This window comes from Larus michahellis, chromosome 1 (genome assembly GCF_964199755.1).
Source record: "Larus michahellis chromosome 1, bLarMic1.1, whole genome shotgun sequence".
NCBI classification, from domain to species: Eukaryota; Metazoa; Chordata; class Aves; order Charadriiformes; family Laridae; genus Larus; species Larus michahellis.
Window position 1 is genome coordinate 153,908,271 of NC_133896.1, and position 69,660 is coordinate 153,977,930.

Sequence of the window (69,660 nt, forward strand, 5' to 3'; positions counted from 1 at the left end):
AAGCAGATGGGGCAGACCGCCAGGCAGCGTCTTCCAAATAAAAGACTCAGAGGGCAGCTTTAACTTTTCTCGCAAACCAAAGGGCCATTATAATAGTGAGAAAGTGGGACCTGACCCTACTCAGTCTTCACTTCCATCTGCTCCCAGAAATTCTTCGTACAGCAGTTTGGGTCAGAAGGGCCAGCTGAACCAGCCCTCTTCTCCTCTGACAGTGGCCTGGAGATCCAGTACAGGAACTGTCAGACAGTCTTCCCGCACAGGGGAGTATAGCGATCGCCTAAGACCAACCAGCCCCAGTGTGTTGTCTTACGCTCTCACCTGGAGCCCACATTATACTGCACGATAAGGTGCTGCACCAGCAATTCACAAAGGATGCCCTTGCCTAAAAGAGGAGACAGTCTGAGCATGGAACTGGAGACATCAGTGGGAACACGGATATTGACAGGGAAACACAAAGAAAGAGCGAACTGATGTTGTTCGGGATCATGGTCAGGAGCCAGTTGCCTGATTGCTGTTTATGTGTGCTGCAGGCATCACTGTGATGCTTTCAAAGCAGGGAATGAGGTAAAGAGGAATGAGTTCTTCCCAAGAGAAACCTTGAGTGAAAGGGGGAAAGTGCTTATTTGGTTGGAAGTGTGGTAAGTGGGCAGTAACTGTGGTTTCATCAGACAATTAGATGCAAGAGTCAAAATAATGGCAGTACTGATAGGTCAAGTAGGAATAGACAGTGAAGATCCAGGAAAATGGAAACAAACACTTTATATCAGTTGCAATACAAGAATCAAGATGGGAACCAAAGAAGAGAAGCAAAAAGATACAGTCAAGCTGCAGTCTAAAATAATTTTTTTTTCAGTAGAAGCCAAAATATATTTCAGTGGCATTCAGCTTTCCATGATTTGACTGTGATGCTTGCACAACTTTTATCCAAGACTCCTTTCCCTTCTCAGACCTGGAACAGACCCTAAGAAATCCCTCCGTAACTTGACAGACGAGTACCCTGAATTAACACACAAAGGCAGCTACTTCTTGTTGAAGCTTTTAGCATCAGTGGTCTCTGAGCATCGCCGTTAGTCTACAGAGTAGTTTATGTTATGTACCTTTTCTAGATTTTCAGAGACCCTGATTTTGAGCTACTAGCACCCATGTTGTTTCCCAAGCTTTTCCACAGCTTGAGTTATGAGTATGCATAGCCGTAACAACACGCAGATCTGATGAAAGTTTTCTATCCCATGCATGGAAAAGCATGAATACATTTCTATCCCATGCATGGAAAAGCGTGAATACATTTTGCCACGTTTCTTCAGGCACATATATTATTAGAGAGATAGACTGACAGACAGATATGTCCAGAATATTCCACTATTAGCAGTTATCTGTATTCCCATAATAACATTTATTTTTTTATTTGCTGATTCATAACTTTTTCAGTTCTTTCACATCAACATCTGCTTGTTTCTCAAGTCTCTGAACAAGCACAGCATAACTGCCTTTCATATGTCCAACATCTACCAATGCCTTTGCTTTCAGCCATGAAGTTTCCTAGACACCAAAACAAAGCATTCTTCTCATACATCACAAACTAGGCAGTTAGTTTCCACATAGTTCAGTGCTCTGCTAATCCAGAGGAAAACTACACTTGCCCAAGTCCAAAGGGATTCTAATTTGGGACTCCTTTTTTTCCATGGGAATTATGTATGGACCAGACTACAGATATTCAGCCACAACATAGAAAAAAATGCAACAAACATATACAGGGCCAGGAAAAGAGAACAATGCTGGAGGGGTCTAATTCTGTGATCCAGGGACAACAGGGATCCCATGAGTGGGTAAAGTCGTCGTTTCTGTCTTCTGCCCTACCCCTGCCCCTTACCATCAGCATGTAATTCTTCATTTATCCCTGGATAGCTGTAATGAAACCTTGACTATTTTGACTTCAATTGACTTTGAAGAACTGGGGCAGAATGCATGTGTGACAGATAATAAGCCGTAACTATAAAAGCAATAAAAATCACAGAAGGTGCTAGTTGTGCAATATAGTCCCATTAACATATCACACCAGAAATCTTAATTCTGGAATTTCCTGAGGTAATTTTAACCATAAAGTCTTCACATTACATTAAAAGTCCTCTTTGTATAACACCCAGGGTGGGGTCAGCAAGTGCAGCAGGAACTGAAACGTGGGCTTCTGGGCTTAGTGACTTTAATCTCTGCTGCCTGACATTAAAGATGCCAGTCAGGAGAGACACAGAGTGCAAGCGTGGGTTACGGTAGCATATTCTTTCCTTCCCTGCTACTCACATCCTTATTTTCACAGCAGAGAAAGGAAGATCAACAGGCCCGAAGGAAATTGGATGTAAGTGTTCCTGGACTCAAAATAAAATAATAAGATTTATTTTGAGTATTAAGACACATATGCATACACGGGGGTTGGGAGTGAGGAAAAGAAAAATACTCAGCATGGGTGTTAAGGAGAGAAAAACAGTGTCTGCTTTGACGGTTAGTATTTGGTGCCCTCTTCTGCACCCATCCATATTTTTAAAGTTCTTTAGAATCAGGAGAAGAGCATCTGTCTGTCAGCCATTTCTACATAGTGGTGCTTTGCTGCTAGGGGCAAGGGTCATCCTAGCAGATGTCAGCCATCGTGGTGATGGGAAAAGCAGAGTCTTTTTTTTAGGTGAGAGGAATTAGTTTGTTAATAGAGAATAAAAGGCTGTGAATAGAAATTAAAAAATATTTAACTGAGATTTCATTTATGACATCTAAATTATTATATTAATAAAAGTAGATTGTATTTTGATTGTGACTGAATAAGAAACACACCATGTATGTAAGGTATATAATCAGTTTAATCACATGCTGATCCCAGGACAATCTCATCCCAACATTTTATGAAATTACAAATAACATATAGTGCACACAATTCTTCATAGTAATTTAAATGTCACTTTGCTAAATGAACTTGAAGACAGATTTGCACTTCTTGAATGCAGAATCGTTCCAATATTAATTTCTATTTTTTCCATTACTGAAAGATAATTTTATGCTAGAATTTCAAATACTTAAATCCAAAAGGTTCACTAATTCTGCTCTCAGCTTTTGAGTTTCAGCAGTACCAAATTCAATTGGAAAGCTTGCTAACTACCTTTATCCTTCTACTTTGAACTTTAGTTTACCAGCAGATGCACAAAGCATTGCAAACATCTTACAGCAGTTCTTCACCAGTCTGTCACAGCACGGGCGGCTCTTGTTTCCTGCAGGATTATTCATTTATTTTGAGGAGGGATGATATAGAGGTTATCATTCTGCCAGCTCACAGCGCCATCACTGAGAACCAAAGAGAGAAATATCTAAATCATAGATCATAGAATCATAGAATCATTTAGGTTGGAAAAGACCCTTGGGATCATCGAGTCCAACCATCAACTCCACTCTACAAAGTTCTCCCTTACACCATATCCCTTAACACCACATCTAAACGAGTCTTAAACACATTCAGTGATGGTGACTCCACCACCTCCCTGGGCAGCCTATTCCAGTGTCTAACCACTCTTTCCGTGAAGAATTTTTTCCTAATGTCCAGCCTAAACCTACCCTGCTGCAGCTTGAACCCATCCCCTCTTGTTCTATCGCTAATTACCTGTAAGAAGAGACCAGCACCAACCTCTCTACAGTGTCCTTTCAAGTAGTTGTAGAGAGTGATGCGGTCTCCCCTCAGCCTCCTTTTCCTCAAACTAAACAGTCCCAGCTCCTTCAATCGCTTCTCATGAGATTTATTCTCCAGGCCCTTCACCAGCTTCGTTGCCCTCCTCTGCACTCGCTCCAGCACCTCGATATCTCTCTTATACTGAGGTGCACAGAACTGGACACAATGCTCAAGGTGTGGCCTCACCAGTGCTGAGTACAGGGGGACAATCACCTCCCTCCTTCTGCTGGTCACACTATTTCTAATACAAGCCAGGATGGCATTGGCTTTCTTGGCCACCTGGACACACTGCTGGCTCATGTTCAGCCACTTGTCAATTAGAACCCCCAGGTCCTTTTCTGCCAGGCAGCTCTCCAGCCACGCTTCCCCAAGCCTGTAGTGATGCATGGGGTTGTTGTGGTCCAAGTGCAGGACCTGGCACTTGGCCTTGTTGAAGCTCATGCCATTAGCATTGGCCCATCGGTCCAATCTATCCACGTCTCTCTGTAGAGCCTCCCTATCCTCATGTAGATCAACACTCCCGCTTAGCTTCATGTCATCTGCAAACTTGCAGGTGATACACTCTATGTCCTTATCAAGGTCATCAATAAAGATGTTAAACAGAAATGGTCCCAACACCGAGCCCTGAGGGACACCACTTGTGACCAGCCACCAGCTGGATTTAACTCCATTGACCACCACTCTTTGGGACCACCCATCCAGCCAGTGCTTGATCCAGCAGATCGTATGCTCATCCAGGCCGTGAGCCGCCAGTTTTTCCATGAGAATTCTATGGGGAACAGTGTCAAATGCTTTTCGAAGGTCTAGGTAGACAATGTCCACAGCCTTTCCCTCATCCAATAATCGGGTCATCTTGTCATAGAAGGAGATCAGGTTCGTCAGGCAGGACCTGCCTTTCATAAACCCATGCTGACTAGGCCTGATCCCCTGCTTGTCCATTATATGACTTGTAATGGCATTCAAGATGATCTGCTCCATGACCTTCCCTGCTACCGAGGTCAGACTGACAGATCTATAGTTTCCCAGATCCTCCTTTCTGCCTTTCTTGTAGATGGGTGCTACATTTGCTACCCTCCAGTCCATTGGGACCTCCCCAGTTAGCCATGAAATGATGTTGTTATGAACATGACAAGCCTCAGGTTCCTGTACAGAAGTCCACCTGAGCCCCTGATCCAGGGCAGGGTTGCTCAGAAACATCATCTGAGCAAGCAGCAGAAGACTGAGGTCTGGTTTTCGCCTGCCAGGTATGTCTCTGTTCCTGTTTATTGCTGGTTGACTTCATGAGAAGAAATCCATTTGACATTTTAAGATTTACTTTCTTGGATACATAGGTTTGAGCAGCTGCTGCTAACCTCCCCTACAGTTTTGAAGCCAGTTTGTTTTCAGTCAAGCTAAACCTTAGAGCCAAAACTGTCAAACTTGGGTGAGTACATTCCACATAGAGACATGAAAGCAATTGGCCAGATTTTTGAGGATGAAAAACATTCAGAGTTTGCATCAACTCAACACCTCCAAAACTCAGGCCATTAATTTAAGTGAGCAAATACTTATTTAGATTCCCAAACATCGATTCCTATTTGGAAACGCTGGCTAGTATTTTTGATTTCCTTCAACAATGAGCTGCCATGCTTACTAACCTGTCCTGCAAACTGTTACCTTCTTTCCTGTTTTTTAACTTTGGGGGAGGGAAGATACATCTTTAATGTAATTGCTAAGTTTTATAGATATGTCAGAGGATAGCTATAATGGGGTATATCATAGAACGAGGCTCAGGAAAATATGCAGACTGCCACTCTGAGCAGATACCCGACCTCAAAAGCATGCACAGACACAGTGCACCCAGGTAAGCTCATCCCGAATCTGACATGTTATTGTCACTAAGCAGATCTGAGAAATACAAGGACTCTTGCTACACTAGAAGATCTGCATCTTATTGTGCAGGAGAGCAAATCCCAAATGCAGGAGCGCCTCTGCAAAGCGAACTTTAGCTTAAATGTTGCCCAAATTCAGCTCATACATAGAATCTTCAGCGTGGTGAAGCCTGTAGCGCTAACTGGCTGGCCCACTAATGGATGCAGTCTAACAATTGATCTCCCTGTAGCAGGGACATATGTTTGCTCCATGGGAAAACTTCAAGGATATACAGTCCTTCAGTGCCTTCTGCTCATCTAAAGAGGTCAGCCTTTTCTTATAAGCAATTAACTGGGGATGTTTTGTTTTGTTTTGTTTTGCAGCTTGCTCCAGTAAAGAAATCCATAGGATGCCCATCCACAACTCTTAGCATTACGTACAAGCATAGCATGGACAAAACAAACTCAAGTGTTATTTCACAGTGTGGTTGCTTTCATGCAAACAGAGCTAATACAAACAGAGTAATTCAAGCATGGATAATTCATGTTAACTCTTCACTGAAGACACATCCATCAGTGGTGCACAGGAAGTGATTTTATCCTTGCTTTGTTTTCACTTAGATAGCTAATTAAAAGAAGTTAATCTAAACAAGTTTGAACTGGATTCAAAGTGTCAGCCTTGGGGATTTTTTTCTAGTTTACACAGATCAAATAAAACTAACTGATGTAAACTTTTGGAACTTTTCTACTGAGGACAAGATCAAGTGCAAATATGAGCACAGACTGCAAAAAATAGATTCCAGAGCTTACAGCACCTCTTTTTGTGATGTCTTATACTTTTATATCATATGACCATCTGCAGCTACGTGGAGCTGGCCATCCAACAAAGGGACCAGTCAGGTTACTGAAATATGGAGCTGCCCTTTGCTTGTATTTGGATAACTCTGATGGATAAAACATTGTTCAACATTACTCAGGAATGACATCAAACATTTTGCCTCTGTACACAAAAAATTGCAGTCTAGACTGAGAGGAGGCTTTCAGCATCCTTGTTTTGTTCTCAATTTTGTAAAAAATTAACTTTGAATTCATTATTAAATGAAGGCATTTAAAAATACTAAATCAAAGCTGCACTTTAAACTCAAACAAGGATGAAGTACCAGTGGAAAGAGGAAGGACATTTTCCTCCTTTTACCTCCATACCTACAGTTTTTGAAGGTGATTAACTGCTGTATGCTCTAATATTAAAAGGATTTTTAAAAGGCATTTTATTGGGAGGATTCCTGATTTAAAGAGGTGCTTCAGGAAGTAATCAGCTGTTTTACTATCCTGTGGAGATAGCTATCTCTCTGCCACTGTAAGCTGAAGTAATATTCATATCAGTATAAGCAATGTTATGGCACACAATCTCAGAATAAACTGTGTGGAAAGTGGCTTCTTACATTGCATCATCTACATAGTAAAAATATATGCCATTAATAGAATGTACTTACAAAGACAACAAACAAATATCACGGGCAGGCTGCCTAGGAGAAACAGGCTTTATCACTATGCCATCATCCTATTCCTCTAAACTAATATAATAAAAATAACTTTGATGAGTCAGTTAAGAACATAATTTCAGAATAAAAACACTTGAGTCTTCTTTTTCAATGTCAGTCTACGAACATTGGATCAGCTGCCTCAGCCTTTGAACTGCTTGCCTCGTGTCACACTGCATCAACCAAAATAAGCACAGGGACTTGTGCTAGAAGTCTCTTATTTAAAAAGGAGTCGTCTGGCAGGGGGTGAATTTCAGAGGAATTTCCCCAAGTTTGGAAAGCATTCCCTGTACTGATTGTTTTTTCCAGGCCTTTTTTTTTGTTTGAGTTGGTCATGAGGGATTTTAGAAGGTAGCTGTTCTACCAAGCCTGACAACAAATCTCGGGAAAAGCCCCTTTTTAACTCTAAACATCACATAATACATCCAGAACCTAAAAACTCTAGCAGTGTCCTCAGTCCAAAGGTCATGAGGAAACCACTCTGACCTGCTACCCAAGGTGACTCAGCACTGATGAAAATACCATCAGTTCCTAAGGACAAACAGCTTAATTCATCTAATTCTAAATCTATAGTATTCTACTTAAATATACTGATGAAAAGATTGAGCCCAAGAGCTACAGTAGCTGTATCCTGAGAAAATTACTTAGATCTCATCTGAATAGGATGAGGTCTGGAAGTGTGTGCTGCCACCCAGCTCCCCACGGATCAGAGCAAATGTCACCTCACCTGGCATCAACCACCTCTGCACCTCAAGGGAGACAGTCATCCTCTTCTAAGCCCAGGCCACCCAGCCTGCAGAATGAGGAGAACAACCCCCAGCAGAGGTAATAACTGTGTACAGCAACCCCACTGTCATCAAGAAAGGTAATCTTAAAGTCAGTAGAGGTTTTCTCCTAAATATGCCCGAAGCCAGGGCATAGAAAAGATCACAGTCCTTGGCCTATGTCTACCTCAGCAGAGGTCAGGAGAGAAGCAGGCAGAAGGCAAGGAAGGTCTGGACTGGGATGGAGAAGAAAGGAAAGAAGAGTGCCTGAGAGAACTAGAGAAGGAAGCAGTGCTCTTTGCCATGTAGACCACAGGACTGCACTTGGTGGGTTTGGTTCTGCCAGTACTCAACCTCTAGTAGAGCAGCAGGCAACTTAAACCTTGGCTGCATCTTGGGCTGAAGCAATGCCAAGTTATGCCACGGTGCCTTGCTACACTGCATGCAGTCCTGACAGAAGGGTTCACCTGAGACCTGCTACGCTGTTCTGGAAGCTGCTACTGGCTTCAGTGATGCAAGTGATTCTTGGGACTCCGTTATTGAGCCAGTCTCTAGGGCTATATACTAACAAATTAAACAGTGTCAGGGAAAGTTCCTGGGCAGGGGAAGTCCATCAGCTATACTGTACAATTACACTGTTAGAATAGTTGCAGGCACAGCTTTGGTCTGTGCCAAATAGGACTCTGCCAAGCATAGTTCAAAAATTAGTACAGCCCTGGCACCACTTCCAGCAGGTGGTTTGGATGTGGCTGCCCTTTGCTGAAGGGTAAGAGCTTTATTAATAAAGTTGTGAGCCACTTTGTGACAGTTGGCCTCAGTGCCAGAAGAGGGCTCCAGGATGCTTCGCCTACCACCAAACGTAGCCTACACACCTGCCAACTGAAGACATACTCAGCCTCTGCAGAAATTCAGGACCAGATGTGAGACATTGTTCCCCAAAGGTCTGGAGACACTGAGAGGGCGGATGATGAGCCAGAGCACTTCACTTGCCCTCAGAACTCCAGGGCACTCTCTGACATGCCTCTGGAGAGCAATACCTCATTCGTGTATGCTGCTGTTAGCCTGAGGTACATTTGCTGATGAAAGTGAGGTAAGTATTGCTTTTGCTGGTACCAGAAATGGAAATGGAAGCACCATGGAGCATGGTATTGCTGCTGTTATGGGCAATATGAAAATGAAAAGGATTATACATCTTCCTACTTAGATGTTCATTTCCATAGTTGTAATTTTCAGATGAGAGGATATGTCCTGCTACAGTCTTAACTCCCAGTAAACAAAGATATCATTGTTAATAAATACATACTGTGGCCCATAGAAAGTACAAATCATGTGCCTACTACTATGCAATGAACCTCCTGGATTCCTTTTATTTAATTAATCAATGCACAGGGAGATTTTTATTTTAACATCAAGTGACTCCTTTACTATTAGAGCTCACTCCCTGGAGAGAAATATCCCCAATTATAATAATTATCATATAGTTCAGCTTCTGCAAATTTTATATTATGCATTTAACTTTTGGCATCATAAAATGTGAAGTGCAAAGTACACATGATGTGCCTTCCTGAACAACCTAACAGTAACATTACCTACTTCCTAGCTTTGCACGCTTTTTGTACTTGTGACATGGAATTTCACAAATATTAGCCATTCTTCTCTGTTACCAAAGTAAGAGCAAGCATTTGTTTGCTTCAAAAACAGTTGCTATAAACCATTCCTCCATTATGATAACCATTACAGGTTGCCCAGAGGGGTGGTGGAAGCCCCATCCCTGGAAGTTTTTAAAGCCAGGCTGGACGGGGCTCTGAGCAACCTGATCTAGTGGGAGATGTCCCTGCCTACGGCAGGGGGGTTGGAACTAGATGATCTTTAAGGTCCCTTCCAACCCTAAAAATTCTATGAGTCTATGATTCAAAAACTGTCTGCTCAATTTTTAGAAAAATTCCCAATGAAATTCCTGAAATCATTAAAACAGGTTAGTTTGTGTATTTTTCTTTGAGGGCTGACGTGTAGAAAAACTTCACAAACAAAAGCCTTCTGCCTATAGATACATTCATTCACTTGTCTGACTTCTCATTTATTTTGAAGAGGTAGGAGCTATCTCTGATACAATGGCACTGACATACCAGGATTGCTCCCAACAATGATAGCGTCTTAGATACTTTCCAGGAGAGAATGGTTTCTCTGCAGCTTCTAAGTGGCAGCCAACTTGGCAAATGAGTTATTCAAGGTCTGAATATACTTATTCTCCTGGGTTTTCTTCAGAAGTTTTTCTAGATGTTTACTTGAGAAAAGATCAGAATAGATCATCATTAGAAATTTAAAGATCAACTTGCCACCTGAAGCATTGGATTGCATTTTTAAATTAAATATAATTAATCTACATTTTGTACTTTTTATATTAGATGCTTTGAAGCTCTGGTTAAGCAACCCAAGGATGTACTTGTTTCTGTTCGTTTATGAACAAGAGCTTTTATTCTCAGACTTGTTTACTTAGGGGTTTTGGACACACACTATAGCTTCCTTTCTGCCATATGCTTCTGTTCCACTATCATCTGTTTATTTTTACTCCTAAATGTATATTTGGAATTGTCACTTAAGAGAAAGACTATTTTGTCAACGTCCTTCTCTGTTCTACTTCATTCAGATCTGTTTCTTTTATTTCTACATCTTCACCTTCATTTCTTTAAATATTGACTTAGAAATTCTTTAAATCTTAACTAAGAAAAAAGACATCTTTATTGTTTTGTGTTAGAATTACTTAGAACATACTATATATGCCATTTCAATATAAGAAATTTAAAAAACAGATTTTGATCTAAATCAAGAAAATCTACCACAAATACGACCATAGTAACAGCTTGTTAGCAAAGAGTGAGAATATTGATGTGGCACAAAAGTTTATAGATTTTTCCAAAGACAAATAAAAAAATGAGATAGTGGTATTAAAAGGAAGAATCTTCATCTGTGGAATATGGAGGAAGGTTCAAGAATGTGGAGTCACTTGGAGCTACCCAAAATATTATCATATTCCAACAGCAATGTTTTTATAGATTAAAATCATAAGTATAACTGGCAATCTAAGGAGAAGTTATTTACAGAAGATGAACCATTTTCTTACAAAATTGGTTTTGAGTCTTTGAAAACATTTGGCTCCCATCTGCTACAAATTATAAAACAAACACAGAATAGGTACAAAAGAGAGAATATTAATTACTTTTTTTATTCTTGTCTTTGATTTATGGATATGATCTTATTTGCTGTTAGCATAAACTAAGTCTATATATGTCCATGTAAACAGCATATTTTTAAGTAGAAAGAAGATACATCCCTGCCTACTCCCTTTTACGGCTTCTTTTTTGGGTCAGCTTGTTCAGGCACCTTTAGTAGGGTTCAAAGAGGCTGCAAGTTGCATATACGTAACTTCAAAGTGTAAATCAACTATTTATTGGCCAGCTGCTACAAAAGGCAACCAGGACTTAACATTTAAGCATTAGTGTGCTCGCCATCCTGACAAGGCACCTGATGACTCTCTGCTGGCCAGGCAGGCATTAGTCGCAGGAGGAAAGGCTGACCTCCAGGGCTGCTGAGGATGATCCCTCAGCGTGGTGGAACTGCCATCCTCCATCGCAAGGTGAAAGTCCCTGGCCTGAAAAACCTCCATTAATTGATCCTGGGAATGCTTAGGACTTGGTTTTGAAATCCCTTCTTGGGTTGAATGGCATTTAATAGTGTGCCATTAATGGTAAGAGCTTTGTTCACGAGGTAAGAAGTTCTTTAAACAAATACAGCAGCAGAATTTTGGCCCTGACTCGGTTCTTAAAAGAATTTCAAGAGGACAGAGCCCCCTCATTTTTGCAAATGTATTCAGTTACACTCTGCCTTCATTGACAGCATCTGTTTTTCCCAGAGGAGATAACTGTTCTTCAGTTACTGTTCACAATTCAGACTCTTCAGGTTCAAAAAATGCGGTGCTATTTACAGTCAATACTGTTATAGACTTCCACTCTATGTTTCCATCAAATTGTTTCACTGACCTTAAACTTGACTTCAGAAGATTCCTAAATTTTCTGAACACCATATTCCCTACCACTAACTGCAGTGCAATTACTCAGTGAAAATGACAAGCTGTTTTCTGTATTCTAATAGCTAAAACAGATACATTACCATCATCTAGAATTAAACCTTAACTGAGAGATTTACTAAATAGTGCAAAAAATGTTTGAGAATCTGCGATGGTCATCTAGTATTTGAAAAGAGAAGACTCACCCAGATATGTTGATTCATTTTGCCAGATTTGTTCCACTGCTGGAGTCGAGCAAAACATTTATCATCTGATTTCCAGCATGAAGATGAGAGGATGAAAATTTGCTTTCTCTTACAAATTTCAAACAATTCCAATTTTGTACATCAAATATTTGCACTAATCTGAGACAAAATCTGAAGACCAATGTGTGTTTGTGAACATTCTCAAAACAATTAGAAGGAGCTTGACTATCATATGTTGGGAAAGTGTAAAAACCTATTTCAATTAACCTAAACAAACGATTTAAAGTTACAATTAAACTACATATAATTGCAGAAAATTTAAAACTGAAAAAGGCAAGGCAAATTTTGCTTCCTCAAGCCTGGTCCTCATTGCAAGACCAACTGTTTGCAAGCTCCAATAAGGTGTTTAAAAACTGACCTGAGCACTATCCTGAGTGTACTTTACCAAATAATTCCTCATTTAATTTCATGTTCTTCAGTGTATTGTCCATTGGATGAAATGGCACCGGGACAAACCCCTCGCCAGAAAGGTAACTAAAGTACCTATCTGTATTTCTTAAAGCCCTCTATCAACTTGAGTAAGAGATATCATTATCAGGTCAAGATGAAGGAATAGCCTGACAAGATAGGAGAGAAAATATCCATATCAAGGCAAGAATTATAGCCCTATCAAGAAAAGTGGTGGGAAAAGGACAGATCCAGGCATGTAAGCAATATCTCTGCCAGTTATATCTCTCAATCCATTACTTACTCAGATGTCAAAAGAAATAACTTCTAATACAGGAACAATAACTAAATGCCTAACAAAGAAAGAACTCTTTGAATGTTATTCACAGGAGTAAAGTTACTCATTTGTTTGAGCATTTTCAGAATCAGAGCTTTTATGACAAATGCATCAAAAAGCAACATTTTTCTCCTGAAGAGCAGCAACACTGGCAGTTTGTCAGGAAACCACTTTTAAAAATCAAAGTAACCTTTCTTAATTATTCTACTGCTTAGTCCTCACACATGCAATGACATTTGTCTGTAGTGGTATTGAGGTCCTGCTCTTAAGGGTTGCTGGTCCCAGAACTGCTAAACACATGGTCATCTTTTGTTCTCCTATTTTAGCAGAATGAAAATCCAAGGAAAGAAAGCATATAAAATCCATCTAGACAGGATCTGATCCAGCAGCCACAAGATCAGTGTCATACCTTCCATAGACGCAGGCAAATCAGATCAGTAAATTCAAGCCTGTACAGGCAGGAACAGTAAGGTACAGAGCTGTCCCTGAAGTACGCGAAAGAGCAAAATACCAAACGATGTCATCTATTGTGGACAAGTAAGTTAGACTTGCCTTCAAGTTCTGGTTCAGTGCTAGATTTATTGGAATGCAGAGGAAAGAGCGGTGATAGCAGAGTCACACAGAAATATAGAAGAGCGGCAAAGAGAAAAAATGTCTATTCTATTGATCCCACAAAAGACTTACATGTAGTTAACTCCTCTCCCCTTTTATTTTTAGTGTTTGAAAGTGCAGGTTTTTTACTTTGAATAGTATCACATTTTCCCTGACAACTCCACTCTAAAAAAGATTTTTTTTCTGAAGGTTCCTTCCATAAAAAAAAAAAAAGTATATTTCTTTCCATATTTGCTCGGAAGCTGTAGATTCCAACAGAAACTCTTAATGAAACTCCTGCTTGATTCTCTTTTTTTTAAGGTATCCAAAAGAGTGGAAAACTGGAAATCACATCCCAGGGGACAGTGAAGTCCTCTCCCAAGAGATATTTAACAAGCTTTTTCATTTTGCTTTGATTTTATTTAAGTAAACTGAAATAATTTAATGTGATCTGTTTTAATCATATTGTATATCTAAGTACAGATTGACCTTTCCATGTAACTTTATAAATGACTGAGAAGGGTTGGCCAAAGAGACAAAATGTCTGGCATCCTTTAAAATAAGCTGGAGCCTGCTTACCTCCACAAGGTTCAGGATAATTTGCTGCCAGCCAGCCATGTTCAGGTGGATTGTGGCAGCATGTTATAAATGATACATGACTTGTGTCATCAATAAGTAAGTAAATCAGTCAGTTTGTGACTCCACTCACAGAAGTTGGAGATTCCTTCTCTTTTTCCCCCCAAAATCTGCAACCTTTCTCTCTCCTGTTTTGCCTCCCATTTTGAAACAGAAGTATCATAATCTGAGAAATACAGTTGCTTGCTGCAGATGTTCAGATTTAGGCTGACATGCAGTATTAAATTCTCACATGTAAAGAGGTGATGATTCAGGCAGTTTCTACTGATACTTATAATAATCTTAATTATGTGTGTACTTCATGAGTTAGCTTCAGACTGCATCATTTGCCCTCTTAAGTGCTTTCTTTCACGGTTGAAGATGGCACAGCAAGAGATGTCAAAACAGAGACTGCCTTTCTACCTGCGGGTCAGATGGTTGAGAAGAGAAAGCGTTCAATAGCACTTCCTACTCTTCTCCTCCGGTTTATTTTCTGCAATTCGAACTTGGCCCAAAGTGGTCAATGGTTGACTGGTTCTCAAGGTTAATATAAAATGCCTGAAGGCAAAACTATTTTCCAGGTGCCAGCCTAGCTCTCGGAGAGCAGAATACTACTTCTGCATTCGGGTTAGCTCTTGCACTGATGTTCAAATGTTAAAGAAGCTTCCCCTGCTTACCTTCCCCTCCAACCGTACCCACACAGGATTATTGTGGACTAAGCTCTTCTTCTTGTGCAGGAGAACAACAGGAAGGGATCTTTTCCAGGTGTTGTGCTGACTGGGTCTTCAGGTACTGGCACCCACAGGGTGGACCGAAGGTAGTGCCTTGTTGCTGCAATAAAAGAGAAGCCAAAAAGAACAATTGGCTCTTTTTTCAGAACATCTGGGAAAGACATCTGTGTTACGTTAGATACTTGGTTTTGCTGGACACTTTATGGCCTTGACATAGATTCAATACAGGCACATGAACTGCTTATTTCTGTGAAGAGTTTTACAGCAGAAAAGTGCAGATTATTTTCTTAATTATTTGAATATAATGGTCAGTATTTGGTGGTTTGTCTTTTTCTTTTTGTTTCTTAATCCAGATGCAATTTGTCATTCTCTTTCCCTGTTACTTTTGTGAAAGATGCATAGTATGTATTTCTTTAGACTTTCTATGGAAGCCCTGATGACTCAGAAGCTTCTGCTGCTACGGCTGTTTTGAAACCTGAAATCTTTTAAGCCGTACTTTCTTGTGCTTCATTGCTTCAGAGACTGGCCCAAAGCCTGTTAAAACAAAGTTAAAGCTTCTTTTTCAGCTCTGAATTGGCTGATCATTTTCATCATTTTTATGTTGAGGGGAGAAGAAATATAATCCTCAATAACCACTTTGTCCTCTTTAGAGCATCTCCAAGAAGTGTGGAAAAGTGTTAGGTGCTGGATCTGCCATTTTACAAGCTGCAAAGACACCAAGAGGACCACTTTTATTTTAGAACTTTTCAGCTCCCAGCCAGCTTTTAGCCGGTGAATGCAGTCTCCTTCCAGATGAGTTTGTGGCCAAGGTGCCCATGTCCTCAACAACCTAGTCTCCTTGGCAGAAGTAAGTTAGTGTCTGGGACCACAGCACTCTATGGGATAGCGCTTGGTCATTGACCGTCATGTGCCCTGCATGAATTTTAATCCAGCAGGAAAGACGTGAGGCCACAGGAAGACACATCACAGCCTTAAAACCAAAATGGAGCTTGCAATCTGACAAAGATACAGATGGAGTTCACAACCTCCAGCAGCATCCATAAACTGTACATTGGCAAATCCCTCGTGGTGTCCCAGGAGGGCATGCTCTGAGATGTATTTTCTGGTTATCTTGTGAGGTAGGCAGGACTTACAGTGTCTACTCTCTATCTATAAATGAATCTTGAGAAGCATATACAATTTGAAAAACTACTGTTTTCTTCTATTTATTCTGAATATATGTATGTCTCCAGTACTTAGAAAAATCAATAATGAAAAGTTTATAAATCTGAACAGGTTCAGTAATGGGAATAGCAATAAATTTCCTTCTGTGAGATGAAGAGATAAAATTACTACTGCTCTGTGTCTACAGACAGGGGAGATTATTTGTATTTCTGGTTCTATTTTGGGCTGTTCCAAGAAGCTTCGCTGTAGAGGGAAGGTGGCCCTAATCAGTGCTGCTGTGACTTGATCAAGGTCACTTCTCTAGGCCAGTCTTCAGGCCTCTTTTATTTAGCAGTTTAGGCACAGCTTCTGGATATAACGCCAGCTCTGACTCAAAGTTGCTGCTAGGATCAGTAATGACATTAGTCTAATTATATAGAGACAAAGAAGTCTGATGCAAACCCTAGCCTAAAGAACAGCTCCAAATGATTCTATTATTGAAATACTGAATCAGCAATAGCAACAGTGATAAACATATGGAGGCAAAGTGTATGGTAGACAAATGACAAAGACACATTACACCGTCTAAAAGCACTTGCCGACTAAAAATAGTCCCAGACACTGCATTTGGATCTCTTTGGGCTGACTCTGGTATCCATGTGGAATAAAACTATCTTCAGATGCCTCCAAATTACATCCATACAAGTTCTCTGAGAACTGTTTGTAAATTCAATGGGGGCTACTCAAGTACATAAATTATGGCAGAGCTGGAACATAATACTGCAGAAAAGAATGCTCCCCAAAATGCCTTCCAGTGCTCAATGATACCCATAAGCTGTGGAAAAAAACCCCAACCAACCAACAACCCTGGGACTGTGAAAAAAAGATGAAACAGATGCGGGGCTGTGATCCAAAGTGCAGTGAAGATCTGGGTAGCACCTTCTTTCCTGGAGAAGGAAAGCTGTAGGAAGGCACAAAACAGGGGACACTGCTTTACAAGCAAAGATGTCTGGCTATTTTTGATTCACCTTTACTAATTCTATGCTCAATCTGAACCCCTTTCACTATAAAGTGAAATACGATACCTCTGTATTTGGTGTTGTCATTAAATTTGTTTTATTTTTATATTTGATAAATACCGTTGGAATAGTGATTCTTAAAATCTCTCTCACAACAGACTTGACTGACAGCCCCCTCAGTGCTGTGCCTTTTATAGCGTAACGTAATTGACAACCCTTAGGCAGCTAGCGTATGCAGTATACAAAATGGAGTGTGCTCACTCCGCATTTGAAGAAAAGTAGGTGCAATGAAATAGCTGTTTTTATTATTAGCTTTTAAAAGTAAAATTTGTGTGTTTGCATTTAAGAAAGCATGAATTCTGGATATATCAGCCTCAAGACTTTCAATAGTGATGAAAAAGATCAATGCAAACCAATTTCTATGTCAAAAAGCACACACGTCATAAAATATCTAGAAATTACTCAACTGGAATAGAGTTAAAATACTGTTGAATTCTGTGCATTTTTAACATGCCTTTTTTTTTTTTTCCCAAACACATACTGATCAGCTTCTGAAACACAAAGCTTTCCGTCAAGCCACCCTTCTCCAGTGCTCTCCCTAGCCAAAACCTCAAGTTTTTTGTTGAGTGCTGGACCTAAGCATTCCTAAACTTCATTGGGTCTAAAAAGTGCCACCAGAAAGTGCCCCTGTTTAGGCTCTGAGCAATGTTTTCAGCATGCAGATGCTCTGTCTAGCATCCTCAGGCTCTGACACCCAACCATTCAGTCCCTGGACAAGCACTGGTGATTGCTGTCCCTTTTGGCATAGGTGCCCCAGAACTTCAGCCAAAATACTTACAGCCTAAGGAAGAAAGGCACAGGGGAAAGAGAACAGAAAATAGTTTCTGAGAAGAATAGCTATGTCACGGTTTAGGCGTGGTTCAAAAACAAATCTACTCTTTTATTTCTGTTTAGGGAAAACCCTAAAAAACTTAGGCATCTCTTCAGAAGTGGATTTAGATTATGGCATCCTGAGAAGTTTTAACTCTCCTATAACTATTTGCTTTGTCTTCTCACTCATGGAGTCCCACCCTCTCTGCTACAGTTTAGTTTTTCTGTTGCATGGCAGCAACATTGGCCTGCTACATCCTCCATAAGTCCTGCCCTCTTCTCCTGCTTAAGTTGCTTGTATGTCTAAGCCTAAGGTATTGCCTTCAGCTCACTGCAAGTCAGGAGACGTTGTCAGGGAAGTATCTCTGTATATTTGCCCTGTCTTTCTACTCTTCTGTAAGCATCTATCATGGGCCACTGGTAGGATGAAGCCATCAGGCTCAATGGACCTTTGGTCTGACAGGATGGTACTGCCATCCTTGACATCTTTTTGTCTGCATCTATGAGGCAGTCATCTGGAGATCCATACATCTCCATCACTGCCATGGGGATGCCTGTTCCTCAAGCAATTGGTTTTCACTCTATACATACCTGTAACCTGAACTCATGCTATCTACAAGTCCCGTCTCTGATTACAAAAGGACACCCCAAATCTCACTGCAGGACTGTCTGTATGTAGGCCGGTAACATAAGCAATCAGCAAATTTGGACTGAAGCTCAGCCTTAGGTTTGTGCTCAAGAATTCGCATACACTACAGATGTGCTCCCCAGGCTGTCCCCTGACCCATGCACGTGGCAGGCTCAGCCTGGTTTCCTTATTTTGCGTTCAGTGTTTTTTTGTTTCAGAAACCTCGAGCCCCACAGAGAAGCACCATTTTCTTAATGTCAGGCCATCCCTCCAAAGCTCTTATCATCCCAAATTACATGCTCACCCTCATTACCTGGGTCTCAAAACAAAAGCAAGTAATGCACTGCAGGCAACAGGCCCCAGTTCTGGGATTGCATAGGGCATGATTAGCAAGTTACAGGAGTCTATGGGTAATCAGGTTCACAATTGAACAAGTCCCCAGAGTTGAACATCGCCCAGCTGGGCTCAAAAAGGACATTCCTGCCACACAAGAGACTAAAGATCTGCAGAGGGCTTAGCGAAGCATCAGGGAGTTTGCATTGATTAGGCTGGCATCTACAGTCTGTCAACTAAATGCAAACATACAAAGAGAAGCCTTTTGGACTTAATCTTGGGATAAGTAGATTAAACATGGTCTTCTTGCATTTCCCTCCACCTCTGTCTTAATAAACTTTTGACAGAGGGATGGAGTTGCAGGAGGCTGAGCAAGTGAATAACTTCTCATTTTTCTCTTACCTTGGCTTGTGCTAAAACCTGATTTTCAACTGGCAAACCTAGACTCCATTTGCACAAGTGGCATTCCTTCCACTGGAAGGAATCTTTCTGGGACACTTCAGCTGTGCCCACCATGGAAGTACCTTTTCTTCAAAGCATCCCAAGCAATAACTACATGCGCTTGCACCTAGCTATACTATCAGCTTAGGAATCAGTCACACAAGCTCCTCTGTAGAAGTGTCTTCCAGTGACAAGCAAGCCCAGGCTGGCAGCAGCAGGATGGTTGGGAAATACACATCAAACTTGTGCAAAAATCTTCCACTTCAAAGGGGCAGACATTAATTTCTAAGGGTTGACCACTCTGTGACCAACAGCATGGTCCTTGTCATTAAATGCTGGACTCCACATACACCAAGGTCTCCATTCAGCAATTTGTGAGAACAATTTTGTAACCTTAGACTGAAACCATGGGCTGTATGAACTCTCATGTCATTGAAAACATGCTCCAGACTGCAAAAGCATTTAGGATTTTTTCACAGTGGGCATAGGAATTGACAGATTTAGGGAGTCAAGGGAGCTGATTTACATCAACCAGTTTCCAAGTGTAAGCGGATGATATTTTATAGGTGGCTCTGCTCCTTGAGTTTAATTGACAATTAATTATACGTGAGGAATGAAAACTGTTCACTCCAGCAGTGCTTTGTTTCTGTAGAGCTGACAGGGGTGCAGGGTAACAATTGCGCAGCGTGGTGAGGACCGAGGAGCTCCTCTGCCGCTGAACAAAGCCAAACCGCAGGGCGACAGATGGCAGATGAGAGTCACCACGGGCCTTGAAGAGGCAGTACCATCTCCGGCTTTCTCCACCCCTTCAGCTCTGCTGGCTGCTCCTGGAGGTGGGTCAGAGGGACTGTGACCCTAATCCAACCCCCTTTTTCTCTTTTGGAGAAACAGCTGGTAACCAAATGCTATTCCTACCCACTCTGTGAATGAAAGCACAGCTGCAGTTCCCAGTGCGTGGCCAGGTGTGCGCAGGACAGAGACACTCCACCGCTCTCCTTCGGTGCAGCGTTCATCGCATTGGCTCGCATGTATTCATGTTAATAAAATTACTGACGTTTTCATTTTCACACTCGGTAAACCCAAGAATAAATGCAACTTTCCAGGTGGCTTCTCGACCTCCCCGCATGGGTGAGTTCCCTTGTCCACGGCCAGTTTTCTTATACTGTCTCTTTTATACCCCAGGGAGGAAATCATACTTCTGTCTGCATGGGGGGAAGCAAGAGCCACCCGTGAAAAAATGAAAAGAAAAACAACCTGGAAAAGCAGAGATTCACTTTCAGAATTCTTTCTCAAATAGTAACTGGTTCTAAAGGGAAGGTCCCAGTAAGTCTAAAGTAGAACTTTTCAAAATTAAATTTTCAATTAATCTCCACTTTTCCTGTGGTAGAAAACACTACTGCCAAAGTCCAATCACCTCTAAGGGTATGTACTACGTAACTTGGGGAAACAATGAAAACTCTCAAGGTTCAGTGTCCAGATTAACATCAACTTGGGAGGTGACAGCATCGATACCACCACCCCCCCCAGCAACAGACAACTGCTGCACCTCTAAAAAATGGCATTTTTTCCATTGAAAAAAACCCCAGTGCTAGGGTGAAATATGCTTTTTGCTACAACTCTACAGAGTAGTGGTGTTGCACCAGATGTGCTACAATTCCCAACACTACCTGCTGAAACAGGAGTCTTGATTTTAGCCTTTTCCTTCATAGGTGGGGTTCCCCATGTTGTCCCAAGCCTGGGTTCTTCACTCAGTGTGCAAGAGCCAATCAACACACCAAGGTGAGATACTTGCTTTATGAGTTCTGCGCAGAAAAGGGGCTAGGCGATACTTCGCAAAGCTAGCACACTTGTTAGGGAACACGCAGGCTCTTTTATACAGAAAGGTAACAGAGGAAAATAACATTAACATAGATGACTGGTCACTTGTAAAAAAAATGTGTTTGTATGTGTCCCTACTTCTGTGTGGCTTATCATAGAATCATAAAATGGTTTGTGTTGGAAGGGACCTTGAAGATCATCTAGTTCCAACCCCCTGCCCTGGGCAGGGACACCTCCCACTAGACCAGGCTGCTCAAAGCCCCATCCAGCCTGGTCTCGAACACTTCCAGGGATGGGGCAGCCACAACTTCCCTGGGCAACCTGTTCCAGTGTCTCACCACCCTCACAGGAAAGAATTTCTTCCTAATACCTGATCTAAATCTATGCTCTTTCAGTTTGAAGCTGTTACCCTGTGTCCTATCGCTACACTCCGTGATACAGAGTCCCTCCCCATCCTTCCTGTAGGCCCCCCGTACTAGGGTAGTCTTACATTTACATATAAAATCTCCGAGAGGTGTGATTTTTAGTACTAAAATTATTTAAGTTAATACATTGATAACAGGATGAGGCGCCGCCTTCACCCTACCAGCTACCACTAGGTTACTATTTAACCTTCTATTCCAGTTGGGGCTCCACCTGGAACAACGACAAACTTCAAGATTGAATTATTTATGCTTACGGCCTTTTTGTTTTAGCGACTTTCTATTCCCGTTGCTCTGCTTTCAGAGTAGGCCACCACATTACGGTTGCTCCAAATTCGGTGGATTTTTAATTGTTTTTGACACCACCCGGAGGAGCCCCCACCTCAGGTGACAGCCCGAGGCCTACCGCTGACCTCGCCCCCACTACGACCACAGCGCAAGTTATAAAGCGTCATTTTAAAGACCAGCCTGAATTTTAACAACGCTGACGCGCTTTACCTTTCAAATACAGCCTGACAGGCCGCCCAGACCGGGGGGGGGGGTAGGCAGACAGTGCGCAGGCGCGGTCCCGCCCCCGCCCGCCAATCGCTGGCGCCGGGGCCTGCGGGGGCCGCGCCTTGCCGTCTCGCGGCGGGAGGGGCGAAGCGGGGGGGTGCCGCGGTCATGGCGGCGGCCGTTGGGCGCGTGTTGCGCCTGGGAGGCCGTTGGAGCACGGCGGCGGGCGGGCCGGGCGCCCAGGTGAGAGGCGGGTCGGGCCCGGGCCTTTCCCCGCCCGCTTCGTCCTCTGGGGCACCGGGCCCGAGGGGGGGGCTTCGTGCGGTGGCAGGAGGCGGCGGTGGAGGGCGTGTGTGTGGGGAAGCGGGCAGCGGCGGGGCGGGGGTGTCCCTGGGCGGGGCTGCGGCCTACCGGGCGCCGGCGGTGCGAGGGGAGGCGGCGTTGGGGCGGGTTGGGGGTGCGAGGGTCGGCGCCGCGTCCGAATCAGCCCTTCCGTGGGCCGAGTTCGTTTTTCTTAAAGTAAAGAAAAAGCTTAGTTAGGCCCTTAGTTTATTTTCTATCTATCTATCTATCTATCTATCTATCTATCTATCTATCTCACTAGAGTGAACAGAGCCATGTACAGACCAAAGCCAACACAAAAGTGAGGTACTTGAAGGTGGTGGTTTTTTAGGTCGATCATCTTGAATTGTGTTTGATCAGCAGGTAAATAGATAATGAAGTCCCACAATTCCTGCCATGGAGAGAGAAACGTGCTCCGCAAGTGCGGTAACTTCTGATTTAACAGAATTGCCTGTTTGTTTTGAGAGATCGCGGTGTTCAGCTGATTGCAGTTTAATTAAAAAGCTTAGCTGCTGTCAGTATTGAGGACAGCCACTGTGTTTGTGTAGTGGTATTTGATACACCTGCATATATATTTAATCAGTGACCAGCAAGTGAATGAAAAGGCATGCTGGTAACACTTCCAAGTTACAAAGTAATTTAGGATAATAAGGGCTCAAGGGCTGTTCAGTGACAGAACTAAACAAAACCACGAAGCAACAGAAGATAGGTGCAGTAAGGAAATGAAAGGTAATACTGGAAGGAGCAATTTGAACTGTTTATATTGTTTACTTCACCCATTAGGGATAAAGACCCAGTGTCTATGTGGGTAGTTCTTTATGCAGCAGTCAGAAATATATGTGCTGAAGTTGTGCAAGGAATGAGAAAAAGAGTAAGGTTGAAAATATTCTAACGCTTGATTTTGTTTTCAATTAGAATAGTTTGTGTTGCTTTGGTTATCCTATATCAAAGGTAATGATCATGACAGTAGCTTAGTTTTCCTGACCAGCTACCTGCTTGAGTTTGACTGAAAACTATTTGTATTGTAAATGAGGAAATGATCTTGAAGGAGGAGTCACTGTAGAAGGTAAAACTTCAAGGGGCCTTGAGAGATGATTTGTCTACTCCTCTCACCCCCAGAGACGGGATCAGTACCTAAGCCTATAGCTATATACAAATCATCTAACTGTCTGTGAACCAAAGGATGTGAAGGGAACTAATGGGAGGCAGGGCCCCAGGAAATTAGGAGAGTTTTCTTTCCATTAGATGTAATTCACCTGTGGAACTGTTTGATGAGGATGTTCAGGATCCTAATAATTTATGTGAATACAAAAAAGGAACTTAAGAAGCTCATAAGAAAATTCCACTGAGGACTGTTACAATCAAGGTATCAGCGTATTGTTGAACAGCAGATTACTGGAAACTAGGGAAGTGTCCTGGGAAAATTATCCCTACCTGTTTGTCCTCTCCTTGTGCCTCTGATACTGGCAGCTCTTGAGGACAGAGTAAGAAGTTGATGTACCCTTGTTCTGACTTGCTATAAGCGTTTCTTCCATCAAGCACTTGTCTGTTGTTACTGTTAGGAAACTTCTTTATGATGCCTATCCTAAAAATCCCTTGCTGGAGTTTAGTTCATTGCTTCTCATCTATCTCAGTGGGGGAAACAGTTTAGTTTCTTGGGTTTGGGTTTTTTTTGTGTTTGAAAGTGACTTACCTTGAGAGAGGAAGTGGGAGAGAAACTTTGTAATTCCAGTTCCCTTAGCTTTAACTGAACAACAGGTTTAGTTTCCTATCCTTCTAATAAACAAAACACAGAGATTTAGCACAATTTATAAAGAAAAAAGATGATCTAGTTTAGTTACTGTGAGTCACTTCTGATGTGATTGAATATCCATTCTTAACAGAAGAGTTCAGAGTACGATATGAGCTATTGAATTTGATTGGGTTGGGTACCTTATCTAAATCACTGGATGGTATATGTACTGATATCGGAAAGAGATGATAGCACTTTGGTGACAATTTTTCAGAACTACACGCTTGGAATGGAGTAGCTTTTTCTGCAGTTCTTAATTAAGCTAGAGTTGAAGAGCCTGTTAGTATTTGATAACTTGTGCCTCAAACCACCCAGATCTAAATTCTGTTCCCCATTATGCACATCTGACACTTGCCATGTATCTATATGTTTAGAGCTATCTTTTATTTCCAAAGTATACAGTATAAGCAAAACTTAATACATAATTGGGTCAAATATGCACAGAAAGTAGTTTTTCTGGGTGGGGGAGATGCAGTTTTACAGTTACCTGTCAAGAGACTTAATTTTGAGAAGTTTCTTCTGGTGAAACGCTTTGTGAAATCAGGTGTAAAAAGTAATACAAAAATCACTTATGCATATTTGCTGACACCTTGTGATACTTTCTGATGTGTTTTAAAAAATGCTTCTTAAAACATAAACCTGATACTGGTTCACCTAATTAATTTGTAGGCTGACTGAAATCTGAGATTATGTAAATATTGTTTAAGTAAATCAGTTAAAACATATTTTTGTAAAACAGCACACTAGAAAGCCAAAGCTCACCTATTGAGCAAAAGCTAATTATTTAGAAACTTATGATGGGTCCGAGTATTTACATTTTGTATGATTGCTACATAATATATGTTTTTTCTTGTATGCCAAGTGACCGGAGGCCTGCTGTTGGTATCTTGTGTATCTACTGGGTTCAGTAGGACTAGCTGTGCCACTAATTGGAGCAATGGACACAGGGCAGCTTTAGTCATAGAATCATAGAATCTTCATGGTCGGAAAGGACCTTTGAGATCATCGAGTCCAACCAAACAACCTACAATCTCTGCCACTAGAGCATGCCCTGAAGTGCCAAATCTAGACGTTTCTTAAATACCTCTAGGGATGGTGACTCAACCACCGCCCTGGGCAGGCTGTTCCAGTGCCTGACCACTCTTTCAGTAAAGTAATTCTTCCTAATATCTAATCTAAACCTCCCCTGCCGCAACTTCAGACCATTTCCTCTGGTCCTGTCATTATTCACCTGGGAGAAGAGGCCAACACCCATCTCTCTCCAACCTCCTTTCAGGTAGTTGCAGAGGGCAATGAGGTCTCCCCTCAGCCTCCTCCAAGCTAAACATGCCCAGCTCCCTCAGCCTCTCCTCATATGACCTGGTCTCCAGACTCCTCACCAGCCTGGGAGCTCTCCTCTGGACACGCTCCAGCACTTCAATGTCCCTCTTGTACAGAGGGGCCCAGAACCGAACACAGCACTCGAGGTGAGGCCTCACCAGTGCCGAGTACAGAGGCACGATCACTTCCCTGCTCCTGCTGGCCACGCTATTCCTGATACAAGCCAGAATGCTGTTGGCCCTCTTGGCCACCTGGGCACACTGCTGGCTCACGTTAAGCTGGCCGTCCACCAGCACCCCCAGGTCCTTTTCTGCTGGGCAGCTTTCCAGCCACTCTTCCCCAAGCCTGTAGCGTTCCCTGGGGTTGTTGTGACTGAAATGCAGGACCCGGCACTTGGCCTTATTAAACCTCATACAGTTGGCCTTGGCCCATTGATCCAACCTGTCCAGGTCCCTCTGTAGAGCCTTCCTACCCTCAAGCAGATCAACACTCCCACCTAGTTTGGTGTCATCTGCAAACTTACTGAGGGTGCACTCAATCCCCTCATCCAGATCATTGATAAAGATATTAAACAAAACTGGCCCTGAAACTGAGCCCTGAGGGACACCACTGGTGACCGGCTGCCAAGAGGATTTCACCCCATTAATCACAACTCTCTGGGCATGGCCATCTAGCCAGTTTTTAACCCAGCGAAGAGTACACTTGTCTGTGCCATGATTCGCCAGCTTCTCCAGGAGAATGCTGTGGGGAACAGTGTCAAAGGCCTTACCAAAGTCCAGAGAGACAAGGTCCACAGCCTTCCCCACATCCAGAAGGCGGGTCACATGGTCATAGAAAGAGATCAGGTTGGTTAAGCAGGACCTCCCTTTCCTAAACCCATGCTGGCTGGCCCTGATCCCTTGGCTGCCCTGCACTTGCCGTGAGAGCTCACTCGAGGTGATCCTCTCCATGATCTTTCCTGGTACTGAGGTCAGGCTGACAGGCCTGTAGTTCCCTGGATCCTCCTTCCGACCCTTCTTGTAGATGGGTGTCACATTAGCTGCCCTCCAGTCATCTGGTACCTCCCCTCTTGACCAGGATTGTTGATAAATGATGGAGAGAGGCTCGGTGAGCTCTCCTGCCAGCTCCCTGAGTACTCTTGGGTGAATCCCATCCAGCCCCATAGACTTATGTGCATCTAGGTGCAGAAGCAGATCATTGACTGCTTCCTCATGGATTATGGGTGGGTTGTTCTGCTCTCCATCCTTATCTTCCAGCTCAGGAGGCTGAGCACCCTGGGGATAGCTGGTCTGACTATTGAAGACAGAGGCAAAGAAGGCATTAAGTATCTCAGCCTTCTCCTCGTCCTTGGTTGCAACTTTCCCCCCAGCATCCAGTAAGGGATGGAGATTCTCCCTGGCTCTCTGTTGATGGATTTATAAAAGCTTTTTTTGTTGTCCTTAATGTTAGTGGCCAAGTTGAGCTCCAGCTGGGCTTTTGCCTTCCTAATTTTCTCTCTGTATAACCTAACGAGATCTCTGTACTCCTCCTGAGTTGCCTGTCCCTTCTTCCAAAGGTGGTAAACCCTCCTTTTATTCCTAAGTCCCATCAGAAGTTCCTTATTCATCCAGACTGGCCGTTTCCCCCGCCCTTTAGACTTGTGACACTTGGGGACAGCCTGCTCCTGGGCCTTTAAGATTTCCTTCTTGAAGAGCGTCCAGCCTTCCTGGACCCCTTTGCCCTTCAGGACTGTCTCCCAAGAGACTCTCCTGAAAAAGCCAAAGTCCGCCCTCTGGAAGTCCAACGTGGAGGTTTTGCTAACCCCCCTCCTTACATCGCTATGAATTGAAAACTTGACCATTTCATGATCACTAAACCCAAGATGACCTTCGACCACCGCATCTCCCACTAGTCCTTCTCTGTTTGTCAACAGTAGGTCTAGCAAGGCACCTCCCCTGGTAGGCTCACCTACCAGTTGTGTCAGGAAGTTATCTTCCATGCACTTGAGGAACCTCCTAGCCTGCCTGCTCTCTGCTGTGTTATATTTCCAGCAGATACCCGGCAGGTTGAAGTCCCCAACCAGAACAAGGGCTGGCGGTTGCGAGACTTCAGCCAGCCACTTATAGAATACTTCATCTGTCTCCTCATCCTGGTTGGGTGGTCTATAGCATACTCCCAGCACAACATCTCCCTTATTTCCCTTCCCCTTCAACCTTACCCATAAACACTCGACTTTATCATCGCTGGAATCTAGCTCAGTACTGCAGGCTGATGAGGTTATACAGCTCCAGCTCCGCATCTTCTAGTGAAGTTCTGTCCCAAACATAACAAATTTTAGTACAAATTTGTTTGTGCGCTGCGTGGTTTTGGAAAAGGAGGTGGTTGAAGTCTGCCAGCTTAGAGCATGGAAGTGGCACAAAAATGGTGCAACTGCACGTGTGCCACATCATTTGGTGGTCTTCTATCTCTGTAACTACGTCGTATTCTAAAATGCATGTTTTCTCTTGAATTCAAGCCTCCTGTCTCTGATCCCCCTTTCCTTCCATTTCAGAAGTACAGGAAGCTTGATTCCTCTGTTAGTCATACATGCTGATTTTATACCCATATAACTCCAGTAAAGCAAAATGAACAGGACAATTAAACAGACAGGTCCTAGTTATTTTTCTGCTTGGAAAAAAATAGGCCAGAGAAGTTGAAGTTCTCTGAAAATGCTTAAATTTTTTTTTTCCAAGGCAAATTTTACATAAGCTGATTTTCTATAAATTTATGGTCTCCCTGGAAAATTGGGATTTGCCAAACTGTTTTAATGCAGGTTGCTTGGGAAGGAATCAGGAAGAGAAGGTTAATACCAAGGAGTTGTATCCACAAGTAGAAGCTTTCCCTTCTCCCCTGTCCTGGTGCAAGAGTCTATTATTTTAGGAGTACTCTTAATAACCATAATTATTTAAAAAATGGTGAGGATGCTGTCTGCAGTAAGACTTTATGAAATGTGTAAGAAGTGGATGCAAACCTTAGTGGTTTCCTCTGTGAAGTAGAGGAGTGTGCTTTCTTGTTTGACTGAAATGCCAGAAGCCTTTAGCTGTGCTTTGCAGTTCCTGCCTGTACCACCCATGAAATAGTACTCTTATCCCAGAAGAGGTACCCAGTACAATAGATATTAATTTGCATAAGAGGCTGTTTTCTAATTATGAACAGTTTGTATGTCCAGGGACTTTTGATTAGTGACGAATTGAAACTAGGGAAGAATATGAATAGCTTGAGGGAAGGAGGACAAAAATGAGAAAATTACAATAGAAATTGACAGGAATAAGATGAAAGCAATCTCTTTTAAAGTATTCTGTTTAAAGCATAGCAGAGAGAAAGTAATTTTGGGCCAAGTAATAAGGAATCATATGTTCATTAACAAGAATTACAAATAATTAGTTACTATTAAGACAAGTAAGACAGAAGATGAATTGAATTCTTTGCTGAGGAATGACTAGGAGAGAATAATAGGGAATGTGCAGAGACACCTCTGCTTTTTAAGGAAATCACCAGAGCCTTGCCTGTGGAAAATGTGTATATTTAAAATTTTGATTATTTTTCTTTTAATTCTGTATATGTCAATGTAACCTCCCAGAAAACATGAATATAAAAGAAAAAAAAAAAAGGAAGGGGCAAATCAGGACTAGCATTGTATGTGATACATAGAAGCTGTGGAGAAAACAAAGTAACAACAGGCTCTTCAGCACCAAATTCTGCCTTGGAGCTATTTTTAAATCTATTCTGGCAGAGGTATTGCTTGCTTTTCTGAGGTACATACCTTGGGGGGGGGGCATATCTTTATCTATGTCAGGTTGTAAAACCATAGAGGGTCATTTCTTTCCATCTCACATGACCTCATTATTCAAAGATTACTTTACCTTCTTTATCAAACCTCAGTGAATTCACAGGACTTAGCCTACAGCACAGGCATGTGTTGTACGTAGGCTTAAGTCAGGGCGTTGTAGTCTTTATTCCAAATTGAAATTTTAAGTGGGGTTGTTAGATTTTGTATATTGAAGCCTGAGACAGTCATGGACAGGTAAATTGATCATGAATAGATTTACATATGTGCAGCAAATTGGATGTGTTGGACTAGTCCATTGTGGGCTGCCGGATGTTCAGAATACCAACCGGGCTGTGTGACAGTACAAGAAAAGCTGTGTTTCATTTCCTGTTCATGTAGGACTTGACCAAGTAATACAGAACACCCGGAATACTTCTAGTCACAGGAGAAGTTCATATAAGCTAACTCATGTTACTAACAGAAGGTGGAAGTTCAATCAGCTTTTGAGTCTGTCTTGCAAATATATCCATGTAATCTTGTTTTGATGAGACATGTGTTTGTATCGTTGTGGCTATAACTGGGTTTGAAGATTACTGTTGTATCTGTATTAATTACAAGAAGATAGCAAGTATTTTATGCTATTTGTATTAGCTTCACTCAGAATGCTGAAATCCCATCAAAATGGTCACTATGTCTAAATTGTGATCTGGAGACGACAATTCCCATGACTCAGAGAACATTTAATCGTTTCAAATACTAGCTTTATTCTGTTGCTCATAATAAGAACCCTAACTACTTCGCTTTGTTGTGTGTCTTTTAATGTTTGCTAAAGGTAGACTGAGGCTGTAGCTCCAGGAGCAGCAGAGGCAATTTAGTAATTTGCTCAAAGAAATGAAGGTAAAGAGAGAACTCCCCCTCTACTTCCTTGCTCCCAGTTATGTGGTTCAGCCACCTTCTCTTCTCAGAGCCTTCTCTGAATCAGTCAGACGTACCAGCTCAGCGGAGAACTGCCCACAAGAAAGCAGAAGTTAGTGTTCTGCCACATTTAGGGAGCTGAGATGGCTTACAGAAGAGTCCGAGTGCCAGAGCTGGCAAAGGGCGAGAGAAGGGAGTGGAGGAAAGACGACTAGCAGGGGTGGACTGTGAGATGGGCTCGCTCTGACTTGTGAAACTGCACTGTCTGCTCACAAAGCCAAGCTGTGGCAGGTTGAAGGGGCTGGAGAGAAGTGTTTCAGGGTACTATCTGGTGAACAGAACGGGGCATTCTGATTCGAAATCATGCTTTTTCCGTGTTTGCTTTTCTGTCCCACGCACCCTTTTTTCTTATTATTCCCTCCCTCCCCCCGCCCACAGGAGACCACACAAATAATCAGTTCTCATTCAGTGTGTGGAATAATTAAGATGCAGAGGACTTTAATACTAATGTTGGAGAGACAAAATAGTGCACAATATTGGCACTAGGCCAGAATTGGGACATTACAGCTCTGTCAGTGAAGTTCCTGTTTGTCTGGCAGAGAGCTTGATTGAAATTGGTCATCTGAACTGCTGATTGTCTTGATAGAAGAAAAACCAAACCTGTATCCTACAAAGATTGAAAGATAACTGTCCCCTGAGTTAGGAATTCTGAGCTGGAACAGTGTTCAGTAGTATTTGCTGGTGAGAACTACCTTACTAGTTTTCTAATTATTCTACCTGAAATGGTGAAACAGCTTAAGAACTATTCTGGCACTGTGAACAAGGAAGGAGCACTCCATAGCCTTTCCAGAGCCTTTAGCAGTATTTCTGCAGCCACATGCTTCTGAAAGCCACTAGAGAGCTGCCCTGCAGATTCTTTTCATACTCTGTTCTAGGATGCCTTTAGGTGAAGGCAAACCTGCTTATTTGCTGATAGATATTTATTTTCTTTTAGGACTACATCTGTTGATCAGTGCTGGGTTTTGCTTTTGCTGGATGGTCCTGATGTATGATACTATATTTCTTTTAATCAGAAAAATCTTCTGAATTAATTGTAATATATGAAAATGTTCAACTTGTAGAATGTGTTTATCTGTTTATGAGCGTTAAACAATTGGAAGAAAATGGTTTAATGAGTACTACTGCCTTTTCTAATTTATTACAATAATGTGTTGAATCTTGTTATAGGTATGAATGGCTTGTTATACTATTCATTTTATTTAGAGCTCACTGTGATAAAAATATAAAATAAATCTCTCACTTTTTGTTTTTGTTAGACATTAAGGCTAATCTATACCACTACAGCAGTGCAGAGGAAAAATGTAGGAGCCTCAGGACCTGAAAAGTACACGGAGGCATTTATTAAAAAACAGATTGAAGAGTTCAACCTAGGAAAGAGACATTTAGCCAACATGATGGGAGAAGATCCAGAAACTTTTACCCAAGAGGATATTGATGTAAGTACAGTTGCTCTGTTGGAGAAGTAATTTACTGTAGAGTTTCAGATATTGAAAGCACTTTACTTCAGCATGAGCCCCTCAGCTCTCTGTGAATTTTAATCAAACTGTCAGAATAAGAAAGAATGCTACTATACATTGCAAACATTGCAACTGTGACTGTGAATAGAGATTCTACTTCTGCTACCGTGTGAGGTCAGACATCACAGTATACAGCTGTATACCATATCTTGCTAAAGCACAGTAGGTTCTTTTTAAAAGTACTAATGGATAATCCCCTTGATCTGAGGTTATAAGAGGCACTGTAAAGGTTTATGTAGCACTTCGAAACGTTTACCCACAATTTGACCTGCTGTGTATATTTAGGTCAGGTTTTCTTGTGTAATACTGTGGTTGCTGGTAATGCAAATTAAATTTTATAGGATGTTTTACAACTAACACTCTGATTTAGCTTAGGGATTTTAATATAGACGTGAATTTAAGCTCGTATCAGTAGCTTGAAACATGCTATTTTATTGCCGTTCCCTCTGACAGCTGACAGATGGGTGGCCTCCTCTTTCTCTGTGTCATTTAGGCTCATGTATAGATATGCTCCCTTTCACTCAGAAAAATGTTTTGTTGCTTGGATTATTTTTTTTTTAATGTCCCACCTGGTCTTTACTTCTGTCATTTCTGTCTTATCACACATCAGAGGTAGGGAGGAGAAATGTCATTTGGTGACATTTACTCTTAGGTGAAGCTGCATGAAGTCTCATGGCTGAAGCTTTCCCTGTGCAGCAGCAACACTATTACTGTAACTGTGTCAGCAGAGTATATCAGCAGGGCCCTTGGGGTAAACCTGTAATGTAGCATGTGCCAAAAGAGAGGTACGTGTGGTTTGGTTTTTTTCAGGGTAAGGAGATTGTTTGTTGCCTCTCTCAGTGGCAAAATTCTGTCAGCATAGCTGTGTCCACATAAGAGGTCTTGACAGTGTGCTTATGCCAAGAAAGAACTACATCTGTAGGTGGTGATACAGGCTGATTTCAAAGACACTTGACAGACTTCAAAACTTAAGTTCTGAAAACTTTTCTGAGAATAAGCGTCAAAGTAGGGAAGAGACACACAGTTAATAGCCTGCTGAGAAAAGGCTGAAATGAGACTTGAGTTTTATCAGGTATCAGAAAATCCATAAGGGAAGGTTGACTTCAAGTTGAAAATCCGTAGGAAATCGAGCTTTATGAATACAAAGCTCTGCACTGATACTGCGACTGCTTTCATTCAGAATCACAGATATCACTTTGCTCTTCTACAGACAAGTGCCAATGCAGAGACCCTTCCAGTCTCAGTGTACAGTGGATAAGGTCCTGTCAACAGTAAAAGTATTAATTGAGGCAGCTGGGTTAGCAGTAACAGTAGCCTGTTTCTTACATTGGCATTCTTATTTCTGTACGGACTACAGAATTTCCTTTTCCTGTATTTTTCAAATTTTTTTTTCTTACCTTTAATGACTGTTATCTTACTGAGTTACAAGAAAGTATTCATACACAGACCTGCCACCAGAATAATACCTCCCTTGTTAGTACAGTACAATGAGGATGCTAATAGTTCAGTTTGTTTGCCCGAAAGGTTAATGGTAGGAGAATGTGTTCATCTGCAGTCTGGATTCCTTCTTTTGATAGAGTCTAGGGGGAAGGCTTGCAGACAGTAAGACTGCAAAAAATGGAAAATGACCATATCTACGTAGTGTTTTTTTTCTTTATGAATTCACAGCGCTAACATAGTTTGCACAAAATTAATTGAGCTCCATCATTAGTAAAAGCAGATTCATTCTGGAAATGAGGTTTTACAAATGCAGTACGGGTGACAAGTACGGGAGTGCTTTGCAGACTCCGTTTCTGAAAAGATGGAGAAGTGGAGACAAAAGAATAGTGTTTTGTTTGGTGATACCAAGTATCTGTGGTACGTGTTTGATTTCTTCATATTCCATCAGGTGTTGGAAAATACTTAAGAGTGTGTAATAGTGTCTGCTATGCATAATTAAATTTCTGTTATAAAAATATAAAAGCTGCTTAAGCACTGGCAGGAGAATTATCAAGCTTACATTTCGAACAGTAATAATTCTTTCTGATGAGTGCTTATGTACCTCCATGTCTTCTACTGTTAATCAGTCTGTACAGTGTATTTCAAAAGTAGACATCGTAGGATTCTGTCCTTCACTGGAGTTTTAGGTATAGTTTAATAAAAGCTAAACCTTGTGAAGTTTTAAACAGGAAAATAAGTTGACTGACTTGCTAATCCTTCTGGATGTTGTGGAACCAGAATTGCTTTTTACTGATGCTTTTATTTAGAAATGAAAAGTTAAGCTTTGCATTACAACTGTATTTCTGGAGGAGAAAAAAAAAAATCCAGCAAATTGATATATAACTCTGCAGAAGTCTACCAATTGCTTTTTAATTGGTATTATAGACCTCACTCTGAAGCTAGGATGTTTTATTCTCCTATGTGTGAATATGTGCTATGAAGTTTCTCTAATTGATTTGCTTTGCCCATTCCATTTGATGTATCATTTTTCACAATATTTCATAATTTGTGCTCATTTCTAATGAACAGAGTCGTTAGGACAGGCATGTCTAAGTACAACTGACAGCTAACATTAGGTGCCAGATGCAGTTTATAAAGCTATGTAGAACTGCGGAGAACAGTTTAAATAAATTAGCACCTGTACATTAGTCTCACTTGCTGGTAATTTATAAGCGAATCAGTAGAGATGACATTTAGGTAAGTCATTGATCAAGTTAACAGCTGCATACCCACTGCCCAGCTGGGATACCTAATTAATAGAGATTGCAGTCCTGACCTAGTGCTTTTCCCCAGTTGAGTCTGTAATCCTTTTATTTTGTGATTTAACTTTAACTTATGGTTGTAGTAAACAGCCCACCGTCATTTTCCCATGTCAGTTGTACTGACATGGGATATTCTACTTTAAAGCTCAGAAATCTAAGTAAGATTAATACAAGAAAAGCATCTTAATCTTCATGACCTATTTATATGTCAGTATTTTTATTATTCATTTTTATGCAGTCACTAAATGCTCTCCCAGATATGAGCTCGTCATAAAGCAATACTCTTACCCACTAAGAGTTAGTAAAACTCAAAAGCTAGAAATCTCTGTTCATTTTCTCTTATTGTCAGCCTTGTGACCTAATAGATTGTTGTCAAGCAGATGGAATAATTTGAAGCTAAAATATACGTTTATCTTCACTAGCGTATATATTGTTTCAAAAGTACCAGTGAGGTTGTGGCTCAGCATATCTGAGTTCTAAATAACATTCAAATTTTAGCAATGTAGAGTGTTAGAAATGAGTGAATATTGGCATATGTGAAATGTCAGAAACATTATTGAGCACAAAATGCATTTCTGAACTTTCTGTTGTCTGTAAGAGTGTGTTGTCCAGTATTGTCCTTACAAGAAATACAGGATTTTGTATTGTTTTTTAAATAGTTGAATCTAGGATGCTTTTTTTTTCCAGTGGAGCCAAACTCTGCATCAGTATTTTCTTACTTCTGCATTGAAGTCCATCTGAACTGACGACTGCTTTATTTTTATTTTTTTTTACTCTTTTGAATACTGTTCAGTGTTTTGAAAAGTTGAAATGAAGATAGAAATAATAACTGTTTCTTTCAACAGCTTTTTGGGGTGTTTTTTTGTTTTTCTCTGCAAGCTCTGGACAAGACACTTTTTTTTTGTTTTGAAAATTATTAGTTAGTATAAAAATAATGTAATATTAAAAGAAAGTGTATTGTTTTTTTTTCCCAGGTGATGTGGTTAAAATGGTTTATCACTGTGAACTTGAATTTTATTTCTGTTCAAGCTAGAATTCAGTTTTAGATAAAGAGTGACAAGTGATTTGGGTTTTTTCAATATATTTTAGTAGCTAGTTGTTAGAGCAGGATTTTGGTTTACAAGGTTAAGTTAGGTGTGTTGCTGCTTTTTTTTGGTGTTAACCTTTTCTGCCTTGTTAACTGAAAAAGCTATTTCAGAGTTAACATTTCATGTCCTATTTTTCTTTTCATTCATTCCTTGTTCTACATCAAATGTTCTGGATTTTGGATGCTGAACTTTTAAAGAATACTGCAAGTGTGGTTAGAAAGAAAAACAGCTGTTCCAGCAAACATCTCAGTCTGAGAAATGCTGAAGTACAGTGGCTAAATAACGTGATTCAAGAGGCAAGGTTTAAGAAGGAAAGTGGCTCTCGTGTGGTCAAGTTGAGGAATAGAAGCTGAAACAGCTACCGCTCAGGTGTTTCGTTAAAACATTACAGCATAAAGAGTCACTTCTCACCTCAGTGTTTTGCTGATTAAAGGTTTGTGTATATTTATAAAGGAATGAGCTGGATTCTTTAATCCTCTGCCAAAAAGGATGCTGCTGCAAGGAAACCCCAGGATGGAGGTTTTTTGATTATTTTTTCTTCTTTTTTTTTTTCCTCTTCTTTCCTTGTTTTCTACAAAATACCTTTCCTCACTGAATATTACTTTGATAACTATCTTTGCACATCATTTGAGCAATGAAAATTAGTGGAGTGTTTTGTGTTTGAGCTGTAGATTCAACAAAAGTGTGGGAAGACCCTTGGGCAAGATCAATTTGCCCTGCCAAATCTCTCCTTATGGTGGGTTATTTAAGGACTGCCTCAATCTCCATCCCCTATCCCAGCATGACTCAGTCAATTCTATTTGAATTAAAATGTTGAATTTTTAATTTCTCAAGACATTAAAAAAAAAAAAAAGTGACGCTTAGTGACCCAGCTGAACTTGTTTGATTTGGTGTTAATCTCTGAGAAAGTGAGTGAACACAACTTCTTGGCTTGTAGATAGATAGGAAGGGAAGGAGGATCAGAAGTCAGCATATGCAGTATGCACAATGAAGAGGGTAAATGAGGGTGTGGCAGGTATACTGAATTTGCATGACATGCCACATGCAGTGCTGGACAGATTATTTAATAAATTGGTTTGCATGTTTGAAGGACTGCCAGGTATGAGTTTTTTATAGGGGTTGAAGCTTGTTCTCATTATTCCAACTGGCTTGAATTCAAATTTCTAGTTGCAAGTAAAAGACATTGTGGTCCTGTGGGCAGTATACTGAATCATCTGGTCCCTCAATAAGTAATGATAGAACAGGATTCCTTTTAGTTTGTTACAGGAATGTTAAGTTCACCAATGCAGTTTAAGAGCTGTCTGATGTAAACCATCTTGTTACTAATGTGTATTCATTATGATCTGCTATTTTTAAAGGTGTGACGATTGGTTTTTTGTTTGTTTGGTTTTTTTTCCTGTGTGGATCAACAGTAGAGTTTAAACAAAACACTTAGAAATCTTGAAAGGTAATGGCTAATTTTTTTTTTTTTTAAGTAACTCATAGCAGAAGCAGGCTGTACCCATTCCACCCTTTTCCAGTAGTTTATGTAATTATTTTTGGAAACACCATTCTGTTACTAGGTACCAGGATTTTTAATCGTGTTTCTGCTGAAAATAATTATGGATGTTTCTTTTTTAGAAAGTCATGTTTTATTTCTAAAGACAATGGCAACAGTGTGATTTAACAAATAGAATTGTAAAATAGCAGCCCAGAACCCATGGAGGCTAGAGTGGGGTGAATGAATCTTGTATAGCTGAAATGGTGGCCTGAAGAAAGTAGTTCAAGTCAAGACTCAAGTCTAGAGTTCAAGTCAAATTGAGCACTAGAAGAAGGATATGGGCCATGACCCTTAAGCTGAAAAGCACTCCTGGAATGGAAAACTGCAGTTAGATCTAGAAGATTTCTTGGGAACTTCTAGCATTTAAACCTTGATTATAAGTTTTAAGAGGGATGTTCACCTGCTTTTTTTTATGTTCAGGACAATGCAGAATGTGCAGTTAATTCTCTACAGAATTTTGACTCGAGACATGGAGATTCCTGAAAGAAAGCCTGTATTCCAAATCTGAAGGATTTGTTAGAAGATTTTGGGGAAATATTTCATGATTATTTATATGCTTCAGCTGCAGTTTGGAGAGACTAATTCTGAAGTCATTCCTAAGGTTGATGATCCACCATCTTATTTTATTGCTAGTACACATGGATGTTGTCAATTACAGTTTTTCTGAAATACTCCTTTTCTACAAAACCAAAACATCTGCATATACAAAATCATCTTCTAGAAATGAAGCTTCCAAGAGGCAGACTGACTTGCTATGTAGTTACTAAAAGTACAGTCTGAGGACACAGCTATTTAAAATTAAGAAGAAACTTCTGAATAAAGTTTGAGTCTGTTGCATCCCAGGATAGTTCCTAATGGGGCGTAAAGACAAATACCCCGTCCTTGATTATATTTCCATAAAAAGGGAGAAGGCAGGAAGACTCTATTTCTTTCCATTTTGGAATAAAGTGAACTATTGTTTTTTGGCTAGCTGTTGTGTGGAGAGCTGAAAGTAGATGTTAGGATTTCTTAATGCAAGGTTTGTTTATACTTTAGAGTGAAAGACATGAGTAAACACTCAAGCAATATAAAATAAACTTTTGATGGCCACCACTCTCTTCATTATAAATGTTAAATTGTTATAGTTGGCATTTATTAAGATGTCATAGTTACAGTAACTGTTTTGACTGAGATTCTGGAAATGCTTGTATAAAGACTATGTCTTAAGTACACACACAGTCAGTCTCAGTATCCTGTAATAAATTCTTTTAATATATTCTATAAGGTGTTTGTTTAACATCATTTGGCTCACAGCAGATTTCTCTATTGTCATCATAATTAATCCCCATTTGTTCATAAATAGGTGTTCACCTACTGTGTGTATGCATAAAATGCCCATTGACTAACAAATGGGAATACAGTAGTCACTAAGAGAAACAAAATTACCATTTCATAAAATCAAGTTAAGCCTTTTGTTTGCTTCAGAATTCTCAAAATTTCTGTTCAGAATGCCAGTAGGGGATTAATGAAAGTAATAGGTTAGGTCTTTTTACACTCCATGCATATTAAATCGGTTGAAGCACTGGAAGTCCCTGGAAAAAATTATCAGCAAGTAATAGTCCTAGGGTAGCCTAACCAACAAAGAGACATTCTTTTTAAGAGAAGATTTTAAACTCTGATTTTACTGTAATTCTACTTTTCCATACTGTCTAATGGAAATAAAAATGAGACCACTGCCAGAGGGGTTTATTTGGTTAGTCCATGTTTCTATACAAATACAAGATTTCTGTCTTAACCTCTACTACTGTCTGAAGTTGGCTACACTTGCCAGACCCCTACATCTGGGGGGTTTTGATGGCTAACTTTTTCTGATTTTTTTTTTTTAAAACAACTGGGAATAAACAGCTCTCATAAATGCATATTTTTGCTTTATTAAATTATGTTTTAGTTACATTGAGGAGGGAGAGTAAGATGATGTTGAACAGAAATCCATGTCATTGGGCTTAACCTTGTAAGGTGCTTTGCCTTACGTTTTACCAGAATGATTTGGAATATTGGTATACCTTCTCTATTTGTTGGAGGCAAGTAATGCTAACCTTATACATCACATTAATAGTGGTATATATTGGTTAAGTAAAAGCAAATGAGGTACTTAGTAAAAACAGTGGTAAACAATGAGTGTGTAATGGATGTCGTAAGTTTTTCTAAATTCTTTTAGAAAAAAATCTGAGGTATCTAAGGAGATCTTAGAAATGTTAGGTATCTAAGGAGAAGAAAGATGGCATTTAAAAGTCTTTCTTCTCTGAGCAATTAGTTTGAGTTCAGCAAAGATAGTAGTGATTCACAGTTGTTTCCAAATGCAGTGATCAATGAAACGCTTATTTAGGCTATGTAAAATATCTTCTACTGCCACAACAAACATTGGTCTTAGACTTAAGAAACTGCATCTGTAGAAAATGGGATTCTAAATGTGTAAAACTTTGCTTGGTCCAGTTACTTTAAATAAAATTTCTGTGCTTAGGCTGTCAGTAGGCACTGTTAACAAGCACTGATATTTTCAGAAAAATGAATTAAATGTTGTGATTTCCGCTAGAAGTCACAGCACTTGAAATTTCAGGGGAAAATCACTGTGTATAAAGGTGGTCTTTGCACTTGGGTAGTTCTGGTAAGTTGTGATAAATGCATACCATAAAAACTAAACTTTGCAGAAGAGGGTTCACTCATTCTGATATAGTAGAGTACAGCCTTCAGAATGAGATTTTACTTTTCCTGAGGAAATTATTTCCTTTTCTTTTCAGCACAGCAGATACGCAGCCCCCTTTCTTACTGATTTGGTTGCCTGTTGTACAAAAGTTATGCTATTTTCCATACAAGAAAGTACCTAAGAAACGTTTTGATGATGCTTTTGTGGAAAAAAAATTACATATATGTTCTCCGTTTTTGTTTTCAGAGAGCTATTGCCTATCTCTTTCCTTCTGGATTATTTGACAAGCAAGCCAGACCCATGATGAAGGTAAGATTTTTAATTTTTTTTTTTGTTGCATTTCTGAATAACTGTAGCATAATATTTTCAGTAACTATTTCCTTTTGCTGACATTTGTTTGTTTATTTACAGCATCCTTCTGAAATTTTTCCAGAGCAGAGGAGTAAGTGTTTGTAGATATTTTTTTTATTATTATTATTTCCAAGTATTAGAATTTTTGCATATTTAGAATTCCTTATTTTCACAGATTTACTTTTTTCCCAATGTTCCTAGTAACCGCGAAGACATGAGCAGTAAAAGCCTGATCAGATATTCTAGTTTTTGGGATAAAAAATACTGGAATACCAGTGGTCTTTTCAGACATCTTGTTAACTGACTATAGATAAATGTTTTTCATTGTTTAAAAATAAACAATAGGTAGGATGACGTACAGAATCTGTTGAAGTCACAGGAAAACCTTTTGTTGAATTCAGTAGCTTTTTGTCAGAGCTGTCTATCACAGCCATAAAATATTCATTAATACTATTTTAAACCAAAAGTTTTCCTGGTAACTTCATTGCTCTAAAAGCAGAGAAATTTCAGCTTTCAAATTGCCTGTTGAGAGAACAGGGAGAGAGGAAATTCTCCTTAATGTGTCTCAGTTTTGACCTGAAGGTCCTGACTCTGCACTTGTGTCCATACAGTCTTTGGTCTTGCTCCTGAGACACTGTATGAAATCCCAGTTGTCAGTGATATGCCAGTACGTTGGTCAGTGAGAACTTCACTGAAATTGCCAAATTAATTTTGCACAGAACATTTAAAACATATGTCAAAACCTGTTGTCCACTTTAGACTCAAGTTTAGTCTGAGCTAGCAGCATGGGTGTGAAATTCTACATTAACCGAGCTATCAAGTCCCAGGTGGACACTTCTGCTTATCGGTGAAATCTTATAATTTTCTGTCCTTCCTTTTCCTGCTCCTGGAATTAATTGATACTTAACGGTTTTGGGGCTTTGTGTGTCTTTTGGAAAGCTGTCTAAATTTTGTGAAATTTTGAAATTTCAGCTTTCAAGTGGTATCATACATTATTTTCTAACTTCACAGTATTGTGAAGTAAAAAGTAGAAAGTGGAAGGGTAGGAGAGAGTTAATCATTATGCATTTTTTAAATAGAAGGGCTGTTTTATGGCAGAACTAAGCTACTATTCTATATGCTTTCAGGACTAAAGAATTCTTTGAAATGCTAGTTGTGTCCTGAGGAGTCTAAGAAATAATTAGTATAAATGTGTATCCTTTATTCACATCTAAAAATAATACTTTCAATAAGTATCACTTTTAAGGCAGCTTTGTCTTGTCTATGCATTACGTCTTTGAAGTACAAAACCATAAATTTATACTTCAGAATGTTCCCTGAACGGTAATTTCAACAAAATATGCTTTCACAGCTGCATACATGGAAATTCACACGTTCCACTAGTAGTGTGTGTGGATAAAAGCCCCGTGTATTCATTCTGTTCTAGGAAGTTTTGCATCTTTAAGTTCAACTTCTACCATATTATGTCTTAACATTCCTGTGCTTTTTAGACAGGTTCTTGGACTCTTATCTTTGTCTATAGCTTATAGATAGCTTCATTTGAAGTTCACTGGATAAAGTGGTTGGGAATTTCTCTATAGTTCAATTTGTAAAAAGCTCTCAGGTTTTTATTTTTGTCACTTTTCTTTATTTGGAAAAGATCTTTGTCATGTTATATATGTTTGGGGTTTTTTTCCCCAAAGTTGAGATTTATTTGTCCTTAAATAACATTTTTTAATGAATAAACTATTTTTAATGAATAAAATAAACTGGTTGTGATGAATTATATGAAAGGTATGTTTTGTGGCTGAACTGATTATGTAAACTATAACTTAGGTCTCTGTATTTAAATATCCCAAACGTATTGACATGAACGAGTCCTAAAATAGCCCAAGTTCGGAATACAGTTGTGTTGTCCACAAAAGACAATTGTACGAATACTTACTTTAGTTTAGACATACTAATAAAAATTTTGCTCTGGGTTTAAAGCACTCTTTTTCAGAGCGGTTAATCTTTCATCTTGCACAATTGTTGTGTAGATTTCAGTTGTCTCTTAATTTGTGCTTCTTGCTATTCTAAAATGGATACTTCTATCTGTAATACCAACTATACAGTCTTTGAAAGTTTATTTAAGATGTACATGAGGGATTCCCTCATGTTAAACAATATTTAGAAATATTATATTAAATATTTGATTATAATTGCAGATGGAGATTGTTTTCCTGTCTAATCTTGTTTTTCATTAGAAATCCAGTGGGGAGAAGATGGCCGACCATTTCACTTTCTCTTTTATACTGGCAAGCAGTCATATTATTCATTAATGCATGTAAGTATGTTATAATCTGTAACAAACAATGTCAGCTCTCAGCCAAGTACATGTTATTCTATAGATGTGTATCAGGAACTCCTGAGTTTACTCATGTTTTCACAGTAGGCCATAATATCATCACTGAAGCTAAATGCAATGTATATTTTTAAGTCACGCTGTCCATTATTAGGGGCATTTTTATGTCATGTTTAGGAGAACAGGCTGCATAACAGTTCTTGCTTTAATTTTTGGTTTCTTTTACAATTTTGGCTGTGGACTGGGTTTGAGTAGTCTGAATGTTTTCTTGTAGGCTGTATCTGGTTAGTTAACATCAGGTTAGTAGTGGAGAATGCATATACAACAGAAATGGCTGGTTCTGGGAAAATTCATTGTAGAATAAAAAATAGTTTGTTTTTTTTTCCCTTGAAGGGTAAAGCTATAGGAAATGTTATTTGTGCTGACATTTAGTGTGAAGAAAATTTGCATTTAAACTGCTTAATTGATTTTTCTGAGACTGTTCCATTCATGCAAACTTAAGGCTTTTTCTGATTAGTATGGTTCCACGAGTAAAGGATCTGCATCTGTTTACCTTGATGAAAAAAGCTGTATCTAATAGAACATCACTAGACCCTGAGTCTTAACATGGATTATGAACAGACATTTCATATCTATGACCGTCAATGGCGCAAGCATTGTCTACCTCTTTAGAAGAATTTATAGAAAGATGTACATGTTTTTTATATTTACTTAAAGACAAAAGCATTAATAATGTATGCAGAAATATTTAATTGGGCAATCATGTCAGATTTTGTTTCCTCATTAGGTAGTCTTAAAAAGTTAGTTCCATGGTTAGTCTGTTGTCAAAAAAAAATAAATTTTATGTTATCAAATTCGGTGCACAGCTTTACTGAGTGTAGTGTTATTATTAGAATTATCTGATATTTATTTGAGTTCTGCGTACCCAAAGGACAAAATCCCCACTTGTCAGGTACATTTATTTCTTTGGGAGAATAAAAAAACACCCTCCCTCCTCTTTTTTTTTTTTTTTTTTTTTTTTTTTTGTTGTTGACCTTGGGCAAATGAGCTTCTTGCCCTGGCAGAAATGAAATGAATGATAAATGTAGAGTGTGTCTTTGCTGAGTAATGGAGCTGCAGCATAGGCTTTCCACAGAGGTTTTCTCCTGCACAGCCTGAGGCAGCCCGAGGACCCCTGCTGTTCATTTAAATAGGTATGTCAAATCTGCCTCGAAACGCCGCTGGTTTGATCTGTGGTAATATTTGTGAAGGTTCCATATGGACTTGAGCCCCCTGCAGTGCTAAGAAATAATGTACAACGCTTCATGGTGCAGACGCAAATTTTCTCTGAAAAGGGATGCAATGCTGCGTTTTAGCTGTCGGAGAGGATGATGGAGCTGACGCGCTAGGCCTGTCAACTTGTTACACGGATGGGTTGCACGCAGCGAGGCTGTGGAAAATCTGTGCCTTTTAACTTTTCTACTTAATCACGGTTGTAGCATTGCCTTTAGACTGTATGCTACATTAATTCTCTTCCTGCCTTCTGCCTTTCATCCCAAGTTTCACGGAAAAAAGTAAAGCATGCAGGTCTTGTAGAGGAGCCTTATCAAACAGCTGTCATCTGACAAGCCATTTGCATTTGTTTTGGCTGAAACAGAGCAACCCAAGGGCAAGATGTGTTGTTGCATTCCATCATAATGAAGAAATTACAAATTTTACAAGGAGCACAAGTTTATTTTTAGCTCTTCCTAGCTTTTAGAAAGACTATGCAAGCTTGCCTTGGAAATCTCTAAAAGAATAGCGTGCATCTTGTTTCTAACAGTGTGGCAACCACCTTCAAACAAATCAGTTTGACAAATGCGTTTTCATTAGTATAGTGTACTTGAGTGTTCTTTGACTGTTTCTGAATATTTTCATTAAATAGGCTTCTATAAACCTAAATCCGCTAAGTGAGGTTTAACAGGGTTGGTTTTTTTAGTCAGCCAAATGAAAGCTGAAATCTGCATGAAATTCCCAACATTGTTTTAACCTCTTATTAGACTAATGTGTATTTAAGAAAATGTATTTTTAAGTCTCAGAGCTAATTAATTTGGATACGAAAAAAAGAGTTGTATGTTAATACAGTCTAGTGTAAGTAGTCAATCCCATTTGAGGATGTCTTTTAAATTGCTACATTAAGTCTAAGAAATCGGATAAACATAGTATTTAGCTGAAACTTGTATGCCATTAATTACTACATAGATGCATGTGGAACTTGAATTTTATTAATTGCTACTAATATAACTGGTCACAGCATTATTTGTTTTGTTAATGCTAATAAATAATGTTGTCCACTATAAAGCTTAACTGTGTATATTCACATCTATTATAACCGCCAATCTATATATTGTTATGACTTGAATATTAAATGAACTTTCATAAAGGATATTGCTTTATACTCCATTGTTGTCTTTGTTCTGCCTGTTGGATAAAGTTTAGCAATAGGGAAAAGGACAATTTATTTTTCTTCTGATACACAGAAGAATGTTTATTGCATGAAACATCATTTTACAAATACTTGATAGTATATTTGATCATCATTTAACTTAAAAGTTTTTCAGAGTAATATCATATTTTTGTAATGTGCAGAACAATTCAAAATGGTCTTTTCGTACCATTTGGTCTAGCAAAATAGTAATTTTATGTAATTGTGCTTCCTGTAATTTTTTTAGAAATACCAGAGGTTGTAGATCAGAGGTAAATGCTCTAGCAATAGAGCATTTTAACTCTTAAAACAACAAAACCTAAAAAACGGTGAAGTATATACTGTAGTTAAAACCACATAAGAAGCAAAGAAAAATGCAAACTGTGATGTAAAGTGTGGACTCTGCAGCATATTTTAACAAAAATGTTAAAATTATTTTTTTCCCATAAAAAAATTCTCTCCTTCTAGGTTTCCACCCGCTAATTTCTTCCCTAAATTTTTTATGCAGGGTAAAATAAGAATATTTTTTTTTTAAAGAGAGTATCCTTTTAGAAATCTGAAGTTTGATCTCCCTATTAGAAGTGGAAGTGTTTCAGTACGTAGCCAATCTTGTAAAATCAGCTATTTTGATTGTGTAATAGCTGAGTTTACAAGACACACAGATGTGTACATTCATGAATTGGACTATTGAATCCTGAAGTGATTAGTAAAATCTTCACCTGCCAGCTTTGAAAAAGCAAGTGTGTCTTCAGAAGCTTTCTTTAGCTGTTGGGGAGTGAAGATTTGTCAGACAAATTATTGGGCATTACATGTGACTCTTGATTTTGCAAAGGCTCATCCACATACTTTACTTCACATATGAGTGGTTCTTTTAGTCTGCTGACTTCATCTCTATACAGAGATTAAATCTTTGCATTAATTTTTTTTTTTTAATACTTCAGCCCAAAATTTTATTTCATAGGAGATGCAAGTCCACTTTCACTGCCAGAAGCATGCAGGAAATTATATTTAGTGTTTCTCCTACATTTGGAAGTATTTTAAAATACTACTTTTTGGTGTCGTTTAACTTCATCTCCTGTGTAAGCGTTCTTTGTATGAATGGACACGGTTACTGTAATTTAACCAGAGCAGTTTTAAGAGATAATTTTCATTCTTAGAACTTAAACAGGCTGTGGAGTGTTGGTGTTCTTTAGGAATACCTAGGGAGGGTCTTCACGAAAATCTTACTGTTCCGGCTGTTGTAAAGCTTTCTTTGTAGTTGTTACAATGAATTTCTAAGGCTGAAAACTGGTGGGTGGCAACCCACACTTCATTTTATTTACCTGTGTACATCAGTAGCTTCCAAATATGATGACAAAATCCTTAAGTCTACCTACCTTTAACTTGTGTCATGTTACTTGAAAATTCTTCAATTACTGTTTAGAAACAATTCTGACTATAGTCAGTCTGTCCTAAGGTAACAACGGTGATTCCCTCTCCCTGCCCTTTTTAAGGAACTGTAATATAGTTGTGTTTTTATTGAGCTCCTGGTTCGGGTATTTTTTTTCTTGAGCATTCCAGTAGATAAATGTAAATGCCAGAGTGTGGTGAAGATGATGGGTATTGGTGAGGAGGCAAACCGGAGACTGCTTTTGCCAGGTAGAAGGGTGATGCTGTATGCCTTACAAAGGCAAGAGGTAAGCTGAGAGGCTAGCAGTAAAATGAAAAACTTCCATACACATTTATAAGACCTACTAACCCAGTACCTTTTCTGATCATTAACACCAAAATATCTTCTTCGTGACTGATTTGACTTCTTCCAGACGCAGAAACTTGTGGAGCTCACAGGAATCTCTAAACCTGTTTCAGCTGAACTCTCCCCAGGTAGCTGAGGGACAACCACAATCCTCCTTCCTCTTCTCTTCCCTCCCTTGACAGTCCAGTGCAGAAGCTTCCATACTGATTCTTTTTCATGTCTAACTACAAATGCCTAAAAATTGTTCGGTGTGAGGCATCTCATGCCCTCTAACCCAAACGATGCCTGTGCTTTTCCTGTGTAGTCAATAATTTTTGCAGCCTAATAGTCAGGTCTGGATGGAACCATTAAGATTATTAGACTGATGTGACAGGAATCTTGCCCAAAGTAGTGCTACCGTATCTTGTTATCTTGGAGATCTACAGATATATTTGTGAGGTTTGGAAATATTTGAAAGTATGATTTGTGGTGCTCTTTTATATGCTGTTTCCTGTGTTTGAAGGTAAAGACTTTTTTTAAGTTAAAAAATTGTCTTAGTTCCTATCTGATACAATTATCTCTATCAAAAATAAATGATTACTGAAAGGCATACTGCTGTAATACATGAGTTCGTATGTTGTCTCAAAGAAAAGTGGAAATTTTTGTACTTCGCGATTTTATCCTGTGGAGTTATTCCAAAAATACTTTTGTTCCACTGTGCTTTTAAAAACGTAAGCAATGACCTGCATCAAAGACTTCAGTGAATTGTCCCTATTTAAACACGTTGAGTGCAGCTCAGATAACAATCTGTTCTGAGTTCATACACTTTTAAGTACAAATATTTTTAGTATATGTGCGGGTGTATTTTTATATTAGTGAATAAATCAGCTTGAACAGTAGGTGTTTATAACTAAGCAAGGGTTTTTTTGTTTTGTTTTTCTGAAAATGTGGATGGTTGTAGAAATTTGATTGCATCCTGTTGCAAATCCCAGTTAAGAACTAGTATTTCATTGGTTAATTTCTGACAACACAGAGCTGTCTCACATTTCTTCTTTTACTGTTTGGGTTTTTTTAACGTAATACAAAGGAAAAAAACAAACCAACCATTGTTCTTTGTCCCCATTAATTCTTACACTGTAGTTCTCTTTCTAGTATTTGCTAAAACTCATTATAGTAAGGTATATGAAAGTGTTTATAAGCTTTCTATTTTCATGTGTTAACGGAAATAAATTATTTGGCATATAAGTACTTTGTTGTAGTACAACAATCTGGTTTTGTTTCAATATCATTTATAATTATTTCTTCAAATACTCCTATTTAACTTGTGATTTGAATCACTGTTGTAATTCAGAGTATTAGATGTTATATTTTAGAACCAGATAGTCTCCAAAAGTTTATGAACTAAAAAAAACAACCCTGAAAATACTTTATTAAAAGCATGTTTCTTCTGTAATATTTTCAGTGTGACTTCTTGGAATATTTTTCCTTTTGTTTTTCTGAAGTGGTAAATCACTGTTAACAGCATTGTTTTAAAATAATGACATAGCTAAGAATTTTGAGAAAACTGTTTAAAAAAATACTGAAAATGCAGAGTAAATGTATCTAATATTTGAAAGAACAGGAATTCTTGATTATGGTAACTGTCAACTTTATGTGTGTCCCCATAGACATGCCTAGGTAAGAGGGAGTTCTGACTGATACAGGCCACCAATAAAATTGTTACTCTAGATGAATTGAACTAAATTCATCTAAATTTAGTTCATCTAAATCAACTAAAAATCTAGAACTAAATGAAATTATTTACAATCTTAAACATTGTCAATATTTTGAGGAAGACAAACTAAAATGTGGATGCACTGATGAAATTATTGTGAGGTGTTTTGGAGTTACAACCATTATACAAATGTAGTTGCCTTTCTGCATACAGTTGAGGATTATTTTTTTTCTTACAAGCATATGTAAGAAGGCAACAAACACTGTTGACAAAAAATAGCAGAATTCAAAATTAATTAATTTGAACTGCATATGAAAATACTATATATACTAAATGTTTGTTGGTTTAGATTTAACTTGCTATATTTTTATTAATAGTCAGAGCTCTGCTTTTTTTCTGACCTCTGCCTTTTAAGTGTTTAGAGAGTAAAACCACATAAACATGTGTTTTAAATAAAGTTTAAATGTTAAATGGACAAATGCATTTAAATACTTTTTCCCTATGCACTTTAGGAAACATATGAAAAATTGCTAAGTGTTCAGAAATATCAAGACCAGCTGACAGCTCAAGACCTTCCTCCTCAGAAGGAAAAAAGGTAAGCTTGCAGTTGGAATGAATATTATTAACTAATTTTCTTAAAAATGCTTCAGTATGTTGGTTTTGCAGTTCTTGTAGTTCCCCACTCTACCTGCCTTTTATTCCACAAACACATTTCAGACTTTTTCCCTATTCCTTGTCTAATATTTGTATGGTAATTTCAGGTTGAAAAGTCTTACCTGCAGTATCTATATGTGGAGTATTCTCTTTTCACTGCTAAAATAGGGAAACTCCACCTATTTCTCTTGCTCTTTAGTCTCTTGCGGCTCTTTTCAATATTTTCTCCTATATAAAAATTCTGAAGTGTGATTTGAAAATAAGTAGAGAATATCCAGGACTCTATGTGTCTTTATATGAAGTCTTCTAAGTATTTCTTTATTAAAGGTTTTTGAAAAAGGAGGTAAACTCTTTAAAAGAATACAAGGCCTTTTAAAATACCAAATAAATTGTTTATTTGTTGAAAAAAATCCTAAGGCCTAAAGCTGAGCTCCTTAATAGTCTTCCATTAATTACAGATCTTAAATATTTTTACTTACCAATATTTAACTTGAAGAGTATCAAAGTACTTAATTTCACTTTTTTTTTTTCCTTCCAATGGCTTTGAACAGCTAAATTGTTAAAAGCTCTAGTAATTTTAGACAAGTCTATTTGGTTGGTTTTGTTTAAATATCACCATTATTATTAATTCAGTTTAGTTTCTCTTTTTCCTCTAACTTCTCTGGTATGCATGGCAAACTCATCAGCTAGTTAGCTACTGGACAGAAAAAATACATGTCAACCAGAAGAATCCAGGGAAGATGCTACAGTTACTTTTTTTGTGCATACAGTCAGGATTGTCTTTGAAATGGGTATATGCTTTAAGAACTGTTTGGTTCTCTTAGGCTGTATTCTTGATTTTTCTATTTTGAGATTTTTTGCAACGATTTTATGATGTATTAGAATATTAAATTAAGCAAGTCTTTAAAAGAAATGGATACAGCTAGGAAGTTTTGATTTTGGCATTTACTGGTTTTCTGTATAGTTACTTTTTCACTGTCCAAGTTGTTTTTATCTTTGTTCTTGTTACGTATTTTCTAGCCAGATTTATGTGGTGTTCCAGTTGCACATCATGTTGGTTTGTCATTTCTTAATTACAGCCATTTGTTATTTATGTTAGGAAGAGAAAGGATTAATTTGCAGAGATTATTTCAATTTCTTAAATAACAGAAGTTCATGTTTCTTCATGATATAAATAGTGTCCTATGACCCACGGAATGTTTTATCATAGATTTGCGTTAGCTTCTGAGCGGACAAGAGAACAAATGAATTCAGTCTCTTGGTGTACGCTGCTGAAAAATAACCTGACTCCTTACAGAGCTCAGCCAGTGGATTTACTGATGTGAAAAATGACCCAAAGCTAGTCAGAGTTGAAAGGTTTTTTTCCCTGTTAGGTTTGTAAAAGCTCAGAGAATTTAAAGGATTTTGAGACTTATTTTCCACACTGGATATTGTACTTCCTCTGAGATTAGACTGGATAATTTATCTCCAAAGTGTGGGTAGGGGGTGGGTGGGAAGGGCTGGGGTGGGTTTTTTTTTGTTTTGTTTTGGTTTTTTTTTTTGTTTGTTTTTTCCAGAAAATAATCTATTGTGGACACATTCTGTAATATTAACTGTAGGGTTAGGACGTGATCTTGAACAGTTATGTTTATAGTTTTTCACATGTAAAAAATTTCATTGACTTCGCTGGAAGTAGCAATATATGAATGTAAGTATATACTTGAGTCTGTCAGGGTTGGAAGCTTTTTTAAAATTACTGTTAAAACCAGCATTGTTTCTAAATAAATGTTTCTCGTGCCCTGACTCAGAAAAGCATTAAAATACATACTTAAGAAGAAGTACTACTTAAAATCACCTTCAGGAGGAGTGCTTTTCTGAATCACAGCTTCTTTAATGCTGCTGAAAACATTCATTAAGATTGTTTCTAAAAAAAACCTAAAGAGGTAAGAAACTAGTTACAGCCTTGCCTTGTTTACCTGATAGTGTTGGCACGTATGTTTGTGGTGGCGTTCTGTTTTGTTAGTCACTTCGTATCATACATGGTTCACAAAGATTTACTTCAAGCATTGTTTTTTCTTTGTGTTAACATCTCCGTATGAGTCTGTTTTCTTAAAAATCTCTGGGTTTGTTATCATCAGTGCGGTTTCTGTGCTGCGCAGGTGCTGCATTAGTACTTTGACCATGTTCACTGCTAGTGGAGTTTTTTGTATTGATCAGAAAAGTAAAGACTGGAAATGAAATTCTGCTACTTTAGAACTGGATTTTAATGTTTTGCTTTTGATTTTGTTCTTTGCTGGTTGTAAACCAAACTTTTCGTAGCAGGCTTTTAAAACTAAGCCCTAAGTTGCGGGGAAGATGGCTTACTATTACAATATTACTCTTGCTCAATCTTGGACTTCAATAATATGAATAATGCATAACTGATACTCATAATTTTCACATGGTTAATTCAATACGTGAAGTTACCATCCCTTTCAAAAGATGTTTTAAAGTCAACGTAGGCTTTCTCATGTTTGCTGTAGGAATGTGATCTGTATTCATTTATAATGGAAAATGTATTTCTGAACGAAGACTGACTGTATGTGTGGTCCTTTGTGATGTAACTCTAATTGCATGGTTAATTAAAGGGAGAATATGTGTGATATTTTAAACAGAAACCTGGCTGGCAGCAGATGGCTGACTAAGATTGAATTGGAAGAAATGTTGTTAGAAAAACTGTCAGATAATGATGTAAGTAATTAATCTTTCTAATCTTAAGGAGGCTTGTGTTTCAAAAATATGGACCTGGGTGCATTTTTGGATACTGAAAAGTACTACGTGGAAGCAGGTGCTCTTCAAAAGAATTTTCTTCCTTCTCATAAAGTCTATATATGCTCACAGCACTATCACATCTGTGTTGTTTTGAAAAGTACCTTGTGTTGCTTTTTTTATCTAGCAAGTACAGAACTATTAAGGGTTTTTTATTGTTACTAACATAGTTTAGTTTCTCCTGGTAACATTGTGAGGCCTTGGAGCACTTGTTTCTTGTTATCTAATTATGTAGTCAGGAATGGAGTATAGTAACACTTTATAATAGAAATAAATAGTTGTTTATTCTAGTTAGAGATGAAAAACGGACAAGGGTAGAACCTCAGTTGCTTATTGTAGAGAAGGGGTAAATATTCAAGACAGGAAACACAATGGATTTCTGTAATGGTAAACCTGCACAGTTTCTGATTTACTAGGAAGGACATGATAATGCTAGAAAAATCACAGAGAAGGCTGATCAGAAATAAGGAGTCCTTTTTTGTAGTGATTGGATACAGAATCAAATACCAGAAACAAGATACAAAGCTATATAGATCTGTGGTCTGATACAAGTATCTTTTGTTATATTCTCCTTGATGTGAATATGGTGGGAAAGAGGAGGGGTTTGCAGTTTCCCCAGTATCTGCAAACTATATCACTGTCTAGATTTGGAATCCTTTACGCGTATCTCTGGGAATAAGGCTGTTCATCCTGGTAGTTACACACTTTTTTTCTCACTCGGAGCTTTTTCCTACAGTCCCCTAAATAGCATTAGATTTTGTAACAGGAGGTTCAGTCTATGTGGCCAGCTTCAGTTTTCTTTTGGAAGTTTAAGCTTGAATATATACCAGAGAATATAACACTATTTTCTGAGTATCCCAAGTATTTTCTCACGTAGAAACGGTGCTCTTCAATCTCTTCTGTCCTGTGGACAGTATAATTACAAAAATAGTGTAGCAGCAGCAAACATGCCCTATGCTCACTTGTCATCCAGAACGGTAATGTGTGATGGCTTCCTTGTCTATGGGTGATGTGAAAGGGTCTCGAGCAGACTGTGGTCTATAAGCATAAGTTAGAAATCACTGTTGTAAATTCTCCATCCTGGTATACCCAGGAGACTTCCTCTATCCTGCTCGCAGTAAGAGCAGTTGTTACTTCAGTGTTTTCAGAAGCTGAGTTTGGAATAGCTGTCTTTCCTCGATTGCCAGGAACTGGACTAGTTGTACAACCAAGCAGTTTGGTGTTCTTCACTGCTTGTTTTTTGTACACTCTACATCTGTAAAAATAGACTGCAATAAGCTAAAAAAAACCCCTCACAACTGGACCTCAAAACCTTTTACATACTGGCCTCTCACATGTAAAACCACGAAGCCTCAGCCTGTAGGAACAAATATTCTTTAAATGTATTTGAAATGTCTCGATATGAGCTACCATGCAGTCTTACCTGCTTCAAATTCTTCTATTTTGCCATTGCAACAAAATTTTCTGTGGTGTTTGCATTATTAAACAGAACCAGAATTATTGATTTTTTTTTTTTCCTTTGTGCTCTGCAAGTGGAAACTGTTGAAAGCTTTCTTCCTCTATAGCCTCTATAATTTTTAAACTTTTGTATTTTTATATTTCTGCTCTTTGAAGGATTTATCACATGTCTGTGTCATAGCGTTAGACAGAAGTAGCTTTCTAAGTGATGTCAGAGTTCCAGGGGCTATTGCTAGGTTACAAGAAAAGTATTAATTTTGTGCAGAAGACTCTGGTAACAGAGAGAAGAAAAAAATACTTTTAATAGCAGCTTGTAAGTAAAGAAAACTCCAAAAAGAATTTTATGATATCTATATGAAAAATCCATTTTAGATGATACCATGCCTTTATATCCAGGGACCAGTTGTCTAGTGCTCCTGCCAGTAGCACTTCATAACAGGACATCCCAGCTTTTAGCACAAATGGGTTAACACAGTGGTGTTTACTCTTTAATCACATGTTGAAGAACTTTGGAAGGGGTGTAAGGGGGAAGGAGAACCACACAGTAGCAAAGGATAATTTATTTCGAGAGGTTGCCCTTTAAGTCAAGTATCTCTTGAATTTTTAAATAGCTTGATTGTTCGGTTTTAAAGGAAATCATAAACATTAAAGTAACTCAGCTTGAACAACCAAAGATAGATAGATAGGTATTTCCTGTATATATTATGAAATATAATCATTTAAGAGGTTCAGTTTAGTGAAATAAAATTATTTCCAAGTCAATGAACATGCTGACTTACTGAAAATAAGGTGAAAATCTTCTCCTTTTTTCATTTTAATAAAACAATAATAAAAGAATGAAGACCCCCCCCCCCCAATGTTTTCTTTTAAAAAGTGTCATGAACTTCATTCTCATACAATAATCCTTTATTACAAAGTGGTTGGTTATGCTTTGAATTAAAGTTCCATTGTTGCCTGAAGAAAGAACTAGGTATCTTTAGTCACACAGAAAATGATGCATCTGCATGCTGTTCTTAAATCAGCATGTAGGTGCAAAAGTGTCATCTTGTCAGAAATCATCAATAAAAGTGAAGCAGGAAAGATCAATTATATAAAAATAGAAAGTTTTAGCAAATGCAATTACACTTGCATCCTTTAATGAAGTCTTGTTGTCTACAGTATTTGAGATTTATTCAACTCTTACAAAAACTGATGACGTTGCCATGTGGTGACATGGAGGAGAAGTATATACAGAAGTTTACCAAAGAAGTTCCTGCGCAGTTACAAAAGGTAGTTATTGAGCCCTTAAAGTATGATGAGCGAGGAGTGGCCTTCAGCACCGGTGAAGGTAATAATTTCAAGTTGGTTGGTAATGATGCAGAATGTTTTCCTCTTCACACTGCTTTCTTTATAGTATGTACAACACTGATGAATGTGTTGCTACTTCATTTTATATGCTTATGTCTATATTGCATATATAACTGCTAACTATGTTATAGCATACTAAGTTATGGTGTGGCCTGGTAATGAAGTGGAAGGTTTTTGGCATAGAGTCTATCAACTGTTAGTTTTTATCTGTATTTCTCTACAGTAGTACCTCTGTAGAGAGGACCCTGTTGTGCTACGCGTTGTAGGATACAAAAGGACTTTCACTGCTGGCAAGAGTTGACTGTTCAACGTAAAGGGCAGGGGACTTGGGGAGCACAAACGCATGTGGAGAATTCCATGGATGTTAACAGTGTTGTTGCTTAATGGCATGCTTAGACCACTAAGTAACCTTTATCATGACTTTTGTAGGCAGTCCAGCAAAGGAGAACTTCGAAGATGCAAAGAATAAATAGCAAGGCATTTGGATATTTGCAAACAGTCTAGGAAAATGCAAAGAGAAAATTGCGAAATGTTTAAACAAGTGGACAAACCACAGCTAGCATTATGGGGCAGAGATGGGAATCAGTCATTGGTACTGAGACAGAGGGGACGTTAGAAAAAAGACACGGAGGTCTCTGTATCTTCTAAACACAAGCTGCTTGCATTTTCAGTGGAGGGACACATAGTGGAAGAACGATAATAATATACGATATGACTGATTGCCTAGAAAAAATAATGTAGCAACAACATGTATAGGAAAGTCTGACTTTCTGGACAAATGTGCGTGCACATGCTTTGTATCTATGCTGTACATTTAAGAGGAATCTTAGTCAGAGATGACGTGTAATCTTAAGCAGCAGGCAGCAGATAACAAGAACAAAAGTTGCAGAGCATTTGAGGGGCAAAATGGCTAGAGAGATCTGTTCTAGCCGGGTTGGCTTCAAGATGATGTGACAACAAGGAGATGTGAGACTGCCAATCTGGGATTTAATCCACACAGGTTTTCAGTAGTGTCTTCAGAAGAGTAGTTACTGAAGTTTGATAAACATGCAACCCATGTTATTTAAGAAAAGCCGTAAGACTTTGTAAATTCACGAACAGTCTTATTTGTGTCCCTTCACCCCCTAAATTAAGAAAAATGTCTAATTCTGATAATTCCTTTATCAGAATGATTGCATCCTTTGTGCTACAGAAGACTGGTCTTAGGCTTTAGCATAGAGAGTTTGTCATGGTTTAACTTGAAGCTGTTTAACTTGAAGCTAATGGCCTTAGAGAGAACTAACTGTAAGCAGTAATTTCTGAGGAAATTAGGCTAAATGATGCATAGGCATTGTTTATACCAGTGTCATTAAAGCGTTAACCTTTTCCATGTGAATATTCTTAAACTTCTATACCTTTGTATGATTTTATAAAGTATTGTAATATTACTAGAAATTGTACTTACGGTAAACGTAGGTGTTCAACAAACTGTTTATTTTTGTGTACTGTGACATCAGCAGATCAAGAAAGTGTCCTGATCCACTGAAGTTATGGAAGGTAGACTGTTACCTCTACCTCCTCCCAACACACACTTCCCCCTCTCTTAATAGATGCTGATGAAAATATACTGAAAGCTGGCTGTTCATTGTTTGTATTTATTTTATTCTCTTAATTTTTTTTTTTTTGTTACCTCAGCCTCCAAAAAGAAACAGCTGGTAATATGTGAAAGTGTTCAGATTTGCTTAACTTATTGGGCACTTGAAGTTCTGTAGAATATTGAAGCCTCATAACAGATTGGGTTTAATTCCTTTAAGGTATAAGAAAAACCGCAAAAGCTACTGCAACAGTTTATGACAATGGGACTGGGAAAATTACAGTGAATGGAATAGACATTTTACATTACTTCCCAGTGCTGCAGGACAGGTGAGAGCACTACGAAATGCCGTATTCTTACTGTACTTAAATTATTCCAGCAAAAGTCATGCTATGCAATTATATTTTGGTGCTGTGTTCCACAGAGTTGATGCTATGTTCTTTTTGCTGTGTCTGTTTTATGAAAATTGGTCTTGCTTTTCCTCCTAGTTTTCAGGAGTCAGTAGCACAAGAAACTGATAGGTGAGACTTGCTCTGTATTTCTTGTCTGTCCCTTTCTGAAGGGATGCAAAAACCAAGAGGACGGACCATTTGGATAGTTCAAATTTTGGTCCCTTAGAAAGGGTTTGCAGTTTATTCTAAAAATAAGTAAATAAGAAATATAGTGTCTTTAAATGTTTCCTGAGAGATCTGCAAATTGCATGCATGTGTAACTACTCTGGCATACAAGTAACATAGCGGAAGCAAATAAGGTGAGACGCTTCATGTAAAGCTTCAGATTTTGGAGGATGTGCACAGTCTGTTATAGAGAAGACTTCTTAGAAGGCTGATGAGGTTTCTATCCCTTATGTGATTTTTATTTTATATTGTGGTTTCTGACCTCAAGAATAGAGAGAGAGATTGCTCAGTTTTAATACCCAGAGCTGACATCTTGGCATCTATAGATAATTAGTGAAACAAAACTAATTGTAAAACTGAACTTAAAATACTTACCATTGGCAGTTGGAACACGCTCCTACCTGCTAATTTCCTGTTGATACCAGTAGGAAATTAGAGATATGATTGCCTTTCTGGATCTCTGCCTGAAAGTTAACTATGTTTTTGTATATACTATGGTAAGAAATGTACATAGCATGTAACTTTATATACATGAATGTATTTCATTATTATTATTATTTTTTGTTTTTAGAGAACAGTTGTTGTTCCCTTTCCAGTTTCTTGACAGAGTTGGAAAACATGATATGATTTGCACAGTCTCTGGTGGAGGAAGATCCTCACAGGCTGGAGCGATACGTTTAGCCTCTGCAAAAGCTTTAAGGAGTTTTGTGACAGAAAAGGAGGTGGAATTCATGAGACAAGGTAGGAATTGATACTATTTCAATGTTTCTTAATGTATTTCTGGTAGTTAACAAAATTAATACAGGGATCATTAAGGATCAGATAGTGCAAATTTGAGTAAATAATCCCAGTGAAACCTTGTATATCGTATGAAAGGGATCCGCATTTATTTATAAATTGTTTTCACTTGTTTACTAGCATCCTTTCTCTACCCTTTGCATGACTTCTTGAGCATTTTTCCATCTGTTCGTGACTTCTCATATGTCTATTAACCAGCTTATATTGCCTGAACATAGAATCTCAAAACACGAATGTGTATTCATTAACAAATAAATCTGGATCAGGCATTAGTCAGGTACTAAGATTGTATTTTGTTTTACTTTTGGTTAGTCGCATCTTGTTCATGTTTAGAAAAGTTTTATTCTTGAGCATAAACACTAGAGGGTTAGCTTTGAAGGGATAGTAATGAGCATAAACATATCACACGCAACTAGCCAAACTGAAGGAGCTTCTTTCCGCTCTTGCTTTATTTAGAGTTTACAAGTTACTTCAATATGATGGAGCTTATTTCGATAACGGCAGTATTTGATGCTTCTCAGTGATTAGATGCCATACTGTTTCAGCAAATATAGAATTATCAACAGTGAACTATGCTCTCTCTGGACTAGTAGGGAGAATACCTACGTGTATTACTCATAAAACAGCTTTGATTTTTTCACTCTGTTGTCATCCATGGAAGTAAAACTATCTTTATGCTAGTATTTTTGCAACAAGTTTCTTTGATTATTGCTTTTTAGTACTGACAAGTATGACTGCTAGGAATACCCCTGTAAACTGACATGGTAATGAATTGGGTGTCTGTAATGAGATGAGCATAATTCTCGACTTGTTTTGGACATTGCCAAATATATTTTGGAAACACTAAGTGCACTTTAAAGCAGTGGTCTCCAAAGCAGGGTGTGTGGACCCCAGTGTTGCGCAAGATGATCCATTGTGGTGCAGGAAGAAAATCTTAGAATTTCAGTAGTGTATATAACTTATAAATGAGTAAATACACATATACTGGGGGTGCACACTCAGAAATATTGTACTGATAGGACTGCATGATCAAACATTTAGAGACTGATGCTCTAAAGGCTTAAGCAATATAGATATAAAACAGTGTGGGATTTTTTTAGTGGTTTGTGAAGTAAAATGTGAAGACAGTTCAGATACTGAAGAAAAGTTAAAATGTTAGAGGATCTGATGAAATTCCTGTTAGTGTGTTTTATACTGAACCCATATCCTCCTAGATGTTACAATTCATATGCAAAGTTATTGGCTGCCTTGAATCCCCCACATGTAGTATATCTATAATATTAACTAATAACAGTAAACAAATGAATGCTTTTATGTGTTTTGTAGCTGGACTACTAACAACTGACCCACGCGTGAAGGAACGAAAAAAGCCTGGTCAAGAGGGAGCCAGACGGAAATTCACCTGGAAAAAGCGATAAATTTGAGTATTTAAAGAATGACATAATGCTACCAGAATTTCCAAACATACTGATATATGATTTAAAACTGTTGTATAAATACATTTAGTAATAAAGATTTTTTTCCATTATAACTACTATGTTTTCTCTGTTTGAAAAGCAACAACTAACTTTCTTTAAATTTATTTAAAATTGTGGAAAATTGTGGTGTGATTTGCCTAAACGCTACATCTAAAATAGTAGCTTGAGTGCCAGCTTTGCATCTTAGCTTCACTGAAGTCAATAGCGATTTATGAAACTATTGGTGGGTTATAACTTCTAAAAATCAGTCTGTTTGTTTAGTGACTTGACTGTCTAAATTCTGGAATTAGGCAGCTCCTAACCAGGTATTCGGACAACTTTGACGTGCCTTCCTTTCTGCCTCACAGGTATTGAAGGATAAGTGACAACTTCCCACCTAAGCTATGGTGGAGCTGAGAAACTAGTGAGAATGGTACTGACAATTGAGGGGATGTTGAAGGAGGAACAGTCACAGAGGATAACCTTTGCCTGTGGAATCAGTTGTCTCCAGGATGCCTCCCTAGGTTAAGTAGGGAGTGAATCAGAGCAAGTACCTAAATTTAGGTGCTCTGAATCACCCTCTGGAGGAGTCAGTTTTTCTCTTCTTCCCCCAAATGCAGAAAGAGCTGAAGGGATTAGGCTGAAGCTAATCTTTTAGAATATTCTTTCCCCACCCCTTAAATCTCAAGGGGCCTGACCAAGGAGGCGTGTTCCAAATATGGCTAATGCATAAAGATAGCATTGGACTCTTTGCCAAATACAGTCATAACTTTCTTTTTTAAAATCAGAAGCAGGAGGTGATGACAGTGCTGCCCACCTTCTGTCTATAATTGTAGCCTTCCAAAATAGATGAGTAGTTACAGCACTCATCCAAAAGCGCGAGGTTTTGGTTTATTGCCAGCTTCCTTCCTGGGACAGAGGTCAAACACACAGAGCTTCCAAGGAAGAGCATATCCTTCAGTTTTCCCATAGGAACTGGGCTAGCGTCAAAAAGGAGTATAAGGTTCATCTCACCAGAAGAAAGCAGAAAAAAATTCATTTCAACTCAGTAGCATAAACAACAGGGCACCTTCCAACTTTATTTTAATTTAGAAGACTTCAGTACTTGGAATTCTTCCTCCCCAGCCAGATTTTCTAAGTGCTGGAGTACCTGCCTTGCTTCTTATTTGTTGTAGGTTATACAAAAAATATTACACCTCAGAGGTAACAAAAGCAGGTCACCACAGGTGATAAACAACTATGAGTGATCTGTATAGGTCATTATTTTCCTGAGCACCATTCAAGAGGGGGCAGCAAGTAAATAGCCTTCTTGAACTGAGTAAAACAGAGGTCAGAAACTGAGTGTGCATCCTTGACTGATGTGTTTCTGATTCCTTACTCACCAAAGCCGCTCTGTGCTTTTTTAACTCTTGTTTCCTGAGAATACTCAGTAAACTTGGACAGGATTCCTCTTTGCTAAGGTAATTTGTTTCAATCAAAATATGTGACTCTACAACCTGAAAGGAGGCTGTAGCAAGGTGGGGGTCGGTCTCTTCTCCCCAGTAACAAGTGATAGGACAAGAGGAAACGGCCTCAAGTTGCACCAGGGGAGGTTTAGGATGGATATTAGGAAAAATTTCTTCACTGAAGGGGTTGTCAAGCATTGGAACGGGCTGCCCAGGGAAGCGGTTGAGGCACCATCCCTGGGGATTTTTAAAAGACGGGTAGAGGTGGTGCTTAGGGACATGGTTTAGTGGTGGACCTGGCAGTGTTAGGTTTATGGTTGGACTTGATGATCGTAAGGGTCTTTTCCAACCTAAATGATTCTATGACTTGTTAAGTTGAATTCAACAGCTGAGGCAATTCACGTAACTCTTTGAAAAACATATGAGGGTTACATGAGACATGTTTTACACTAAGGCAAATACAAAAAGGCTTAATTAGCGTTTCTGCTAATTTAACTCTGAGTCGTTTCTCTGTAGCGAAATAACTCTATATCATGTTTCAGTAAAAGCTGTGACTTGTAATAAAAGCATTTGGTAAATATCCGTGCTGGGACAGGTACCTAAGGATTCTTTTGACATGCTAACATAGCAAAGGTACATAAGCACATGGACTTAAATGAAGGTGTTAGCTGAAGAAGGTATAGGAGAACACTAAAGAGTAGAATTTTTATCTTAAGACAAATTAAAATTGATCAGTTTGACAATATTAATTTTCCTACCTCATTATTAGGCAATAAAGCTTTAAGAGTCCAACAGCATATCAGTACTTAAAACATACAAAGTCTTTTATCATGTTTTAAAGGATTTCTTAATATTTCCCTTCCAAAAAAGTATGTGCCTTTGGTGTTTAGACCCATCAAAAATTGTCATAGGGCAAAGTTTTAGAATTTATCACAACTTTTTAGGGAAGTCCCTAGAAATACTAGTTAATGCTGTGTGACCTGGTCACTTGCTTCATAGCTACTTGCTCAGGCTTCCAACTAATTCTGAAACTGAGGCAAAGAAATTTTCTTTTGAAAAGAAAAAAAAACCCCAGAATTGCACATTTTCTGCATTTTTTTCACTTGTATGAAGTTCCTCTCAGTCATCTGCAATACATGTCAACGTTTAGGAGTTAAGTGATGAAATAATTCTATGAAGAAGGACTATTTCTGTTGTGTTAAAGCTGATCAAAAGGTGAAACTACCATTTTTTTCCACTCATTTTTATAGATTCATCAGAACTGAAGTATCTTATGGGAGAACCAAATAAGCAAATTTCATGGGGGTTGTTAATTTTGGTTTGTGACAGCAGCACAGTAGCAGTAGGATCAGTTTATCAGTTTGAACAATCTGGTTTAACTTCCCATTCCTCTCGTTGCCTTACACTTCCAAGGGTATCGAAAGAAGCAGCCGTGAACACCTACCTCCTGTGCCCGAGCCAGGCTTCTCAGGTCTCCATTTTGAACCACTCGCAATGTGGACCGACTTACCTTGCCAACAAGATTTCAGCAAAGTGTCATGAGTGTGACAGGTGCTTATACTTTAAACCTTAAAATACTTTTTGAATGCAGGCAAAAAGAAATAAGCCTTCTATGCTTTCTGGTCAATGTATGTCGCGATTCATCCAGGCTCTTCTTTTTTTTTTTTTCTTCTCTTTTTTTTTTTTTCTCCACCACATTGATGTTTTGCTTTTAAGATACCAAAATTTTCTCTAAGACAAATTGAATGTATCCATGCCATCAATCCATCGATTTCTGGTAATTGTCACATTTCTTTAGTGTGGAAACCAGTCAGTCGGAGGTAAAGCTGCGAGGATGTTCCTGCTTTGTATTAATGCTGCTATGTTACCACGAGATGGAGCAGTTTGCAATCGAATGAAACGAGTTATTTTCAGAAGTGGTATGTAGATAACTTGGGAAAGAAATGATGAATCTACTTTATAAGTAGTGATTTTTATAACAACAGATTAACATGAAGATAAATGTATAGGGTTTCAAAAGGGTAGATTCAGATTGTCTTTCTGGGATTTTTTCCTCCTGACAAGAGAAACAAATTTTAGTAAGAAATAATAAATGTCAGTGAATGCTAGTTTTCAGCAATCTAATTTCAATGTATAAGTAATACCTTCAAATTGATATTATAATGTTATGCTAAGAGATGCCAGCTGATGTGTGAGGCTTGGAAATGGTACAGTAACACTGGGCCAGTCATCACAAAGTTCAAATCACAGAATCACAGCATGGTTTGTGTTGGAAGGGACCTTCAAACATAATCTAGTCCAATCCTTCTGCCCCAATCTTTCACTAGACCAGGTTGCTCAAGGCCCCATCCAGCCTGGCCTTGAACACTTCCAGGGATGGGGCATCCACAGCTTCCCTGGGCAGCCTGTGCCAGTGCCTCACCACCCTCACAGGAAAGAATTTCTACCTTAGGTCCAACCTAAACCTACCCTTAGCAATCTCATGCTAACCAATAAGTATAATTATTTAGATTAAATGCCAGAAACTGTTTTTGGCTGAGGGGAGGGGGTTGGGTTATTGAAACTGCATTTTATCTGTACAGTTTCATAAAATCCTGGTGTATGTAGAAATTAATTTTCACACTATTCTGTGATATTTAATATAGGTAAGAATTCATGGTCTGGAATTGGAAGCAAATGTATTATTCATGCTCTGCTAGTGCCTGGTGGAGATCGGTTGTAGTAGCTTACTAAATGTCCTGCAAACACCTGTGAACACAAATCACTGCCCGTGTACCTGCCCACGTAAACAGAACAGTGTGGGAGAAGAATAAAATACGCAAACAAATGGGCAATAATAGGTTTAGTCCTCATATTGCTTAGCATCCACCCTCAACCGCTGCGTCAGCAATCACCTTCACTCTTAGTTTTCAGTATTAAATAACTGAATATTGAAGTCTTTCCGGTGGGTAATTCCAATCCCGCCTGCCATTTCTCTCCTAGTTACCAGCCATGTCAGCCGTAGTTGGTGCTCCTCTGCTCAGCTGGGAACTTGCTTGTTTTGAAGGAAAAAAGCTTTGGGTGTTCCACAGAGGAAGTTTTTATTTCAACACACTAAATCTCTAAGGCATTCAAGATGTGTGCTGACTGTTTCTGCATCATTTCAATAAATGTCATATTCAGATGCTGACGATACTGACATAATGAACCATGTGATCAGAGTGGCGTGTGCTTGCCACAGGTCCTGGGCAGACTCATACATCATGAAAGCAATTTCAGACTAATGGATGATTAGCAGGAGATACAAGGTGGTACACTAACACTTCCTTCTGAAGGTGCTTATATGCTTCTGAGATCAACAAAGGCAAATTCTCCTCTGTTTTGGGGCTGGTCCTTGATACCTTCCTGCTGGCCTTATTACACTTTCCCTTAGTAACTGCTGTTTCTCATAAAACATGATGATGCCAAGATAAAGATGATTGTACGAGGGGAGATATGATTCAAAAAAATCCAGTGTGTCTTGGTACGGTCCTTATTTCCAAGTTCCAGAGTAGCCCTGCGGGATTTGGGTTGGTGGCGCCTCTAAAACTTTGACCTTATATACCTTATGCCTCGAGTGCTGGATCGCATATAGGCAGTGGCAGCTGGAACGCTTTTCAGCTGGTGGAGATATCAACAGGATTCTTTTGTTTCAACTTGTGTTCATATAATGTAACAGGTTTTAGAGGAAAATATTGTGCAAAGCAAGAGTGGTATGGATACTTGTCAACAGTAAAATTGTAAGAATATTGTTATATGTTGCATAACAGAGGAAGAAGAGGTCATGGCTTTGTAAAGGACCTTGTGACTTTTATCTTCTATACCACCTTTCACAACTGGGCTGAGCACCACGTCCCTGTCTCTGCAAGCATGTGAGGTTAGACAGCAACATCCCCACTGCGGGCTCTTGTGCAGGAGCATCAGTGCCCAGGAAGGCTGTGACGTGCATGGTGAACATGCCCCATGAGACAAAACATCTGCTTCATTCAACTCCATCGCCAAAAGGAGAATGCAAGCACACAGTTGCACAATATCTTCACGTACAAAAATCAGCTCACGTACAAAATCATAGGGCAGCTGGCTTGTCGGCATCTTACAGCTTTCTGCTGCCTGCCACCTTTGACGCTCAACCCGATTTGGACATCCCCATCTCAGTAAGCATCTCCGGGGATAGCTAAGGAGACCCCACCAGCAGCTGCTGTGGTGGGGTGCGTTGCAGGGCCAGGGTTGCTGTCTGTGTTTACTGCAAGAGGGAAGTGACACTTGGAAAGATCTCGCTGAGGCTGTGAAGTTCTGGTGGGGATGGACCCCAGCACTGCTAAAGCAAGGGCTGCCCCTGCTCATATTGATGTAATAGACAGCCAGAACCTGTTATTTAGTAGTTCAACCGTGCATTATGTCACCTGCAAAGTAGAGAGGAATTTTTTTTTCTCCTCACTTGGCTGCAGTTAAAATTCCTAGGAATTAAAAACTTATTCTTTAATGAGACCTTGACATGAGTGCTGACATCTCTTAGGTGTTTTTGAGCCAAGGCCACAGGGTCCCTCCCGTATCTTTCACCTGAGACAGCTCTCCAGTAGCTAACGTTCCTGCTAGGAGACTGATGAGACATACAGGTTTAACAGTCGGCTTCCCTTATAGAGTTTCTTTCCCTGTGAAAAAGTCACGTTGAGACCTATTCTAAATATCCCCCCCGCAACATTACTTCTGAACTCTGTTTAATTTCAGAGGTTAAGCAAACAGGCAGATTATCTTCTCCTCTAAGTGCATGCGTCCAAGGCTGAAGGACTCATTTGTACTCAAGTTGCAAAGAACACTTAATGATTTTATTTGACTAAGGCAAAATGAGAAAGGAAAACGATATTTAGAAAATTTCATTAGAAAAACATTTGCTGCTTTGTTTCTATAACAGCAAGATTACTGGGTAATCTCTGCCTTAACTCGTCGGGGAGAACAGATTGCATCAGGTATGCTGACGGAGCTGATATTGATGGGCTGAGCGTGCAAAGCATGCACATCACCCTCTGGAAGACTCGCAAGATACCTCAGACCAGCGACATGCAAAACAGCTGCCCCAGAAGGATATCCCAAGGTACAAAACAAGAGCTAGGCAGGAGGCAGAACAGCTCAGAGCAGCAGCAGAGAGTCACGGGCAACTGGACTTGCTAGAGCACCAAGTCAACCCTGCCGGCTGCTGAAAGCTGGGGACGTCCTAGGAGAGCAGCCAGCTCAGGCAGTTAATTGCTGCTCAGCATGGAAGCTGTGGCACCAGCTGATGCTGTGGCGATGTCAAGGACTGCGACCATTTGGGACGTTGCCCTTCGTTCACAAGAGATGGGGTCCCCCATCTCCCCCACCAACACCCCTGGCAGCAGGTGAGTAGGAGGCCGGCAGCTGGGCTGCCTGCGGGTAGGCAGGACAGAGGTGGGGAAGGGCTTCGCCAGGGAAGGAGGAACCGCTGTCTGTAGCTGTTGCACCTTGGACAGGCAGAGGAGGTGCCCCTTCCCTACGGCAATGCGGCTGATTCAGGTGCCTCTTCCCTATGGCAATGTGGCTGATCCAAATTCCAGTATCTAAAGGGGGCCTACAAGAAAGCTGGAGAGGGACATTTTACAAGTGATAGGATGAGGGGTAATGGCGTCAAACTGGGAGAGGATAGATTTAGACTAGATATTAGGATGAAATTCTTTACTGTGAGGGTGGTGAGGCACTGGAACAGGTTGCCCAGGGAAGCTGTGGCTGCCCCATCCCTGGAAGTGTTCAAGGCCAGGCTGGATGGGGCTTTGAGCAGCCTGGTCTAGTGGGAGGTGTCCCTGCCCATGGCAGGGGGTTGGAACTAGATCATCTTTAAGGTCCCTTCCAACCCAAACCATTCTGTGATTCTGTGAAATTCTGTCATTTGCCAATAAAAAAGGGACATTGTTTCATAGTCCCCTGTGAATTTGTTTTTACCTTAAGGAGCTTACCATTTACAAATATAATGCTTTGCTTTAGCATAAAGTTTATCACACGTTTAGCATCAATAGCCAAGACTTCATCCACTGTCTGAATTTGGCATAGATCTGATTGGTTTCTTTTGTAGAAAGCCAATTTAGGAATCAATTATGTATATTAATGGGCGTGAAAACAGCTCCTCTTTGGTCATTGTAGTAGATTACAGCTTGTAGTCTGACATCACTTAACTGCGTGGCAAATTGTCTGAAAATGAAAACTCCTATTAGGACACTTAAAAATTTCTGTTTCAAAATGACTACTTAACAACCATTAGCGCATCTTTATAGAAATGTCACTACCCTCCTTACATCTGTACCTTTGGTTAGTTTCTTTCCCCCTTTCCAATTTTCTCCCGGCATCTTGCAGCTTGCCTATTATTTGGATGTATAATTAGAAATCCATTATTATGTTTTATGGAGATGTAAAGAGTAGGAAGAAAGCTGCGTAACTACTTTTTAGATGCAGCATGCAAATTATCCACCTTGTGTATTTTGGCTCTGAATGTTCCGCAGATGTAGTTTCATTTCCCTTGGATCTCTGTTTACCCATTTTTATTGCTAGTCATCAAGTATAGCAGCAGAAAAATCAAAATAGGAGAGGGGGGAGGGACCTTCCCATAGAAGCAGCTTAACGTGCCCCCATCGCAGACTGGTATCGACGTTAATGTTCTTCACCTACACAGCGCTGCGCGCCGCCATTATTTATAATAGATGGACGTGGAAATGGTAGGGGTAATCAACGTCACATGAGAAAATGGTCACCGCCGAAGCTGAATAATTGGGAAAGTGCTTTGAAGGATACGGTTTAAAATGTTCTATGCCGATACTATGTGTACTGAGAAAGGATGCAGGATGGGGCTTCGGCTGTACCTCACAGCTCAGAACGAGCAAACGCCTCTTTCCTCAGACCAGGTCTTCCAGATGACATTTATTCTGGTCTCACCTAAGGATAATATCCCGCTGTGCAATACGCTCGGGACCTGATCCAAACTCAATGGAAAACTTGTGGACTCCATGGGCCTTTTCATCAGGCCCTTATGTTTTTAATGATTTAAGATCTGACCTTTATCCTCTGTGGAATCCCATCAGTGCCTATGGCCAGTGTGGTTTATGGGTTGCACTCCTGCCATGGCTTCTTCAGATTTGCTAGTCCATCAGAGAGCAAATGGGGTGGAGGTTTGTCCCTTCTCCCTCCCACCAGACAGAAATACCCTGAGTCAAGAGGCTCCTCCGCTCTCCTCAGTTTGTGGCCAGAAAGGTCTGGAGAGGCTCCTAAATAAAGCTGGCAAAGCCTCTGGAGCTGTGACTACCCCTTTGAGCGTGGCATTAAATACTGAACACCTTGAGAGCACTGCAAAACTTTGCCATGACTTTTGGACGTCCCTTGTTGGGGCCCCACCGATGTTTCCCCAGGTGACACGACACCTCTAAGAGGCGATAGGCCTCAGTGCAACGGCCTTAAAGCGAAGATTGCTTTAAACTGGCGTTGGGCATTGGGTCGGATACAAGTGGCTCTTGGAGAGAGTATAAAAGCACATAATCTTTCTTTTTTAGGGTGTAGGAGGAGGGTGCCAGTATCCGAGGAGGAGCTGGCTTCACAGGAAAGAAGGAGCCTCCTTAATGGGGGTCTGGAAGAGCCGGGACATGATTGCATGTAGCGCATGGTGTTCTGCGGTTTAGTGGCATGGTGTAACTTTATGAAAATTAAATTTTCAAAAGAAAAAAAGGGCAAAGTGCACCTAGTAGGTATGCATTTAAAAATTTTTACCTTTTTTCCCCGAGTGCTATTTTATCTCAGTCCTTTAGCCACTAACTGGACAAAACCAGATATAACATCTCAACAATATACAGATTTTTCCCTATTCTCAATTGCTGCTGGTTTTACTTAGCTTTTAATTCCACTTAACTGGCAAAATAATACATTGCCCAAGAGTATCAGTCTCTTTTAGTCATGGTAAAAGTAGGAAACATAATCTGGTCAACCAGACATTACTACTTAATAATAAAGCAGTATTTGTTTGGCACATTATGTGTACACACACACACACGCATCCAGGTATTACCACATATATTATATGTATTAGAACTAGGGAAGATCATTTATTCTTTCTGGTTAAAAAGAAAATATTTCTTGAGCTAATTCAATAACTATGCTATAGTTACGACTTAGGGAAGTCATGTAGCTATAGAGATTAGAACAATTCAGGACAGTATTGCAATTAGGGAGAAGTTCTTATGGTGCTGGACATGGGAATAGTTCAGCTCCTGCTCCTTTCCAGAGCTCGTGTGTGACTACAGAGAAATTGCTTACTGCCTGACCATGAGCTGCAGGAATTTGGTAACACTTGAATGATGGGAATGGCACTGGATGTCTGTTTAGCTCTTGGTCTTCCTGCCAGTGTCCAAGCTTTCAGTAGAGAAGCCAAATCAGAGAGTGCAAACGTCTGGCACCCTGCCCTTGTCTGTCCATTCTCACAGGCAACCTGCAGCTCCTGTTGTGTCCTGAGCCAAGTCCTCATGTCCGATAGTGCCGGAGATGCTGCTCTCAGAGAACAGCGTTGCCTCCTTATCTGCTCCGAGTTGACTGCCAGCCCTCCAAGGGCTCAGTTCTACAGGCTTTTGGGACTTTTTGAACCTAGTATGGCTCTACGCAACTTTTAGCTGGTGGTCAAAACTGGCCAATGTTTTTTTGGAATTGTAGGTGAAACTGAATTATGTTTCTAGGATGAGGGGCTGGGGTGGGCCACGGAAAGGAGAAAAGGTGGAGCAGGAAAGCAGGTCAGACTTTTTGTTTCTGGTGTCATTAGCAGTGCTGGAGAGGTACCGTGAATGCCTGCTGCTTTGGGGTGGCAGCAGTCCTTCCTCAAAAATGAGCAATGTTCTTTCCCTGTGGCTTCACCTCCTCCTTGATGGCAGCAGCGGCAGCCACCCTGGCTCTCCGGGAGCCTCGTGTGCATGAAAGAAGCGGCAACGCTGCGGCCAGTTTGTTGCACCGAGAAGTTTCCGCCCACAGGTGACGCGCTCGCTGTGCCCAAGCCTGCGTTGTTGTCCTGCTCACCAGGCGGGAGAGGGAGGCTTTGTCCCAACTGGAGATCCGCCAGAGTTATTTCCCAAGGCACAACCAAAGAGCGACTAGGCTGCATTTGCACAAACCCACCTACATTTT

At 39.5% G+C, this 69,660-nt stretch overlaps 1 protein-coding gene across 1 annotated transcript; it reads left to right on the forward strand.

Moving 5' to 3' along the window:
- The first annotated feature begins 22,104 nt into the window (after positions 1-22,104).
- MRPS9 (mitochondrial ribosomal protein S9) lies at positions 22,105-59,112 on the forward strand. The gene is made up of 11 exons (XM_074560261.1): positions 22,105-22,260; positions 31,490-31,669; positions 40,049-40,111; positions 40,214-40,244; positions 42,379-42,458; positions 48,860-48,942; positions 51,635-51,710; positions 54,405-54,573; positions 56,387-56,495; positions 57,355-57,524; positions 58,908-59,112. Exons 1-11 carry the CDS (start codon positions 22,186-22,188, stop codon positions 58,997-58,999), a joined length of 1,128 nt encoding a protein of 375 aa, XP_074416362.1. The 5' UTR covers positions 22,105-22,185; the 3' UTR covers positions 59,000-59,112.
- The last annotated feature ends 10,548 nt before the right edge of the window (positions 59,113-69,660 follow it).

What these genes read in the sequence shown, in the direction of transcription:
- MRPS9 (XM_074560261.1), top strand. Translation starts at nt 22,186, where the DNA reads ATGGCGGCGGCCGTTGGGCGCGTGTTGCGCCTGGGAGGCCGTTGGAGC. An exon ending in AATTTTTCCAGAGCAGAGGA is followed by an intron (nt 40,245 to 42,378) that starts GTAAGTGTTTGT and finishes GTTTTTCATTAG; the next exon opens with AAATCCAGTGGGGAGAAGAT. An exon ending in TTCCCAGTGCTGCAGGACAG is followed by an intron (nt 56,496 to 57,354) that starts GTGAGAGCACTA and finishes TTTTGTTTTTAG; the next exon opens with AGAACAGTTGTTGTTCCCTT.